Source organism: Eptesicus fuscus, chromosome 12, assembly GCF_027574615.1.
Source record: "Eptesicus fuscus isolate TK198812 chromosome 12, DD_ASM_mEF_20220401, whole genome shotgun sequence".
NCBI lineage: Eukaryota > Metazoa > Chordata > Mammalia > Chiroptera > Vespertilionidae > Eptesicus > Eptesicus fuscus.
In genome coordinates, this window is record NC_072484.1 from 531,085 (window position 1) to 588,121 (window position 57,037).

The window sequence follows — 57,037 nt, forward strand, 5'->3', positions numbered from 1 at the left end:
CAGTCTAACCACTGAGCACCACCGGCCAGGGCATTAGCATCTTTTTATTCATTCAGCTATCGACGCCGCTTCCATATGTTGGCTACTGTGAATAATGCTGCAGGGAATGTGGAGGTGCAGTATCTCAGAGATCCTGGTTTAATTTCATTCAGATAAATACTCACAAGTGGGATTGCTGGGTCCTAAGGTAGTTTTATTTTTAATTTTTTTAGGAACCTCCCTACAGCTTCCTACAGTGTCTGTCCGATCTGCATGCCCATCAACAGTGCACGAGGGCGCCCTTTTCTCCACATCCTCACCAGCACTTGTTATTTTTGTCCTTTCATTTTAGGAGTTTTTTAAAAATTGATTTTAGAGAGAAGAAGGAAGAGAGAAACAACAATAGGTTGCCTCCTGTTCGCACCCTGACTGGGAATCAAACCCATAACCTGGGATGTATCCTGGCCGGGAACGGAGTGCGGGACGAGGCTCCAGTCAGCGGAGCCAGGATGGCCAGGGCTGGTCTTTGGGAGACAGCCCTCAGGCAGGGGGGAGGGGGCTCTCACTGTGGCTTTGATTTGCTTTTCTCCTGATGATTAGTGACGTTGAGCATATGTTCATGCACCTGCTGGCCATGCATGTCCTCTTTGGAAAAATGTCTTCAGATTTTTGCCAATTGAAATTGGATTATTTGTTTTTACTATTGAGTGGTGTGAATTCTTTACACAGTTTGGACGTTAACTGCTTAGTGGATACAGGGTGTGTGGTTTCCACTCTGGAGGTGCCCTTTCCATTTCCTGACGGCTCCTTTCTGTGCAGAAGCTCTTTGGTCCGATGTGGTCTCACTGCTCCTTTCTGTTCTCACTGCCTGGGCTTCGGTGTCATATCCGAGGACTCATGGCCAGATCACATGAAGGACCTGCGCCTGCTTTCTCCTAGGAGCCTTCCGGTTTGGGGTCTTACAGCCGGGCTTTGGTCCGTTTTGAGTAGGTTTGTGAGTGGTGTGTCAGTCAGCGGTCCCATTTCAGTCTTTCGCTTGTGGGTATCCAGTCCCCCCCACCCCCAACACAGACACAGTTTATTGAAGACACTGTCCTTTCCCATCATGTGTTCTCGGCACCCTTGTCAAAACTCAGTTGACAAGCCCTGGCCAGTGTTGCTCAGTGGTTGCACCAAAAGGTCTCAGGTTCAATTCCAGACCAAGGGCACATATCTGGGTTGCAGATTCAATCCCTGGCCCCGGGTGTGGGGGAGGCAACCAATTGATGTATCTCTCTCACATTGATGTATCTCTCTCTCTCTCTCTCTCTCCTCTCTCTCCCCCTCCCTTCCACTCTCTCTAAATATCAATGGAAAAAATATCCTTGGGTGAGGATTAACAATAACAACAAAAATTAGTTGACCATATATGTATGAGTTCATATCTGGGCTCTCGTGCCTGTCCCACTGTCCCGTGTGCCTGTTCGATGCCGATGTGGTTTGATTACTGTAACTTAGTTTATAGCTTGAAATCGGGCAGTGTGTTGCCTGCAGCTTTGTTCTTTCTCATGATTGCTTTGGCTGTTTGGGGTCTTCTGTGGTTCAAAATAACTTTTAGGGTCTTTGTTTCTGTTTCTCTCTAGGAAGAATCGCCATCTTTGTGTAACGTTAGGTCTCCTTTCACTCCTCCACCCCAGGGATCATGGTGCCTCTCGGGAACATTTCTGGTTTCTTGCGTATTTCTTGTTCAGCTTATTCCTGGGTCTTTCGTTGCTGCTAGTATTTACAAAGGTTTTTTTCTATTTTGTTCTAAAACTATGTGTAAGGAGGCCACTGGCGTGATTGCGAATGGCGTGCCCAGCCCAGTTCCTGACTTGACTGGAAGCTTCCATTTTGTCCCTCCCAATAGGATGCTGACCTTGGGCCAGCACCGAGGCACGTCATCGTGGAGGGACAGTGTTGCTGCCTCAGTGACCTGTTGCAGTGAGAGAGCTCCTCAGAGCTGGGTGCGTGAAACAGGGATAAACATGTCTCATCTCACAGCCGGGCGGCTGGGCTGGTGCCTCAGGCTCGGGGTCCCTCATGGGGTTGCAGTCACGGGGCTGGGGGAGCTGTGTGCAGGGGCCACTTGCACGCGCTGCTGGAGTGTCCTCACAGTGCCCACCGAGAGCCGAGAGCCGGAGGCGGCCCCGTCCCCTCGGCTTCCCAGCGTTCAGGGCACGGTGCCCGGATGTGCTCTCAGAAGGGGCTCGCTCCTGGGTGAAGGTGGGGGACATCGAGCTGCCCAGTCGTTTCCGTTTTCTCAAGTGGGGTGAGGGTGGGCCCTGTAGAGAAAGTTGTGGGGAGTCAAATGCAATTAAGCTCCCCTTCCTGCTGTGTAGATTGGGGTGCTCTCTATTTCCAGGCCCTGCCTCCGGCCAGACATCCTTGGGTGCATTTTCAGGGCTTGGGTACACCAGGGCCTCCCCAGGTAAGAGGCGCCTCCCCACTAGGACCCTCCCCGGGTAGGAGGGAAGGTCTCCCTTGACGCAGACTGACGGAGGTGGGGCCGTGGGTGGGGGCCGCACCCCAGCCCCGATCGTGCCCCTCCCGCGGGGATCCCCGACCAGCCCAGACGGCCCGCTGGGCGCCCCTGCCGCCTGGCGCTGGACTCGGGGCGGGGCGCTGCAGCCTTCGGACCAGGGTTCGAATCCGGGGCGCTGGCGCGCGGGCGGGGCGCCACGGTTCGGGGCGGCGCCGGAGGGGGGCGGGGCGGGGAGTGAGGTAATTTCCGCGCTCGGGCGTCAGAGGTTTGAGTCACCCCCGGGCAGAATCGAAAGTGATCCCGCGGCGGGCGCGGCCGAAGGGTGGTAAGTGCGGGGATGCGAGGTCTGCGCTGTGGGGGCAGCTCCCCGCGCGGTGGGGGCTCCTGGGATGGGGGCTCCTGGGATGGGGGGAGGCGGCGCTGGTGGGCGGGGGGCCGGTGCCCCGCGACCCCGAGGCAGCCGTGGAGACGGGGACTCTGGAGACCCCTGCCCCCCGCAGCGCAGCCTCATCGCCCTGCGCCTGGGGGGAGGGGCATCTCTGGACCCCAAGTTCCCAACCCTTTGGTCTCGTCCTGACCCGCTCCCGGGCCCTGCTTCTGAACACCCGTCCCGTTTGGGGGTCTCCACCAGCCCCTTCTGCTCTGACCCCGCACTTCCTCCTGGAGACCCTTTCCTCACCCGCCGCCCTGGGAAGTGCTCTCCGGGAGCAGCGGCGTTTGCAGAGCCGGTTCCCCTTTCTGACTGAGCGTCCCGGGGAACCCCGGGGAACCCCGGGGAACCCCCTCCTTCTGGCGCTGATGCCGACTGTGCTGCCTGGGCAGCCCCTTGCCCCGCCCCACAAGGCTCTGCCCCGAGGGGAGGAAGCCAGGCCCCCTCCAGACACATGTGGGGGGCACGTCCCCAGACCAGCCGGCTGGCTCCTGAGCAGGGCCGAGAGACCCTTCAGAGAGGGTGGGTCGGGGCTGGGTCAAGGTCAGTGGGCCCAGCTTCCGGGGGCCTAACCACCCTCTGCTCCCGTCCTGCCCAGAACTCCCGGCTCCGCCTCCCGGCACCTTGCTGAGGGGAGGGGGTGTGTCCGAGCCCTGCCCTCAGCCTGACCTGGCTCTTTGCTCCTGTCCCACACTTCTCCTCAAGAGCCAGTCGCCCCAGAGGACCAGCGGAGCCCTGCGCCCCGGACGCCACCCCGCCACCCCGCAGGGCCAGGCCAGCCGTAGCGATGGTGTCCCCCGGGGCTGGCCCATTGCCCACCGGCCCCACGGCCACCAAGGAGCCTTCTCTGGCCAGGCTGTGCGCCCAGGTGGACCTGTGTCTGGGCTGCGCCCGCTGCACCCAGCGCCTCAACGAGAGCACCTACCTCCTGCGCCCCGTGGAGCACCGCTGCCCCTGTGAGATCCTGCTGGCCCGCGCCAAGCGAGCTGCCAAGAGCAGGGTCTGGCGCAAGGTGGACCGCCGGCCCGGCTTCCCGCGGCCCGCGCGGTACGAGGTCTGCCGCTACTACCGCCCCGGGCTGGGCTGCCGGCGGCACCGGAACCAGTGCACCTTCGCCCGGAGCCCCGAGGAGGCGCTGGTCTGGACCTTCGAGCGCGAGCACGGGGTCCGCCGCCTGTGGCTGAAGGCAGCGGTGAAGGGTGGCGGGGCCCAGGGCGAGCTGCGCAGCCCGGCTGACACCATCCGAGAGGAGTTTGGCGGCCGCTTCCAGCTGCTCTGCTGCCACTGCTTCCGGCACTGCCCGCCACACCTCAGCCCGGTGGACGCCCAGGGCCGCTGCCCCAGGCACGGCACCTGCCCCTCGCTCCTGGCCCACGTGAGCTCCGAGGGCCGCCGGCAGCAGGTGGTGGAAGTGCGGCCACGGCCCCAGTACCGCCAGCCGCTGGCCTACTGCCTGTTCGTGGGGCGCGGACGGCCGTGCCGGCACGGGGCGTCCCGCTGCCAGTACGCCCACAGTGCCGTGGAGATGGCCGTGTGGGAGGCTGAGCAGCTGGGTGGGCTCCAGCGGATGGACCTGCTCACACTCCCTGCCCCCGGGGGCGACGGGCACACAGCGCCCCCCCGCCAGCCTCCTGCACTCCAGCTGTACTGCCACGCCTGCCTGGTCACCTGCCGCTCCCAGGAGGCCTTCGAGAACCACTGCTCATCCCAGGAGCATGCGCAGATGGTGGCCCAGGGCCAGGCCGAGGCCTGGGAGTACCGGAGCCCGCCCACCGGGCTCTCCACCTTTGAGCTCTGCCCCAGGTAGGGCCTGTGGGCGGGGGGTGGGGAGGGGGATGACCCACCTTCAGCCAGAACCAGGAGCTCCTTGTGCCCTCGGTGTGACTGGCTGGCACTTCGTCCACCTCAGGTGGGCAAGGAGGTCCGTGGAGGTGGCTTCTGCTGGCCTTGTCCTGCGGGCACAGTAGTGGACAGGTTGGAGGAGGTCCCTGCCCCCGCCCCGCCCCAGCCTGGAATCCACTCCTGCTCCCCACACAGGCCTCTTTTAGGCTGAGGGGTCTCACCCCGGCGGCCTGCTGACCTCCCCCCAGGCCCAGCCTCTGTGAGTATGGGGACATCTGCACCAAGGCACATTCAGAGCAGGAGCTGCAGGAGTGGACGCGGCGGGTGCGGACGGCGGAGCTGCGGGAGCGGGCGGCCTGGCAGGAGGGGCTGGTGTCCTACCGAGAGCGGCTGCTGGCCGAGTACCAGAGCAGCAGCAGGGAGGTCCTGGTGGTGAGTGGGGCCTCGTGAGTGGGCCAGGCTGGGCAGGGGCCAGGGCCACCCTGCTGATGGCCTGGCTTCCCTGTGCAGTTGGCCGAGACTGTCGACGGTGTGTCCGTCACCTGCCACCAGCCCCTGGTGCATCAGGCCCAGGAGAGGAAGATTCAGCACAGCTGGACGTTCGTTGTCCACTCTGAGGTGAGGGTCCGCATGGCCCTGAGTCGGCCGGGGCCTGGAGCCACTGCCCTGCACCACGTCCCCGTGTGTGTGTGAGGGGTCTCTGGGCCCGGGGTCGTGGGGTTATTTTGTGGAGTGTCGGGCAGAGAGCAAGGGGCTGGGCCGGTTACGACCGTGACTGCGCATCCCATGCTGCCTTCCCTCGCTCAGCACGCACAGGCCTCCTGGGCCGCTTCTGTGACCTACCGTGCGGGGAACTGCGGTTTGGAGAGGCGGCTGAGCACCGGCTGGGGTCACAGCAGGAAGCGCAGCGCTGGGGCGGGGGTCTGGGTCAGCCTGGACCTTGGCGGGTGGGAGGGCCTCTCGGGCCACCTCACCATCCGGTTTCTCCCCAGGATCCGTTGCAACACGTGGCCCTGCTCAAGCAGGAGCCGGGAGCAGACTTCTCGCTGGTGGCCCCCCGCCTCCCGCTGGGCCGGGTGTACGCACAGGGGGAGCGCTTCCGGCTGCCCGGCCGCCCGGCCGGGTACCAGGTGGCCGTGTGTGTGCAGGGCACCTCCTTCGGCACTTTCGAGCAGTGGGTGGTCTTCGACTTTGGCCGCAGGCCGGCCCTGCTGCGGAGGCTGGAGCTGCAGCTGGGCCAGGAGCGCCGGCCGGCGGGGACGCCAGCACCCGGCCGCCACGAGGAGCTGGAGCGCTGGCACACTGGCAACCGCCACGTGGTTCCTGGTGTGGAGCGCACCGCGGAGCAGGCAGCCTTGATGGCCAAGTACAAGGTGCCAGCGCTGGCCCTAGAGTTCCGCCACGGCGGCCCGGCCCCGGGCCCCCTGTCCTGCGCCAACTACCGGCAGAGGCTGCACCAGTTCCTGTATGAGGAGGAGGCTACGCAGCAGCAGCTGGTGGCCAAGTACGGGGGGCGGCGTGTGTGGGCGGGTGCTGGGATGCCGGCTGCAAAGAGGTGGCCTTGGTCAGCTGACCCACATCCTCCCCACTAGGCTGAACCTCCGGGGCCCCGTGTCCCTGAAAACCTCATTGCAGACGCCAGCCCTGGGCATGCTCTTCCCGCCACCGGGAGCCCTCTACGCCGAGGTCCCCATCCCCGCCTCCCTGACACCAGACACGGACCAGGGCTTCCTGCTGGGCCGGGCGGTCAGCACGGCGCTCGTGGCCCCTGTGCCCCCACCTGACAACACGGTGTTCGAGGTGCGGCTGGAGACCCGGGCCGGCGGGGAGCAGGCGCGCTGGCTGCTGCTCCCCGCCCACTGCTGTGCGGCCCTGGGCTTGCGGCCTGAGGCCAGCCCTCTGCTGGAGGTGCAGTTCCAGGTTGACCCGATGACCTTCCGCCTCTGGCACGAGGCGGTGGACGCACTGCCTGAGGAGCGTCTGGTGGTGCCCGACCTGCCGGCCTGCGCCCTGCCCCGCCTGCATCCCAGCCCGCCTGCGCTGCACGGCAACCACAAACAGAAGCTGGCGGTGCAGTTCATCGCGAGCAGCAGCCCTGGGGGCACGCGGCCTGTGGCCCCGCTGCTTATCTACGGCCCTTTTGGCACAGGCAAGACCTACACACTGGCCATGGCCTCCCTGGAGGTCATCCGACAGCCCCACACCAAGGTGCTCATCTGCACACACACCAACAGGTGAGCCCAGAGCCGCGGTCCGCCCCCTGCTGCCTGGGCCGGGTGAGTGCTGCTGAGGTGGTGTGACTCCAAGAGAAAAAGCGGGACCCCAGGCCTAGCTCGGGCTGGTGCTCAGGCTCACTGGAGGCCTGAGCGGCTAGAACGAATGTGCCCGGGCGGTCTGGCCATTGGCGGCGTGGAGCCTGGGCTGGGCTGCCCAGTGCACCCGTGGGGTGAGTCCCAGTCGCTTCCATCTTTGGGATTCTCCCTGATAGACCGTCAGTCCTGGGCTGAAAGGGACGGGGGACGTCTGTGCTTCAGGCACAGTTCCGGTGCCCTGGGGGTTGGGTCTGGGTGTGGGGCTGTGGGTGCCCCTGCAGAGGCTCTGGATGCGGGGGCGGGGGGTGTGGGTAGGACAAGGCAGGGCCCACCAGCACTTTCTGGGGCAAGTTCCACTGTCGCTTTTAAGTGAAATGCAGATGTAAGCTCCGTCGGGGCAGGCCACAGGTCACAGGTCAGTCTGCTTCACGTGAAGCCCTGGCATCCAGGCAGGGCCAGGCGCACAGAAGGCACTTTTAGCAAACAGCTGTTGAGGCCCCTTGTGCGCTTCCCCCCTCAGCGCGGCCGACATCTACATCCAGGAGCATTTCCACAGCTACGTGAGCAGCGGCCACCCCGAGGCCACGCCCCTGCGGGTGATGTACACGGACCGCCCGCCGAGCCAGACGGACGCAGCCACGTTGCAGTACTGCTGCCTGACGGAGGACCGCCGGGCCTTCCGCCCGCCCACGCGCGCCGAGCTGGAGCAGCACCGCATCGTGGTGGCCACCACCTCGCAGGCCCGCGAGCTCAGGGTGCCTGCTGGCTTTTTCTCACACATCCTCATCGATGAGGCCGCCCAGATGCTGGAGTGCGAGGCGCTCACCCCACTGCGCTACGCCCTGCCAGGCACCCGCGTGGTGCTGGCCGGGGACCACATGCAGGTCACGCCCCGGCTCTTCAGTGTGGCCAGGGCACAGGCGGCCGGCCACACGCTGCTGTATCGTCTGTTTCAGTTCTACCAGCAGCAGACACACGAGGCTGCCCAGCGCAGTCGCATCATCTTCCACGAGAACTACCGTTCCACGGAGGCCATCATCACCTTCGTCTCGCATCACTTCTACATGGCCAAGGGCACGCCCATCCACGCCCGCGGCAAGGTCCCGCGCCACCCTCGGCACTACCCGCTCATGTTCTGCCACGTGGCGGGCAACCCCGAGCGTGACCTGTCCCTGACATCCTGGCTCAACGCCGCCGAGGTCCTCCAGGTCGCCGAGCAGGTGCAGGAGTTCTATGGCGCCTGGCCCCACTGCTGGGGCCGCCGCGAGCAGAGGCACATCTGTGTGGTGTCCCACGGTGCCCAGGTAAGCCCAGTCGTGGGGCAGCTCACCCACTGCCCACAGGACGTGGCCTCCCCTTGTGGTCTTCACAGCCTCAGTATCCCCTTCTGTAGAGGGCTGAGGACTCATCTCCCCGTGCTTGGCACCAGGTGCTGGGCGTGGTCGTTGGGGGCCCTCCTTGTGCCCTCGGCCTGCTGATGTGGTTGTGTCTCCAGGTGAGTGTGCTGAGGCAGGAGCTGAGGCGGAGGGACCTGGGCCAGGTGTCTGTGGGCAGCTTTGAGATCCTGCCAGGTGGGTGGTCAGGGGTAAGGGTGAGGCGGGCTGAGGCGGGGCTGCTCCCCCAGCCCGGCCTGACCGTGCCCCTCCCACAGGCCGGGAGTTCCGGGTGGTGGTGCTGAGTACCGTCCACAACCACCAGAGCCTGCAGAGCCCGGGCGCGCCTGCCCTGGAGTTCTTCACGGACGCCCGTGTGCTCAACACCATCCTGACCCGCGCCCAGTCCCAGGTGGTCGCGGTGGGGGACGCAGTGGCCCTCTGCTCCTTCGGGGCCTGCAGCAAGCTCTGGAAGAGCTTCATCCGCCAGTGCGTGGAGCATCGCAGCGTCTACCCCGAGGGCTTGTCGCTGGAGCACATCGAGCAGGCCGTGGCCCAGAGGCAGCGCTGGGCCCGTTGCCAGCGGCCCGCAGCCCCGCCGGCAGAGGGGTCTGTGGCAGCGGTGGCTGGGGACACGGTCTCAGTGGCGGGGGCAGCAGGAGCCCCGGCCACAGAGCGTGCGGCCTTGGCCGAGGCCGAGGAGGGTGGATCCCCGGCCAGCACCTCAGTGGTTGGGGACGTGGCCACAAAGAACGCAGAGGCTGGGGACACAGCTTCAGGGTCTGTGTCCAGGGGGTGCCTAGCAAGTGAGGATGGAGTGCCACCAGGGAACCCGGCCGTCGTGGTGGCAGGGCCGGCGGCCACGGAGAGCGAGGACCCCGAGGACCCCGAGTCTGACTTTTGGCCCTCCGACGGGGAGCTTGGCGCCGACGACTCCATCCTGCAGGAGCTGCTGGACGAGAGCCGGAACGTGACGGTGACCGTGCGGGAGGACGGGCTGCTGGACACCATGGCCAGGCCTGCGTCCCCACAGCAGGCCCGGCAGTACGTGAACCTGCCGCCGGACGCACTGCGGAAGCTGCTGCGCTCGGAGCCCCAGCTGCACCACAGATGTGCCTTCGTGCAGGAGACCTTCGAGCGGGCGACGGCCGTGCCGCTGGATGACACGGCGCCCGGCCCCATTCAGCTCCGGGGCCGCCTGAACTGTGGGATGGCCTTCAGCGGGGACGAGGTGCTGGTCAGGGTCCTCGGCGGCGAAAGGGGCCTGTCGGGGCGGCCGCAGGGCCGCGTGCTGGGCGTGCTGAAGAGGCGGCGCAGCGATCTGGTGTTCGTGTGCCGCATGGATGAGTGGGACCCGCGCATCATGACCCCCATCGACGGCTCTGTGACCAAGATCTTTGTGGCCGACCTGAAGGACCCCCTGCAGGTGCCCGTCCACTGCTTCCTGCAGGGCCGCGTGCAGAGGGTGGGGCACGAGCAGCTCACGGCCCAGGCCAGGCGCCGCCGGCTCTTCTGGGTGCGCATTGTGGTCTGGCGGGAGCGCTTCTACTACCCGCTGGGCATAGTGCTGGAGGTGCTCCCCGAGGCCACCACCTGGGAGCGGGGCCTCCGAGTGCTGGACCTGGAGTACGGCCTCAGGGAGCCCTCGTCAGACCCAGCTGTGGTCTCCAAGGCGCTGCAGAGATACTGCGCAGAGCTCGGCCAGGCGCCAGGTTGCCGGGACGACTGCCGCAGCTTCCTGACCTTCACCGTGGACCCCCAGGGTGCCCGCAACCTTGACGACGCCCTCAGTGTGCGGGACTTGGGCCCCAGGTACGAAGTGGCTGTGCACATCGCCGACGTGGCCAGCTTCGTGCCCAGGGACGGGGCGCTGGACGTGGAGGCCCGAAGACGGGGCACCGCATTCTATGCCCCCAACCGGGAGCCGACGCCCATGCTGCCTGCTGGCCTCTGTCAGGACGTGCTCAGCCTCCTCCCAGGCAAGGACCGCTTCGCCATCTCTCTCTTCCTCACCTTCGAGAAGGGCAGCGACCAGCTCAAGAGCCTGCGCTTTGCGCCCTCTGTGATCCGCTCCGACCGCCAGCTGTCCTACGAGGAAGCTGAGCAGGTGATCAGGGGGCAGCTGGGGGCCACCCTGGAGCTGCCCGCCCGCCTGGACTCCGTGGATGCCTGCATCCTGGCTGCGTGCCACTTTGCCCGGGTGCTGCGCCGACACCGTTTGCAGGCGGATTGGCATTATGAGCAGCCTGACGAGGACAGCGCGCTGGGCTTCCGTGCGGCCCACGCCATGGTCAAAGAGTACATGATCCAGTTCAACAGCCTGGTGGCCGAGTTCCTGGTGGGCAGTGAGCGCACCCGGACGACCACACCGCTGCGGTGGCAGCCCACGCCCAGCGGCCACCAGCTTGAAGCCGTGAGCGAGAAGCATGGAGAGCTGGTGCCTTTATCGCTTCACCTGAGACACCACCTGCAGGGGCGCGGCACCTCCCTTAAGCAGCTCCACCTGCTGGCTTCCCTCTGGAGGCACATCCAGCTTGCCGCCCACGCCCAGGACTTCGGCCTGCTGGCTGACCTCATCACCACGGACGACATGCACCCCTCGCTGGCTGCCGCGGGCCTGGACTTCCGCAAGGCCCTGGGCCGCTCCGTCTTCGGCCGCTCCAGCCAGGGTGAGCGGCAACTGGCCAGCCACTACTCGCTGCAGGTGGACTGGTACACCTGGGCCACCTCGCCCATCCGCAGGTACCTGGATGTGGTGCTGCAGCGGCAGATTCTGCTGGCACTGGGCCACGGGGGCTCCGCCTACTCTGCCAGAGACATCAACGGGCTCTGCCAAGACTTCAGCCGCCAGCACGCACGTGCCCAGAGCTACCAGCGCCGGGCCTACAGCCTGCACCTGGCCTCGCAGCTCAAGGCCCAGCCGCGCCAGAAGCTGGGCTTTGTGGTGGATGTGGAATTGGGTGCCCGCTGCTTCAAGCTGCTCTTCCCGGCCAACCGGGAGACTCTGCCGGACCCCTGCCCTGTTTACTACCGCTCCCTGCAGCTGGCGGAGCACCCGCACCGCCTGGTGAGCCGCCTGGGCCTGCGGCTTGAGTGGCGGCGCCGTGTCTACTCGGTGCTGGCGAATGGGCCATGTCCTCCACTGCCAGGCGCCCTGCTGGACCCGCACACCTGGCCCGTGGACGCCGCCCTGTGGCAGCAGCTGCTGGAGCTGGTGGAGGAGCAGCGCTGGCCGGAGGTGGCTGCCCGTGTGCGGGAGCAGGGCAGTGCCGGGCCGCCGCAGCGGGAGCTGGGGCAGGTGTCACGCAGCCGCTGTGGCCACTTTGTGGAGGTGGCCCGGGAGCTGGGCAGCGGGGACACGCTGAAGGTGCAGCTCAGCGCCACGCTGCATCGGGGGATCCTGGCGCCAGCCCTGCAGCTGTGGCTCGTGGCCCCGGGCTTCAGCCTGTGCCTGGAGCACGTGGAGAGAGCAGGTGACTGCTTCTCGGGCCGTGTGCCGCAGGCCGGGCGGGACCGTTGCCGCAGCGTGGAGGACTACTGCCTCATGTGGGAGCCGTTTTGCTCCCTGGAGTCGGCCACTAGCGCCGTGGCCGAGAGCGACGCCATCACACTGCAGCACGTGTACATCGCCTGGGACACGGAGCGGACCGAGCAGGGGCAGCTCCAGGGCAGCTTCTGCCTGGAGGCCGCCTTCCTCCGGGAGCACAGCATCGACATCAGCTTCGGGCACTGCTACCTCTGCATCCGGCTTGAGGGGCTTCGGGCTGTGCCCGATGCCGGGGTGCCAGACCCCGAAGCCAGCCCTGGCCAGCCGCCCCCTGGGCCCAGCAGCCTGGGCCCCACCCTGAGCATCGACCCGGACACCTACACCTGGGTGGCCCACGGGCTGACAGAGGACTGGGACACGAATCCAGAGGGCCGGGCCGACCGGCAGGCGGCTGACAAGCAGGTGCACTTCTTCATCCACCACATGGCCATGGAGAAGGTTCCAGAAGAGGTGCTGCGGCCCGGTGCCCCGTTCACCATTGAGGTGCTGCCCAAGCAGCTGCCTGACCTGTGAGTGGCTTCCCAGGGCCGGAGGCCGGGGAGAGGCTGGCGGGCGGGCGGGTGAAAGCTCCTTGGACTCGCTCTTCCGGGAGGGGGTGGCCTGTGGGGCCGAGGTCCCTCCCTGGGAGAGGCCAGTTGAAGTTCCAGTGTCCGTCTCCGCCCCCACACGCCCCAGCCGCAAGGAAGAAGCCGTGCGTGGGCTGAAGGACGCGTCCCAGCTGGTCATCAACATCGCCCTGGGCCACCCCATCCCCCTGCCCCGACACCCGCCCCGCCACGCTCCCCGACACTTTCCTGGCCAGCAGCCCCTCCGCAGAGGTAGGTGGGGGCCCCCCGGCTTTCCTGCCCCTTCTTCCTGCCCCAGCCCGCCCTGCGCCAGAGCTCAGGGAGCCCGGCTCCTTCCTCAGGAATCCCCAGCAGGTTTCTGGAGCGACAGGCCTTTGACATCCCCGGAGGCCGCCACAAGCTGAACCCCAGCCAGAACGGGGCTGTCAGAGAGGCCCTGAAGAGGCAGTTCACCGTCATTCAGGGCCCACCAGGTGGGACCCGCCCTGGGGCCGAGGGGCCCGGGCAGGCCGGCGGCGGCTCGGCTCACCTGCCCTCTGCCCGCAGGCACCGGGAAGACGGTGGTGGGCTTCCACATCGTGTTCTGGTTCTACAAGTGGAATGAGGAGCTGGCGCCGGCCGGGGGCGCTCCCGGCCACGAGAGGCAGCGGGGCGGCCCCTGCATCTTGTACTGCGGCCCCTCCAACAAGTCGGTGGACGTCGTGGCAGGTGCACGGGGTCAGCCATGGGGCTGTGCCGGGGACGGCGGGCCCAGGGACAGTCGCTCACGCCCGGGCTGCCCCCAGGAATGCTCCTGAGCAGAAGGGCCGAGCTGAAGCCCCTCCGTGTGTACAGCGAGCAGGCGGAGGCCACCGAGTTCCCAGTGCCGGGCGTGAGCAGCAGGGGCCCGCCCAGGAAGACCCCTCGGGAGGGGAGGCCCAATCAGAGCCTCAGGTGCCGCCTCTCAGTGTCTGTCTGTCTGTCTGTCTGTCTGTCTGTCTCTGGGTGGAAGGGAGAGGCCTGAGCTGTCTGATGGTCCTGCCTTGGGCCGTGGGCAACACGAGGCTTCACGGGGGTTCTCCCGCCAGGACCATCACGCTGCACCACCGGATCCGGCAGTCCTCCAATCCCTACGCGCCCTCCATCAAGGCCTTTGACACCCGGCTGCAGAGAGGGGAGGTGTTCCCCGAGGAGGACCTCGCCAGGTAAGCAGCGGAACGGTGGAGTGGTCTCCTGGCGTGGGGGGTCCCTGGGTGACCCGACAGCGTCCCTGCGCAGGTATAAGAAGATCCTGGGGAAGGCGAGGAAGTTCGAGCTGGACCGCCACCGCGTCATCCTCTGCACGTGCTCGTGTGCGGCCTCGGCCAGCCTCAAGAACCTGGACGTCCGGCAGATCTTGGTCGACGAGGCAGGCATGGCCACGGAGCCCGAGACCCTCATCCCCCTGGTGAACTTCTCCCACACTGAGAAGGTGAGGCGGGTGGTGGTGCCAGACCGGCATCGCTGGGACTCACACCTGGGATGCAGGGAGCGCATGGAGGGCAGGTTGAGGTGGGGTAGCATCGGACGAGCTGGGTGCCTCTGGGTCTGGGGTTCAGAACCACACCTGTCCTCCAGGTGGTTCTTCTTGGGGACCACAAGCAGTTGCGGCCTGTGGTCAAGAATGAGCAGCTGCAAAGCCTGGGGCTGGACCGGTCTCTCTTCGAGAGGTACCACAGGGACGCCTACATGCTGGACACGCAGTACCGCATGGTGAGCGCCCCGCGTCCGCGCCTCCGACCACTCCCACCTCCTACCCACCCCGGCCTTCTCGGACCCGGGGAGGGCGGATGGCAGCCTGTCCCTGGCTCATGTTCTTCCCGCAGCACGAGGGCATCTGCAGCTTCCCTTCCATGGAGTTCTACCAGAGGAAGCTGAAGACCTGGCCGGGCCTGCGGCGGCCGCCCAGCGTCCTGGGCCATGCCGACAAGGAGAGCTGCCCTGTCATCTTTGGCCATGTGCAGGGTCACGAGCAGAGCCTGTTGGTGTCCACAGATGAAGGGAACGAGAACTCCAAGGCCAACCTGGAGGAGGTGGCGGAGGTGGTGAGTGCCAGGTGGTGCCCCTTGGTCAGGAGGGCTTCCTGGAGGAGGAGGCAGAGGAGCTGAGGAAACAGCGAGGCCCGGGTGCCAGGGCGGCGGGGAGGCACCAGGGCCTGCTCCACTAGCACCCCCTCGGTCCTTCAGGTTCGCATCGCCAAACAGCTGACCCTGGACAGGACAGTGAACCCCAAGGACATCGCCATCCTCACGCCCTACAACGCGCAGGCTGCCGAGATCAGCAAGGGCCTCGTGCGTCAGGGTGTCACCGGGGTGGCAGTGTGCTCCATCACCAAGAGCCAGGGTGAGGCTGGGGGCCGGCCTTGGGCAGGGCTCCTGGGCCTCCGGGGCAGGAAGTGGGCCTCACTGTGCCCCTGGTCCCCAGGGAGTGAGTGGCGCTATGTGCTGGTCAGCACCGTCCGTTCCTGCCCAGAGAGCGACTTGGACCAGCGGCCAACGAAGAGCTGGCTGAAGAGGTTCCTGGGCTTCGTTGTGGACCCCAACCAAGTGAATGTGGCCATCACCCGGGCCCAGGAGGGGCTCTGCCTCGTCGGTGAGAGCTGCTGGGGCGGGCTGGGTGTGGCTGGGCAAGGCTGCTGCCGGGGCGGGGCCAGCGCTGACGCCTCCCTCTTGCAGGAGACCACCTCCTGCTTCGATGCTGCCCTCTGTGGCGCAGACTCCTGGACTTCTGTGAGGCCCAGCGGAGCCTGGTTCCCGCTGGCCAGGTGCGGGTCCAGAGGAGGCCAGCCGTGCTTGTCTGAAGGGCCCGCCTCCGCCGTCCACTGCCCTCAAGCTGGCAGGACAGCCAGGAAAAGGCCAAGCCCTCCCCTGCCGGCTGCTGTGGCCCCGCTCCGCGGAATCCCAGTGCCTTCTTCAGGAGTCATTGCCGGGCCGGCCTGGCCCCCACGCCCCGACTGGGCGAGGTTGCAGCGGCCGCCTGCGTTAGCCTCCTTCTGGAGTCTTGCCTTGCCCCGGGGGGAGCACGGACTTGAGGAGAGGAAAGAGGAGATTGGGGCTCATCCTCCCGGTTGACCTGCGTCTGCTGCCGCTGTGGTGCCAGGGGTGGGGCCGCAGGGAAGGTCTGGGGTCCAGAAGGAAATCCCAGCTCTTTGGTCTGGGATGCCATCCCAGCCACACGGTGCGGCCATGGAGCTCAGCTTTATTTTCTATTTTTAAATAAACCCAAACTCAGGGCAGAGAGGCTTCCCTGGAAGCCAGGGCCGTTTCTCTGCACCCACAGCCCTCCCTGAGGCCACCTCCCCTTGACCTCCCCTCCCACAGCAGTGCTCCCAAGGGCTGTGGGCGGGGCTGCCATCGTGGCTCCCCTGGATGCTACCACCCCCACTCCGCCCCCACTCCACCCCCACTCCACCCCCACTCCGCGGGTGGCCAGGTCAGGACAGCCTGCCTGCCCAGTGTGTCAGGAGGCCTTTGTGTCCTGCCTTCTCTGAAAGCCTCTGGTCTCCCACCGAGCCCGCCCTGAGGCGGCTCCGACCTGGGGCTCAGGGCGATGGTTCCCACTCGTCATGGGCTGGGGCTGCAGAGCATGGTGTGCCGAGGAGGGCAGCCCCAGCCTTGCTGTAGGGCCCACAGGGATGGTCTGTGTCTGTCCTGAAGTTTTTTACAAATCCAATCTCTACATTCCAATTTTGTATCTTTTCTTGGACTATTATATGATTGAACATTAATTTTTTTATAAAGGCCACTCTGCTTTCTCACCTCTGGGTGTTTTGAGGCCTGTCTGGGGGCACAGAGGGTAGCCCTTCCTCTTACTTAGGTGGCAAAGGGGCTGTGAGGCTGTCCAGCATTGTGGCAGGGACTGGTGGGGAGGAAGGGGAGGATGCGGGAGAAGCCGGCTGCGGGTCCTCTGCCAGGATCAGGGAAGCTGGAAGGCCGGCTCGGACGAGGCCATGGCCGTGAGCTGTGTTCAGGTGTTGCAGGTGCGCCCCGCCCTCTGAACTCTGGTCTCAGGCCCCACAGTCTAAGTCCAAAGTCCCCAAGGCCTCCAGCGGGTCCTGTGCCATCCAGGACCTTGGGCAGTGCATGGCCCCTGGGGACTGACCTGGGCTACTCCTTCCCCTTGTGTGTGGCTGAGCCCCCAGTGCCTCCCAGCCCCATCCCGTGGAGCCGCTGCAGGAAGAGGAAGTTGTGGCCAGGCCCTGGCCTCTTGAGTCATAGCAGGGGTAGTGGATAGGTCAGGAGGTCACAGAGACCGAAACATAGCAGGCCTCTGTGTGCCATGTGCTCACTGTGAGGCCCAAAGGGAGTCGATGGGCCACCTGGAAGAGGCCTCTCCATGGCAGCCACAGCTGAGAAACTGACAGCATCTGTGAAAAGCACTTAAGGGGAGAGGAACAGGTGTCTGAAGCAAGGAGTTAAGACCTCACCAACCTGGAGTCAGGGAGGGCTTCCCAGAGGAAGAGGCATTGAAACCCCAAGTATGCTGCAGTAATCAGGGGGCTGGGGGATGGGGGAGGCAACTACGGGGCAGAGCTGGGGCTGGAGGCAGGTCGGGCACAGACCAGCATCCTGGCCTCAAGGGCTATACTTAGTAGGTGCAGCAGAGCTGCTTACAGAGCGGGACCTGTGGCCTCTGGGCGGCTGCCTTTCTGGGTGAGGGCACCAGCCAGGCCTCCAGCAGCAGACACAGAATGAGCCGGCGTGCCCCTATGCCCCTCCCTTGGTGAACCCCACTCCAGCCGGGCCCTCTGTCGGACTGGTATGACTCAGCACAAACCCCAATCCCGGGTCCTGGCCTGCTTTTACCCCTGTTCCCTCCATTTCTGAGGAGCTTGAGGCTTGGGCCCTTGGACCCCTGCAGGACATGCAGGAGCGCGCGCCCCATAGCACACGAGGCCAGAGCGCGGGGCACACAGTGGGACAGGCCTGGGAGACGAGCCCCCAGGCTGAATCCCCACCTGCCTAAGAGCACCCCGTCCCCGCTGGGGAGCGGTGCTGGGGCTTTCCTGGCGGAGTTGGGGACCCCTTCACTTCTCCGTCAGTGGGAGCGGGGCTGTTTCTGATCCTCCCTGACCTCACGGTTCTCTAATGACCCCGTGGTTACCTGTGCTGACCACCCTCCTCAGCCACTACCAGGGGACATAAGGCTGTCCCTCCTGGAGCTGGTGTCCAAGCCGCAGGAGCAGGTGGGCACTGACGTCCACATTACCTTTGTCAGAGTGAGCGTGCGCACGGGGAGGGGCACTGGGCACCCGGGGTCACAGGGCCACACTGCAGGGCAAGGGCAGACTATCAAGGCAACATCAGGGGGTGGTCACCCACAGGGGCTGGACAGCAGGAGTCGGTGGGAGGGGCAGTGGGCTGGAGGGAGGACCACTCCCAAAAGTAGCTCATGCTGGCCTGTGTGTTGGGATGCCCCCTGCCAGGCGCCCTTTCCTGGGACCCTCACCCACCTCAGGATGGGGTGCCGATGAACTTCAGCTTCATTTGGGGGAAAGATAAGACTTTTATTGTCATTTTAAAAATAAAATGTCCTTTTGGCCTCGGGCACTCTGATCCTGATAAAGCCGGGGAGAGAGTGATGGGCCATGATGCCCCTGTGGAGTCTGGGGGATTGTCCCCCTGGGGGACCGGGCCTAAGGGGGAGGAAAGGTGGCAGAGCCTGTGCTGAGGTCACATGGTGGTTATTGTGACGGGGAGGGGCTGGGGCGGGCATGGCCGAGCCCCTGGGGCAGCTGTCCTGGAAGGTCCAGCCTGAACCCCCCCCCCCCCCGAAAATGGAGCAGGAGCTGCGGGGCCTGGGGCTCCAAGTCAGGAAAAATACCCATGTGGCTGCTGCTGCCCGCAGGACGTAAGTAGGTTTGCTTCTTTAACTGTGCGTGTGCGTTTATACTCCTCTTTATTAGTGGATAAATATTAGAAAATCATCTCTCGGGAGCTGCGGTCAGGGGCAGCCCGGCTTGCCCAGCCGACGGGGTGGGAGCCCTTCGGGGGGCCCCGGCCTGGTCTGCAGTGTGAGGCTGTCCCGCCAGGGCTCGTAGACCAGCGTGTAGCTCTCCGCCCTCTTGACGGTGAACTTGTAGACACGGTTGGGCAGCAGGTTGTGGACGTCGAAGGTGCAGGCGGCCACGGGGATGATGCCACGCTGCAGGTACTCCTGCTGTGTCCGTGGGTCCAGCAGCTTGAAGCGCAGTTCGAACTGTTCCGGCACCGCTGGCTGGATGGTGACAAACCAGCGCAGGGCGACCCAGTCCTGGTGGGCCACCGACTCCTTGCGGTCGAACATGACGGGCATCTTGGTGCTGAGCATGAGCCGGATATGCGGGATCTTGGCGGCACCAACATCAGACACCAGGCGGTGCTTGATGTGCAGACGCCCCGGCACCATCATGGCCAGGAAGTTGTCCATGACGGCCGACAGGTCCGCCAGCCGCTGTTCCACAAGTGCCCAACCCGCCAGGAAGGGCCGAGGGTCAGGCGACTCGAGCAGGGCGTCCAGCTGGGCGCGGCCGCGGTCCAGCTGCTCCAGCAGGTCTCCGAGCAGCAGGAGCTGGATCTTGGTCTGCGCCGTGCCCACCTTCTTCATGCGCTGGAACTTCCAGGGGTCGATGAGCTGGAACATGGTGCTGGGCAGCACCAGCGGGTTCTGGTCGCCCAGGGCCAGGTGCTTGGGGAGGATCTCGATGTGGTAGGAGCACTTCCTCAGCAGCTCCATGCGAGCGTGATGGCGCTTCAGCAGGTGGGCGCTCAGGTCGCAGGTCAGGAACTCCCGCAGCGCATTGCGGCGTGCTGTGTAGGTCCTCCAAGCCTCCGGCTCCAGCAGCTGCCGGTCCTCAGCCTCCTCCACCTCCTCCTGGTCCAGGAAGGACTGGGGACTGTCCAGCTTCATCTTGTCCAGGCCCAGGCCTGTCACCTGGAAGCTCATTGTCTGGAGGGAGGGGTGCAGGGTGAGGCATGAGTGGGAACAGTCAGGCAGGCCTCTGTGCCCACCTGGGGCTCACTGGGGGCGGTGTGTGTGTGTGTGTGTGTGTGTGTGTGTGTGTGATTTCAGGCCCATTTACCCCCACACGGGGCCCTCTATCCTTCCTGGGGGGAGGACCTTGTGGGGAGCACCTTTCTCTAGAAGAGGGTGCCTGGAGGGCTGGGTGGGCAGGCTGCAGAGTCATTAAAAGTAGGCATTTAGAGCCTTAGCTGGTTTGGCTCAGTGGATAGAGCGTCAGCCTGCAGACTGAAGGGCCAGTCAAGGGCACATGGCTGGGTTGTGGGCTCGATCCCCAGTGGGGGGTGGAGGAGGCAGCCAATCAATGATTCTCATCATTGATGGTTCTATCCCTCTTCCTCTTTGAAATCAATAAGAAATAAACTTTTTAAAAAGTAGGTATTTAGGGGCAAACACTACTGATGATTGGTTGTGAGGACGCAGGGCAGGGCTAAGACCAGGGCTGGGCTCTGGGGCCAGAATGACTTGAGCAGGAACCTCAGCCACTGACCAGCTGTGCGGCCTGGCAGAGGTTTCGGGCCCTCGTTTGAAATGGGGTTACAGTGCTCCTCCGGGCCACAGAGACTCAGTGTGGTCCTGTCTGAGCAGCACCGGACTCCCCTTGGGACACCACTGCCCTGCAGACCCTCCACACCTCACCGCTGTGCACAGCAGAGGGCCAGGCTCACCCCAGGACAGTCCAGTTGGGGACCAGGGCCAGCTGGGAGGCAGGGTGGCCCCAGGCCCCATCCCTGAGGAATAACCCTGCTAGCTCCCAGCTCCCGAGCCCTTGGGTGTCCTGGGGCCACCAGGGCCTTAAAGAGCCACTGACTCCCTAGGAAAGGCCCAGAGGCTGAGGTCCTGTCACTCCCTCTTACAGGTGGGCGCCGAGGCTAAATGCTTTGCAACTGGCTCTCACTCCAGGTGCAAGGCCAGCCATGGACCCCACAGCCTGAAGCTCCTTTGGGGCCACGACTGCCTCAGGTTTCCAGCTCTGGGAGTCAGTGCGCCCCACACCTGGATGCAGCCACAGTGAGGAGACCACTGCCTGCAAGCTGGGGCTCCTTGGTGGAGCCAGCATCCTTGGCTGCTGTCCCAGGTCCCAGCCACCCCCAGGGCCCCGGCCTGCCCCTAGGGAAGCTCTCGGGGGAGTTACAGGGAGGCCCAGTAGATGCAGTGACTTGCCCAAGAAACCACCAAGTGGCAGGGTAAGGCGGGGCAGGCTGCCTCCTCCCCAAAGGTCTTTGCCCTTCCTGAGGCAGAGGAGCCAGATGAGGCCTGGGCACCACAGAGAGGCCATGGGGCTGCGGGGCCAGCAGAGCCCAAGATCCCAGGACTTCGGTCTCGGTCCTGCTCCGGCCTCTGGAGGGAACTCTTGCCCCTGGATCTGGCTATGGGTCAGGGATGTTCCCAATCGCCAACAGCCTCCCAGGTGGAAAACCAAGATGGGTTGGTGTAAACTCCCAGGAGGAGTCACCTGGAGTCCTGGCCAGCCTCCTCGACCCCTACTCCACCCGTTCCCCCCCCCCCCCCCCGCTCCCCAAAGCCACGCCCCCCGCCCACCTCCCTGAGACCTACGTCCACCTCCGCGCCTCCCCACGTCCCCTGCACCCCCCACCCCATCCCTCCTCCAGCCCCGTGTGCCCACTTGCCCTGCCTCCCGGAGCTCCGTGCGGCTGACTGTGCGCAGAGCGGGGGCGTCCAGTTTCGCACCCGTGGCAACCGGCGGTTGCCATGGGGATCGTGGGTCTTTGTGACGCCCCGCGGCGCCCGGGAGTGGGGGCGGGGTGGGCGGAACCCAGGGCTTAGAGGGTCCCCCTCCCTCGGTTCCGAGACTTGTCTGCTGCGGACAGACCGCGCGGGGGCGCTCTGGGGTCCCAGGACCCCCGACGAAAGGACCCGCTGGCCTCCCCGCGGGCTCCGCCCCGCCCGGCGGCTCGGAGGAGCTGTCCGTGGCTTTGCTCTCTCCTCTGGGCTGTGGGAGCCAGGCCCGCAGTGGGTCCCCTCAGAGGAGAGGCTGAGCTGGCCGGCCCTCGCTCAGGTCCCTGAGTCGCCCGCCGGGCACAGGGCTCCCCAGGCGGGGCTTCTGGGTGGGGCCTGCAGCCTGTGGGTGGTTTCCAGCGGGGCTCCTGCTGCATCCCTGGCTGAGCGCAGCTCAGGGAACCCCTCACTGGAGCTGCCCAGAGGCAGGGCCATGGGCACTGGCAGGTGGGCAGTGCTGGTCACCCTGGCGAAGGTGCTGCCGGCTTCCTCTCCCACGCTGGGGCCCCACAGCTTCCGGCGCCCCTCAGAGGTACTCTCAGCCTCTGGAGCCCCATCTCTGGGGCCAGCTGGGCTCAGGGCCTCTGGGACCCCTCAGCCAGCCTGGGTGTTCCACCTGGAGTGGTAGGTCTGACTCCCCAAGACACCCCTTGCCCACCTTGGGGAGGCTGAAGAGACAGGGACACCCCAAGCCATGCTGTCTGCTCCTCCTGGGAGTTCAGTGGTGGGCACCTTCCAGGATAGAATGTCTGCCTGCGTCCCTTCCCAGTCTGTCCTGTGCCAGAGCCTGCCCACTGCACCCTCCCCGCTGGAGGAGTCCCCCGGGGTAGCTGCCATCAGCCATTCTCAGGTCCAGGCCTGGGGGGAGCCCGGAGGGTGTGCTGAGGCCTGGTCTGCCCTCCTTGTCCACCCTGGGCTCTAACTCAGCAATGGGAGCTGCTGTTATTCAGGGATCCGAGGGGCAAGGGCTGAATGGTTTGGAAAGGGGGGTGCTGTCTGAAGATTGAGGGGAGAAAGACCCCAGCCCTGCAGCCCACCCACAGAGAGGGTGGACACACAGCAGCCCACCCCTGGACCTCTGCCACCTTTGGCTCCACCCCTTTTTTTCTGTTTCTTGTTCCTAAGCTAATTTTTTGTCATTAAACTTTTTTTAAAAAATATGTTGTATTGCTTTTTCACAGAGAGGAAGGGAGAGGGAGAGAGTTAGAAACATTGATGAGAGACAGACATCAAACATCGATCAGCTGCCTCCTGCACACCCCCTACTGGGGATGTGCCTGCAACCAAGGTTCATGCCCTTGACAGGAATCGAACCCTTTTAATCCGCAGGCCGACGCTCTATCCACTGAGCCAAACCAGTCAGGGCTAAACTTTTCATTTGAGATCATTGTAAATCACACCCAGCTGTAAGATGTAACAGACACCGTGAACCCGCTGCCCGTTCCCTGCAGAAGCTGTGTAAGATCACATCAGCGTGGTCCCACAGGCACCCATTCCATGCCCCTCAGCCCTGGCGGCCCTGGTCTGGGCTGAGGCCCCTGTGTGAGTGGAGCCCTGCAGTGGCAGCCTTGGGGAGCCCGTCCTGAGCCCAGCTCCCACCTGCAGGCGGTGTGCAGCCCTACTAGGTCCTTCCTCTTGGAGGGATGCTCCAGGGCATGGCCCCATCTGTTTTCCCTCTCGCCCAACTCTGCAGCCACCAGGCTGTGCTGCCCTTGGCAGAGCGACCCTGGACCCTGAGGGTGGTGAGCCTGGGGGTCTCAAGGTCACAGCCTTGGCGAGGGGCGTGCACCTGAGCACGGACACCCCCATCATGTGTCCTCCACATACATGAACCCATAGGGTGGTGACTCCTCAGCCTGCATGCCAGGAGGCCCCTGCTCACTTCGTCACTGTGAGCTCAGTGTTCTTACAGATGGGGAAATCAAGGCACAGAGAGGTCAGCACCTTGCCCGTGGCTAGTGAGTCTGAGAGAAGGATTTGAACCCCGTCATCTGACCACATTTAGAGTTGTGGAGGCCTCCGCTCTCTCACACCCACCCCCCCCCCCCACCCCACCCCCCCCCCCCCCCCCCAGCACTGCCTGCTCCTTAGGGCGATGGTGGAGCAGAGGGCCTGCCTGGTGGAAGGCCCGTGGTGGGCTGCGGGGCCAGCGGTGCTCCCTGCAGAGCCCTGGGCCAAGGAGGAGGAGCCTCCTGCCCTGTCACTGGGAGAGACTGAGAAGGGCCAGGCGTGGGAGCTAGCCCAGAGGACCAAGGAGGGCCCTCCCTGCCCGCCCTGGCGCCCGAAGGAACGTGCTGAGTCCCAGAGGCCCTGCAGCTCGGGGTGCAGCGAGTCTTCAGGAGAATGTGTCCGGGATCTGAGTGCTTGGCCCCGAGCGTGGTCAGCACGAGTGGGGCCCTGGCCTGAGGAGGCCCTGCGGCTGCAGGTCAGAGGCCTGGCTTCCGAGGAGGGGGAACCATGTATCTGGACTGAGGGAAACATACCCACAAATCCCAGCCTTGCGCTCAGGGGAGCAGGTGGTGGCGGGGCTGCAGGCTCTCCCAGCCCTCCCCGCAGGTGTGTGTGTGAGCACCCTCTTCTCACACCCCAGCAGGGTGAGCCTCAGGTGCCCGGAGCTGCCCCTGGGCCCGCGCTCTTCAGGTCACTGTGTGGCTGCACACCAGTTTGTAGACGGTCTGAGCTGCTCCCAGGTGTGAGGTGGGGCCTCAGGGCACTGCAGAGAAAAGCGTTGGCTGCCTCTCTGGAGCCAGTTGGACAATCGTCACACCTGTTTATTGGGACCATTCACCACAGAAAACAAACTTTCGGCCAGTTTTGCTCAGTGGTAAGAACGTCAGCCTGCGGACTGAAGGGTCCCAGGTTCGATTCCGGTCAAGGGCACATGCCTGGGTTGCAAGGAGGCAGCCCATCAGTGATTCTCTCTCATCATTGATGTTTCTATCTCTCCTTCTCCCTTCCTCTCTGAAACCAATAAAAATATATTTAAAAAAAAAGAGAGCAAACTTTTGGGTGTACATAGAGTTCAAGGAGAGGAAGGAGAGTTTGCAGCCATCAGCAGAGGGAGGTGGCCTCCATAATGACCCTGTGGGGAGGGAGACGCACACGGGGAGAGAGCAGGCTACCTGGCTGGGATCCGCCCACCACAGACCCTGCCCCGGGCCCCATCCCAGAGCCTGCTGGCTGGGGCTTGCTTTCCCCACCCACCCAGAAGCACAGGCCAAGTTTGCTTCGTCGTGCAGGGGGTCTGGCTGTGTACCAACCTCATCCCCACCCCTTCAGTGCCACCGGGCTCATATCCTTGGCAGAGCAGCATCGCTCCATTGGGCCTGGGCCTGGGAGAAGGACACAAGGGAGGAGGGGAGGGGCTGCCCCACCCGAGGCCACGCCCAGGACCTCACCTGGCCCCGCCCCCCAGGCTGGTCTGAACACCAGCCTGGAGGCAGGCAGGGGGCTGTGCAAGCCTGCTCCTGCTTGTGGGGTGTGGGTGTGAGGGCCCTCTGCAGTGACCTGCTACACCACACCTTGCACCAGCCAGGACCAACGCAGCCAGGCTCCGAGGCTCCAGGCTCCGACACTCACCTTCCCACCAGCTCTTCCAGCTTCTCCTTTTTCGGAAGTCCCCTTCCCTGCAGGGCCTGGGCGGCGTGGGGACCAGGTTCAGAACATGGAGCCCTTCCTCAGGAAGCGGCTGGCCTTCCTGTCCTCCTTCTGGAACAAGATCTGGCCAGCAGGTGCCCAGGACCACGGCATCCCCTGCTTCCCCGACCCTGGCGCCCACCCTGAGCTGGAACCACCCGCCGCTGCGCTCTGCAGCCCCCCAGCGCCCGGGCAGCTCTTCAGGGCGCTGTGCGACTTCACAGCGCGGTGTGCGGATGAGCTGAGTGTCAGCCGCGGGGACAGGCTCTATGCCCTCAAGGAGGAGGACGACTACATCTTTGCCCGTCGGCTCTCCGGCCAGCCCAGTGTGGGGCTCGTGCCCCTCGCCTACGTAGCCAAGGCCACCCCTGAGATTCTCGCAGACCAACCGTGAGTACCGCCTGCTCTGGGGGTCAGGGGTAAGCGGGTGAGGCTGGGGTGGCCATCTGGGAGTCTGGGGTCATCCATGCACTCGGCAGCGGGCTGCTCCAGGCCCTGTGGTAAGGTGGTGAGGGGGTGGGATATATCAGAAGTGCATTCCCCTGCCCCTCACTCCTGCACTGGGCCAGGTATGGGGCAGACATGACCCTAGCCTTTGGGATTGCTCCAAAAAAGGCCTGTTTGGCAGTGGACCCAGGTAGGGGGGCCCAACCATTCTCCCCAGAGCCCGAGCCCCGAGGCAGGGGCAGTCCACGGGCAGGAATGTCTGCTTGTTGGCATGGCAGCCTGTCACCATGGAAGGAAGAAGAGGGGGGCTCTCCAGGCAGGCTCCTCGGAGAGGTCACCTCTCAGCTCAAGCTCCAGGTCCAAGGACAGGTGGTCTCCTGGGGCAGCTGTGTGCCAGCTCTGAGCAGGGCCTTGCCATCTGGCAGTGGACACGGTCCATAGGCCTCAAGCATTTCATCCAAACCTGGGATGTGACCCTGACCCATCTTCCCCTGAGTGCAGTGGGTCAGCTGGCAGTGGTGGCCATTGCAATCTCTGGGTCTGGAGGGACACTCGGGGCAGAGTCTCCTCCTCTCAGCCCCAGCATGCATGGAGGTGGCGTGGGGTGAGAACAGGCTGCTGCCTTGCTGAGCAGACCTCACCTTGATGTGGGTCCTGCACCCAGCGGGCCAGGCCTGAGCCCTGGACATGTCCTTGCCGATCGGCCTCAGCCTCAGTCAGGCCACTGCCGGCTCCTGGGAGAAGCCAGAGCCACAGGAAGGTGCCTCCCGGCCCCCAGCCCACGCCTGGGACCCAGCAGCCACTCCGATGGGGAGGCGCCCACAGTCACTGCAGGCGGAGGACAAAGCCAGAGCTGCTCCCAGAGAAGGCTGGCAGGGCGTGGGGGCGGGGTGCCGGGAGGAAGAGCTAATGACTGTTTGCCTGGGCTGGAGATGAAAGGGCCGACCAGCTCCCAGGCTCATTAGCCCCAGACACCTGTCCCTGGGTCAGACTGGCTGGGTGGGCTGGGCCCCTCAACCCCCACAGTGAGGCCTCATTGCTTCCAAGCTGCTGAGGACTCCCCTACCATCTTATTTCGCCCACGGCCCACACCCCAGGGAGGGACCCTGAGAACATCCCTGCAGCCCAGGGGTGCCCAGGGTCTCAGCTCCCACCCCAGGCCCTGGGGCTGCAGGGAGGCCGGTCTGGGGAGCCTCTGGTTCTCCTTGTCCCCCCAGCCCTGCTGTCCCGGGAAGGCTGCTGAGCGCCTTCACACCTGAGATGTTCTCCCGCCAGCAGGCCCAGAAGGCAGGGCCTGTGTGGACGGAGCCTGGCCGCCTCAGAGCTCCCCAGTCAAGGTGTCCCTGAGCTCGCTGCCCCACCAGGTATTGTCTCTGGGGACCCATGTAAGGTCCATGGTCCTCCACCCTTCCCCGCCTGCCCTGTCTGCTGATTCCATCTCCCAGCGTTTCCCAGACCTCTGCCTCTCCACCCACTCGCACCCATTTCTTCCGTCTCCAATTTTCCCTCCAGCCCAGGCCAGCCCACGGCTCTGGCCACATTGGTTCCCAGACCCTCTCCATAGCTCTCCAGGTGGTGCACGTTTGTCTCTGCCCCCTCCTGCCAGGCCCTGCCCTTGCCCCTGGCTCCAGCAGCACCCACCTGCACAGCTATGTCCACCCGGTCCCCTCTCTGGGGGGCACCCCCACCTTGTGCTGACTCGCTCTGAGTCATACTTTGGGTCCCCAGGTGATCTGAGAGCCAGTACCTCTGCTGTCCCTCAGGGGGGATGAGGGGCTGTCTCTGAACATTAGTGGTCCCCTTGGGGTCAGGCCTCCTGCCACTGGGTCCCCAGGGAGCCTAGGTGTGGGGAGGCTCCTGGGAGGGAAGCTAACTCAGGTGTGAGGTTCCCCACCTGGGCCTTGGGGAGTAGACACAGGTGATGGGGTGGGCAGTGCCTCCCCTGGCCCGATGCGGGGTAGGGTGCTGGCCCAGATGGAGAGTCAGATGAGGAAGCCCCAGGAAGGCCCGCCCCACCCCACATCCAGGTGTGGGGGTTCTGGTGTCTGGGAATACTATACAGATTGTGGAGTGGGTGCCTGGGACGCCAGCCACCTGGCTTTTGGGGTGGCCTCTGCGCGAGCAGCTCTGTATGAGCAGAGGGCCAGGGGCTCGAGCTGGTTTGTGCTGGGCAGGGCTCCTCAGAGGTGGACGCTCAATGCTTTGAGCCTCCCAGGTCTCCCAGCCTCCCCTGACCACCTGCCCAGCCAGGCTCAGGCCACCTCCTCGAGGGCCTTCCCAGCTGCTCCAGCACTGCTTCTCCCACCCACCTATGACCTCCTGAGGCATTTGGGCCATGCCCAGCCAGGCGGCACCCATGGTTCTCCAGGCCACACCTGCAGCCCAGCCCACACACCTGAGCTTCATCAGGGTGCCCTGGTTCCCAGTGGACCCCTTCCCTCGCAAGGGCTCAGTTGTCTTGAGTTTGACAGGTTTGGTCTATGGCCAGGCTTTAGCCCGTGGCCAGGGCTGTGGTCACTTTATGAGCAGGACTAATGGAGACCCTGTGGCTGAGGTGAGTGGACAGTCTCACATGGCATGGGTCACTGCTGGTGGCTGTCAGCTCCATGCCAGCCCAAGGGGTTCTCCTGTCCAGTCCCTGATGACTCGGGAGGCTGAGCACTGGGGGCCGGGGCTGGGGACACAGAGTGGGCACATGGGGCCTCTGACCAATGTGGGGCAGGGGTACCTGGGGCTGGGCCTGCCTAGTGACCGTTGCACCCGCCCTTTGCAGCTGGTACTTCAGTGGCATCAGCCGCACCCAGGCCCAGCAGCTGCTCCTGTCCCCTGCCAACGTTCCAGGCGCCTTCCTCATCCGGCCCAGTGAGAGCAGCCAGGGTGACTACTCGCTGTCAGGTACAGGCCCCTCAGCCTCTGTGCCCCTGAGGCACCCTGGGCAGCCGTGCCGAGGTAGAACACCCTTTTGTCATTGTTTAAAGTATTACATATGTCTCCTTCTTCTGCGAGTGACCTCCCCCGCCACTCCTGCCCCCCAGGACAAGCCCCCACCTCCCCAGTGTCCGGTCCATTGGTTATGCTCATATGCATGTACACAAATCCTTTGGTTGATCTCTTACGAGAACACCCTTGACCTTAGAGTCCTTACCGGTGCCCAGCACCACTTAGGGCCCGACAGCGCCCACTGCTGGTCACTTCCTGTTTGTCCACTCCCTCCACAGGAGCTCAGGAGCTCACCCCGCCCCTCCTTCATTCCCCTGGCAGACTCTCACTCACCGGCACTGCTCTGCACCCTGTCTGCTCCTCTGCCTGTAGCTACCCACACAGCCTCCTCTCCACGAGGCTCAGGCCGTCCTGGCTCCCCAGAGGGTGGTGGCAGTCTCCTGGTTGTGGTGGTGGAGGGTCTGGACACAGCCTCCATCTCTGCACCTTCCCAGTCCGGGCCCAGGCCAAAGTCCGCCACTACCGCATCTCCATGGCAGCTGACGGCAGCTTCTACCTGCAGAAGGGCCGTCTCTTCCCCAGCCTGGGAGAGCTGCTCACCTACTACAAAGCCAACTGGAAGCTGATCCAGAACCCGCTACTGCAGCCCTGCGTGTCCCAGGTGGGCCTGACCCTGCCCTGCTCCTGCCCGGCCTTGCTGGGCCTCACATATTGCCAGAGGGGATCTGATAAGGCCCAGGAGCCCACACTTGGTGAGCCCTCCACACTCTGGTTGGGGCCCTGCTTGGGGGTGGGGTCTGCTCTCCTCTGAGGGTCCTGGGCTGGGAGTATGCCAGGCTCTGCAGGCAGCAGTGAGGAGGGCAGGGAGGAGTTTGGGGCGCATGAGGGAAGGCTCCCGCAGCAGCTACAGGCCCAGGGCAGAAGCTGTGGGAGGACATGCTGGTCCCGAGGAGCCCCCCCCGGGCTGGAGCTGCAGCGCCGCCATGGCCCAGCGTGGCCGTGTGCCGAGGGGCCGGGGCAGCGGCCTGGATCCTCTGGTCCCTGAGGGACAGCGGACAGGCAGCGATGAGTGTTTGCGGCAGGGCCTCCTTTAGCAATGGGCCCCGCCCCAGGGAGGGCAGCACCTGGCACCCCTTGCTCTGGCCGGAGCCGGCACCGAGCACGTGCTGGGTGGAGGCCTGGTCCCTGGAGAAGGTGCCTCTCTGACGGGGCACACAGAGGCACTGAGTGCCCCCACCCCCACAGAAGCCCCTGGAGCAGGACGAGTGGGAGCGGCCGCGCTCCGAGTTCACCCTTCGGAGGAAGCTGGGCAAAGGCTACTTCGGGGAGGTGTGGGAAGGCCTGTGGCGCGGCTCTCTGCCCGTGGCCATCAAGGTCATCAAATCAGGTGGGTGAGGCTCTGCCACCCCTGACCCCTGGAGCCCCGGGCAGCCACGGGTGATGTGGGCGGGTCCTGGAGTTGCACCCTCTCCAGCAGCCGACATGAAACTCGCTGACCTCGCCAAGGAGATCCAGACGCTTAAAAGCCTGCGACACGAGCGGCTCATCCAGCTGCACGCCGTGTGCTCCACGGGCGAGCCCGTGTACATCGTCACCGAGCTCATGCGCAAGGGCAACCTGCAGGCCTTCCTGGGCAGTGAGTGTGCCCCTACTGGCCGCCTGTCTGTGGGCAGCACGACCTTCGGGCCGGGACGACCCCTGCTGCCTTCTGGCACGGGCCTTGGACAGGCTCCAGGCCTTGTTGGCGGCTGGATTTTCCGAGGCTCAGAGGGCTGGGGCGCTGGGGCCACCAGTAGGTTCAGGGCTCCTGGTCTGAGCCACGCCTGGGCCAGGTGGAGAGAAAGTCAGGGCACTGGGTTCCGGCTGGGCAGAGTGCAGGTGGGGTGGTCCATCTGTGTCCCCAGCCCCTGAACAAGGTCAGGATGGACCCAGTCCAGCGCCCCCTCCCCACTTTGGTCCTTCTCTGTCTCTGTTGGGGACCCAGGCTGGTTGCCAAGAAACAGCTTGCCCCGCATGGTCACTGCAGCCGCACAGGGCCCACCCCTCTCAGATGAAGAAACTGAGGCACAGAGGGCAGTGGCCTGACTGTCGGCTGCCCCTGCAGGCCCCGAAGGCCGTGCCCTGAACCCTCCAGTCCTGCTGGGCTTTGCCTGCCAGGTGGCTGAGGGCATGCGCTACCTGGAGGAGCGGCACATCGTGCATCGAGACCTGGCCGCCAGGAATGTGCTCGTGGGCGACAACCTGGCTTGCAAAGTGGCTGACTTTGGCCTGGCCCGGCTGCTCAAGGTCAGTGCGGGCTGGGCTGCTGGCCCCACAGGCGGTGGAGCCGGTGGGAGCGGAGGGTGTCACCTCACCCACCTCACCACGGGCGTCCCCTCACCAGGATGACATCTACTCCCCGAGCAGCGGCTCCAAGATCCCCGTCAAGTGGACGGCGCCCGAGGCCGCCCACTACCGGGTGTACTCCCAGAAGTCGGACGTCTGGTCCTTCGGAGTGCTGCTCTATGAGGTGTTCTCTTACGGCCAGTGTCCCTACGAAGGTGGGCCTCCGGGCAGCCCGAGGGAGGCGCCCCTGCCCCGCGGGTTGCTCACCTCAGAAGGGGCACCAGGCCTCGAGGCTGCCCGTGTGACAGGGTCTGGTGAAGGCTGGGGGCGGGATCCACGGTGACTCCTCCTCCCCAGGAATGAGCAACCACGAGACGCTGCAGCAGATCGAGAGAGGGTACCGGCTTCCACGCCCGGCCGCCTGCCCCGCCGAGGCCTACGCGCTCATGCTGGCGTGCTGGAAAGGCAGCCCAGAGGAGCGGCCGGCCTTCGCCGTGCTGCAGGCGACGCTGGGCACCCTCCACAGGCGCCTCCACCCCACCCTCACGTGACGCGGCGCCGCCGGGGCTGGGCTGCTCCTGCGGCCTCCCTCGGGACAATGTTTGCCTCCACTCATCCCGGGTGCCGGGCCCGCAGCCTCAGAGCCCTGGTCGTGGGCCTCAGGTGCTGACTGACACACAGGTGTGCACGCACAGGCCAACATACGAAGACATGCACTCAGAGAGCAGAGGGGCTGGCGTCCTCTGCCCGGCTTGGCCGTGTCCCTGGCATGGGCAGGACCCAGGAGAGAAGGCTCGCCGAGCTGGGTTTACCCCCTCAGAGTGACTGGGGGAGAAGCTCTGAGCTGGCTGAGGGCCCTCCCACCTGGGACACCCTCCCGGGGTCAGGAGTGGCAGGTGTGGCTTCCCAGTCTTTCCCAGAGTCCCGCCAGGGCCTTGTTGAAGGGGCTGGTGCGGGGCTCCCAGGCTGGCCCCAGGCTCTGGGCACGCGGGGTGCAGCAGCCTGCACACGTATGCCGCCGCCTGTGAACAGCCCCTGTGTGTGCAGGGAGGCAGCCCTCAATAAACATGCGTGCACTAAATCAGCTGCACAGATGTGCGTCACCACAGGCCTCGGCCCCAACCAGAGCAGGGCCGGTTTGTCACGACGGAGGGAGAGCTGGCCCCTGTGTCCCAGCCCGCACCCCGGGCAGCCAGAGGCAGACGACCCCCTGCAGGAGCTGCGAGAAAAGCCCTTTCCATCTCCCTGGGCTGGGGCTGGTCCTACATGGGAAGGTCAGGCAGATGGCTGGGTGGCCGTCTTGGGGGCGGGTGACTCGTCTGCCTCTGTGGTGCAGGGTCCAGGCGCTGCAGTCAGGCCATACGGAGGCGGCTGTGGGAGGCGGGCAGCTGCGGACAGCTCTCGGGGAAGGGGAGCAGCGTCTCCGGAGCGAGGCAGCTCCCAGCACTGATTTAAGCCGCCAGTTGACATCGCCGAGTGAGGAGGTGCCTCACCTGCCCAGCTCTGGAGCAAACGAATGAACAAACGGAGGAGCAGGAGGAGTGGGTGGGTGGGGTCTGCCTTCAGGGTCCCCAACCCCCACCCTCCTGGGAGCCCCACACTGGCAGCTGTACCCCAGAGGCTTGTGGGACTGAAGGGACAGAGGCATGTACAAGCCCCTCGGGCGCAGATAAGCGACCCCCCAGGGCTGCTCAGAGAGCAGAGGCTGCTGGGACTGGGTTGGGGGAGGGGCTCCCCGGTGGGGGCGAGCGAGGGGTGGGAGGGATGAGGTAGGAACCAGCCACATCAGGCCCAGGCCCATCTGGCTTCGGGTCAGGGCTGAGTGGGAAGGCAGGAGTCCCAGAGCCTCAGACCCCAGGCCGGGCCGCCCAGCCCTGGTAGGTGTGGGGGCAGGAGGGTTTGGGCAGCAGCTGCTGACCCTCCATCCTGTGCTGGGCCGAGGGGCTGGGCCCCAGAAGGTGAGGGCTGGAGCTGAGCTCCTCGGGTTCGGGGGATCAAGGGACTCCTCTGGGCAGGGGCTCCGGCCACCAGGAGGGGCTCACCCTCTTCGCTTGGCGCTGCGGTGTGTGTGGGCGGCTGGGCAGGCAGCCTCAGAGGGAAGGAATGTACGAGGCGTGGTGACAGGCCAGAGAGGCAGGTGTGCGTGGGGGTCACCTTGGGTGTCTCACCGGCCACGTGCTGGACAGCTTTGTGCCCGGAGCCTCTGGGCGGGGCCGGACACAGTCTGGAAACGGGAGCTTCCTGGTGTGACTCAGGCAGAGCCCCAGGCTCTTCCGCACCAGGGACTCGAGGCCCCTTGGACTGGAGTGTATTGGTGAGCAGTTGAGGGGGGCTTGGAACCCCCTGGGCCCAATAGGCGCTAAGCAGCCCACCACTCTGTGGTCCCGCCCCCGCTAAGCGCTGCCCCCTCCAAGGTGCCCGCGGCCACGTTCCCACGCGGCTTGGTCAGCGCTGAGTGGGCGGCCCAGCACAGCACGTATATGACCTTGTTAGACAGCACGCCTCCTGCTCGTCCCTCGAGATGGGTGCGCAGGGCCCTACTCTCTCCTCGATGAAGGGCGAGTTTCAACAAGCAGGACTCTGGCTCCTTTGTCCTCACAGCCTCCTGCTGTAGCAGCAGTTCCTGGCACCTCCTCAGACAGGAAGCCACTCAGGCCCCAGGCCAGTAGGCTGACCCGGAATCCACGGTCACCCTGGACTGCCTGCTGCAGCCACACCAGCTCCCCCCCGCCCCCCACCCGCCGTGGAGTGCCTTGTCCATGGTTTCCGTCCGTGACCCCAGCTCCAAAACTCTCTCCCCATGGTCCAGGTTCCACTAAGGCGAACCAGGGGGCCCTCACTGGTTACTCTACCCTCCCCCTCTTGGGGCTCAGGCCCAGCCACGTGGTCACTTGGTGGGCACATTTCCCACAGAGGGTGGGCAAGAACAGTGCCCACACTGACCTGGCCCAGGAGGTAGAACAGGTGGGGCTGCCAGGCCCTCCAGGTGGAGGCCAGGTGCTCAGGGAAGTGCGCAGCTCATTGGCTGGGGGGGCGTGGCCTGTCAGAGTTGGCCCTGCCCATCCACACCTCCCAGCACGGTGTTCAAAGCCGCCTGGTGACAGGCAGGGAGAGGCCAGGTGGCCGGGTCCTGCCGCTTTAGACACCATGGCGTCCCGGGCCCAGGCGCACCTGGGCCCCAAGTATGTGGGCCTCTGGGACTTTAAGGCCCGGACCGACGAGGAGCTCAGCTTCCAGGCAGGAAGTCTCTTCCACGTGGCCAGGAAGGAAGAGGAGTGGTGGTGGGCCACACTGCTGGACGCGGAGGGCGGGGCCCTGGCTGAAGGCTATGTGCCTCACAACTACCTGGCCGAGAGGGAGACTGTGGAGTCTGAGCCGTGAGTGCCCCTGTGGTCCTTGCGGGACACCAAGCTGCCCCCCCCCCCCGCCCTCTGTCCATGGGCCCTGCAGTCCATCTAGAGCTCTGAGCAGGGCAGGGCCTCCGGGAACAGAGTTCTGCGCCCTGTGGCTGGACTCGGGGAGGGATGGATGCAGGGCTGGCCAAGGAGGGTGAGGACTTGTGGCTTCGTCTCCTTGGGCCCCCAAGTCAGGGCCAGACCCCACCATCCATGGCTGTACACCATTGCCGACTGGCATCTGGGGGGAAGCCGAGGCCTGTGGCCCCTCCCCTGGGCTCCCACATGGTCACTTCGTGGTGCCAGGATCCAGAGAGGACAGAAGAGGCCGCAGGGGCCCCCCGGGCGGCTGGCCCGCAGTGAATCCAAGGCGGGGCTGGACCTTTGGGGGAGCCAAGTTCTGCTCACCTTCCAACCAACTGAAACCAGATGTGCGACCTAGTTAGGGAGGGAGGGAGGTCATTGCCACACGCCCTGCTCGGGCGTGGGCTGCGGGCGCCTGCTCCTCGCACCCTCACGGCTGCCTCGTCATGGCAAGGTGGCTCTGGGAGCGGGCAGCCGCCCTGAGAGGCTGCCCAGGGTGCTGGAACCAGGGGCAGCCTTCGATGGGCGTATCCACGAGACCTGAGCTGCCTCCCTGGAGCTCTGGGAGGGGGTGTCCAGCAGGAGAGACCAGTAGCCTGCCTGTGCACCCACCTTGTTTGAGCTCACGCTGAGTGTGGGCAGCACAGTGAACACGTGTAGGGGTGACCACCTACCAAGGGGAGATCGGCAATGAGCAAGTTCAGCCGGAAGCAGGTCGGCTTCAGAGGCAGGTCTCTCGGGGGGTGATGCAGGGCAGGACCAGCTGGAGGAGGGCTTGGCGGCCCTGAGAACAGCTGGTTGGAGAAGCAGGAGGAGGCAGCGTGGTGGAGGGTACGCAGGGAGACCTCTGAGGTGTGCAGGCTGGGGCTGTGCTGGGCAGCGGGCTTCTGTGCAGGGCCCGAGTTCCAATGGTGCTGAGGGAGTTGGGGTGCCAAAGGCAGAGTAGCTGGCAGCAGAGGTCACCGGGAGATGGCGGGCCCCACCCTGCAGCCCAGAGTCCAGGGTTCGCAGGGCCCTGGTGCGGGCTGCTGGCGCGTTGGCATGGGGCCACACTGTGTGGGTGAGTGTGCAAATGCGGGTGTGTGACCAGTCAGGTGTGTGGGTCCGGCCGCTCAGGTTCCCTGGTGCTGGAGCACAGCCTGTCTGTGGCCCGGGTCGCTGAAGGTGTTCACAGAATCACAGAACCATGCGGTCCCGGGGGATGGATGGCACATCCCTGGGACAGGGTGGCTCTGACCACGCACAGGGGACAGCCCAGGCCAGAGTGGTGGCAGATGCCTGCTCTAACAGCCTCCAGATCACTCGGGACATTTGGGGTCTGTGATGGGCAAAGAAGGAGCCTCAGGCCGGAGACAGTGTCAGCTAGCAGCTGGGGGTCCAGGTGGCAGGGCAGGGATCAGCATGGAGTCAGTGTGGGCTCTGGGCCTCCTGCCCGCTCTGCAGGTGGTTCTTCGGCTGCATCTCCCGCTCAGAAGCCTTGCACCGACTGCAGGCAGACGGCACGGAGCCCGGGGCCTTCCTGATCAGGGTCAGCGAGAAGCCGGGCGCCGACTATGTCCTCTCAGGTGCAGCAGCCCTCTCCCGGGTCTGCCAGGGCGCAGGGCTTGGTGCCTCCTTGTCCCTAAACCCTTTCTCCCTCCTTCTGGCTGTGACATCCAGGACATCGAGGCCTGTCCCGGGGACCTCAGGCCCTGCGGGGGTGATTGTCCTATGGTCCCAGCCTGGGTTTTCTCCTTTCACTGTTGGAAGGACACAGGGCAGGAGGCTGGGCGTGGTGCCCCTCCTGGCCTGCACTCCTCTTTGAGACGGGGGTGCTCATGCCTGCTCACGCACCCTTCTTTGCCCATGCCCCTGCGCTCCAGTGCGGGACAGGCCGGCCGTGCGGCACTACAGGATCTGGAGGTGTGCTGGCCGGCTGCACCTCAGCGCAGCCGTGTCCTTCCCCAGCCTGGCCCAGCTCGTGCGCTACCACCGGGCACACAGCCTGTCCACAGGCCTGCGGCTGACCGTGCCCTGTCGGAAGGTAGGGCCGCCCCCGCCCCCCCTCCCCGGACTCTGCCCACTGCAGCCCTTTCTCCTCAATGACACGGGTCCGCAGGGTCAGGTATAGGGCTCCAGGGGACTCTGGCTGAGGCCCTACAGAGCCGGAGCTGCGGGTGGGGCAGAGGATGGTCCCCTCTTGCTGGTCACTCTCACCTTTGGGCCGAAGAGGTCAGGGGTGCCCCTGCTGTGTCCTTTGTCTCTGAGATAAGGCCATGTGCCCAGCTAGTAGCTGGGCAAGCGTTTTGTCTGAGTGGCAAGCGGGCCACTACCACAGGCCCAGGGCAGGCAGTGAGGGTGGGGTGTTCACAGACACAGCAAGGGGCAGCACGCCCTGGACACTGGGACCCTTGACCAGGGCTCCCGCTGCTGGGGTCGGAGGGACTTCCAGGGGGCTGGGCGATGGGATGGCACCCCCTGCCCTGTGTCCCTGCAGCACGAGCAGGAGCCCCTGCCCCTCTGTGCCGACTGGGAGCGGCCCCGGGAGGAGTTCACGCTCTGCAGGAAGCTGGGGGCCGGCTACTTCGGGGAGGTCTTCGAGGGGCTCTGGAAAGGCCAGGTCCGCGTGGCCATTAAGGTGATTGCCCGAGGTGAGTGGCCCCAGGCCAGGGGACTCTACCTGACCACCTACCCCTCCAGTCCCACCAACAGGGACCTCTGGCCTCCCTCACTGGGTGTGGGGGCCGAGGCAAGCCCGGGCCTGACATCCTGTGAGCCATGCACTGCCCTGCCTGTGCCACATGGAGGTGACACTTTCTCTCCGTTGCAAACGTTCTTACCTAAATGCATTTATTATAAGGGCCATGTTAAACTTTTTTTATATTCCATTTTAATTACATTGTTATTTCTTTTCTAAAAAAGATTTTAATTGATTTTGAGAGAGAGAGGAGGGAGAGGGAGAGAGAAACATTGATTGGCTGCCTCCTGCATGCCCCCTACCAGGAATGGAGCCCACAACAGGGCATGTGCCCTGACCGGGAATTGAACCACCAACCTTTCTGTGCACGGAAGGATGACCAACCACTGAGCATACTGGCCAGGGTGGCTGTTAACTTCTTATCGTTAATGGAAAGCCACTAAACCACGGCTGCTAGTAACCTGACAGGTCCATCGGCAATCTCCTTGGTGGGCACCAGGGGCAAAACCAGCGGCCAGGGCCCACGGGAACGCATGGGCATGTTTCACTCCCCTGTGGCTGGGGCAGGTGTGGGCCAAAGTGGTATGAGGGTGCCTGGGTGTGATCAGAGCGGAGAGTGGGCGTGGCGGACCCTCATGGAGACCATTATGGGGTGCGGGGCTGCTGTGGGACCAGCGCGTCTGCCCCGTACTCTGGCCTTGGGAGCTGGTCGCCCGGGAGGGCACCCACAGTTACTGAGGGTGGGTGTTAGGGCTGCACCCACCGATCTGCCCATCTTGCAGATGACCTCCTGCACCAGCACACGTTCCAGTCGGAGATCCAGGCCATGAAGAAGCTTCGGCACAAGCACATCCTGGCGCTGTACGCTGTGGCGTCCGTGGGGGACCCCGTGTACATCGTCACAGAGCTCATGGCAAAGGGGAGCCTGCTGGAGCTCCTGCGGGGTGAGTGGCAGTGGTGGCCTGGGCTGCTCTCAGCGACCGAAGCGACACATGCTCGTTGCGGGCGGGGACCCTGACCGCCCACACCACGCACAGGACGCCAGGGGTCTCCTGACGCGTGGCCGGGCCTTTCCCGTGTGAGGAGTGTGTGCGGTACGTGACCAATGTGCCATCTGTCCATTGTGAAGTCTGAGGAAACACAAGGAAAGCCCCCTCACGCCTGTGGCCGTGGCCACCTGAGCGTCTGATCCTCTGACAAGCCCCAGGGTTTCATGGAACACCCAGCCGGATGGTGGCTGCCGCCGAGCTGAGGGCCACAGGGGCAGGGGTGTCCGATGTTGAAACGGGAAGGAATGTAGGATGAGGCCCAGTATGTGGTGTGTGCGCCTGGGATCGTCTTCCTGACAGTCTGACTGTAGGGCTGCTCACAGCAGCAGCGCACTGCAGGCAGTCCCATGTCGCTGACTGTTCTTCAGAAAGGACACTGTTGACGGTTGACAGGTGAGTTGCCTCCACTTGGCCAGTGGCCTGTGGGATCTTTCTAGGTTTTCCATGTGATGGGTGTCTGCACTTACACCCCGCAGTTCCCATCACCCTGCTTCAGAGTCCCAGAAGCGAAGCACAAAGGTGTATGAACCTCTTTTGGGCCGACGTCCCAACTTTGTCAGGCCCCCGCCCTCCGCCAGCTCCTCCACTGAGCCAGAGAGGACGCTCTGCTGACCCGGCCCCTTTGCCTCTGCAGAGTCTGATGCGAAAGCCCTGCCTGTCTTGGAGCTGGTGGACATTGCCTCCCAGGTGGCCGAGGGCATGTGCTACCTGGAGTCTCAGAATTACATCCACCGGGACCTGGCTGCCAGGAACATCCTCGTGGGAGAGAACAACATTTGCAAAGTGGGGGATTTTGGGCTGGCCAGGCTCATCAAGGTGGGGCCCCGGAGGGCCTGGGGCATAGCGGGGCATCCTCTGTGCTCAGAGCTGGGGATGCCCATGGGGCCCCTGAGGGGACAGGAGCTGAGGGCTGCGGCTCTGGGAGGTGGGACACAGGAAGCTGCTTACAGGGCCTTTCAGAGCTGGTTTGGGGGACGGGGGGGCACGGGTGAGGCACTTGGCCAGTCCAGGAGCCACAGGAGCCAGTCTGCTGAGTGGGAGAAGCAGGGACCCAGCCTTCACTTGCTCATTCTTTTATTCGTTTTGCTGCCTAGCTTCTGCGGCTCAGGTAGCAGAGTGTGGTGCATGAGCTCAGGGTAAACACCTCCCAACGCTCACCCCCAGAGAGTTGTGGGGACGGTGGAGGACACATGGGTCAGAATCATGCGTGGGCCTCGTGGTCCCTCGGCCGACAGCCCCCGTTCCCTGCACGTGCCGGGAGCGCATTCCGTTGCTCCTTTCACGGGCCGCTCGAGGAGCTGCTGCTTCTGTGTCCTTTCCTCATCGAGACGTTTCCCTCCTCACTCGGTGACCAGCATGGGGCAGGACCCTTGAGAAGGCAGCTGACTGCGACTGCCAGTCTTTCGAGTTCGTCCAGTGGTGGCCAGCCAGCCTTTCTTGGCACCTCTGAACTCGTGAACTTGAACCCATCTGCAGGCTCTGCCGCAGTGGCCACTGTGCTGCTGGGTCATGCTGCCCATGTCTGGGCTCTGCTTTCCTGACCCTGACTTCCCAGCTCTGGCGCCTGTCTGTCTGCTCTGCCCACAAGCCCCGGGTCAGCCTGTCTCCAAGGTGGGCAGCATCACCCTCTAGTGGTGGCTGTGATTGCCTAACTGCTCACACTCCAGGCAGGCAGCCACAACCCTGCTCCCCAAGCACGGGGTTCCCCTTGCCTGTCCGTGCTCTGGAGGTGCAGGCAGCCCCCGCCTCCCCCAGCATGTCTGTCATTGTAGGAGGACATCTACCTTTCCCACGACCGCAACATCCCCTACAAGTGGACGGCCCCAGAGGCGCTCTCCCGAGGGCACTACTCCATCAAATCTGACGTCTGGTCCTTCGGGGTTCTCCTCCATGAGATTTTCAGCAGGGGCCAGATGCCCTATCCAGGTACTGGGCCCAGGCAGTGTGGGAAGGAGCAGTCACCTTGGACCTGTAACCTGGACACCATCCTGAGCACCTGGGTGCTGTCCAGAGTGAGGGCCCAGGAAATGGGTGTGGAAGGTGCAGAGGGTGAGAGCGTGGCCAAGGCATCCTAGGAGGCACGGCAGCCGGTGGGCACTGGCCTCCCAGCCGCCCTGTCCCCCTCTCCACAGGCATGTCCAACCACGAGGCCTTCACGAGGGTGGACTCTGGCTACCGCATGCCCTGCCCCCCTGAGTGCCCGCCCAGTGCCCACAGGCTGATGCTCGCGTGCTGGCACCGGGACCCTGAGCAGAGGCCCTGCTTCCAAGCCCTGCGGAAGCAGCTCTGCAGCTTCACCAGCTACGAGAACCCAATCTGAGTGCGGGCCTCCCCCGCCTGGAGGTGGCACAGGGCACAACAGCGCCCAGATCCAGACTATACACGCAGGGCAGGAAGCTGCGCCCGCCACCAGGGCGCCCTGCTCTGGCCAGAGATGTCCTCTACGGCCTCTTCTGAGCACCAGCACCATGCCAGGCCCTCCCACCTGCCTGATGTGGAGCCAGGCAGGAGCAGGGAGTGGAGCTGTTCCTGGCACTCACCCACAGCCCACCAGCTGTCAGGACCAGTGCTGGGCCCTCCAGGGCAGTACATGGTGGGAACCTGGGTCTTGGCTGTGCCCTCCCTTTGCCACCTGGCTCCTGCCTGCCCCGACTTCGGGCTGGGAAGACTTCCCAGCACACTCAAACAGGGTGAGCTGGTGGTTGGGCACTGGTGGCTGTCCCCATCTTCCTGCCACTGCTATCAGGAGCTGCCTCTGAAGGCTCTGGGGGCCTGGTCTGGGCACGTGCCCATGCAGCCTTGGGACCACAGGAGAGCCTGGGTAAGCCCCACCCTACCTGGACACTGAGGACAGGACAGAAGTGCTGCCCTTGGGGGCCCAAGCCCTCAGTTGCCTTGGAATAGACTCATGCAGCTATCCCCAGCACAGGGAGGTAAGGAAGGGGGCACGAGAGGGCTCCCTCAGGGGCCAGCTGAGTCCCACCGCACACCATGCCCCCATCCACTACGCTGCCCTCTCCTGGCCAACAGATCTGGGTCATTCTGTTGGCCACTGGAGACCTGTGGACACCAGGCAGGCAGCTAGATTGCACAACCATCCTGCCCAGCTCCCTGAGCTGGACTTTGCCCAAAGCTGGGCTGCCTGTGGTGAGAACACCCCTTCAGGAGCACCCCGATCCTCTACCCTCAGCTTTAAGTCCCTGGGGCCTTGGCCCGACCCCTCCTGGGTTGGGAGGGCCCTGCTCAGTGTCCTCCAAGGGGCTAGAGGTGGCACACGCATGGGAAGTCACCCGGGAGACAGTGACTCAGTGCTGGTCCCACACCAGCATGGAGGGGCCTCGTCAAGGTCCTTCAAGGGCACCAGGTCCCTCCGGCTGACAGCCCCACCCCCACAGCCTCCCAGAGGCCGGGCAGGGCTGGGCTGCCTGGTGGGCCACCTCGGTGGTTTCCACAGATCACGGACCACCTGCTCTTCCTGGCACCCATCCTCTTAGGCACAAGGCTCCACTCAGAGCAGCTCACTGAGGGGAATCGGCCAGGCCTGAGGAGCCCCCAGCAAGGAGCCCAGGAATTGAGGAGGTTGAGCGACTTCTCCCACAGCCTGGGACACACAGCTCAGGAACACCATCAGGGATGCTGGCTGCTTCTCATTTATTTTCCACCTGGTGCAAGGCACATGGTTATGGGGTGTTAGGCAGGCTTGTGTGTGGCTTGGGTAGTAAAGAGTGGGGCTCTCTCAACTTCCTTTTTGGTGTTTTGCTATAAAAGAACCCAACTGCGTCTGCTTGTTGCAGCCGGCCTAGTCTACAGAGGTGGGGTGAAGAGAGGGAAGGGGATGGGGGGGAGGGCTCAAAGAGCCTAGCGCCTCTGGAAGTCTGATGGCGGCCACTCAGGATGGGGGCCCAGCGTTGGCTTTGCCAGGCTGGCCGCCAGGCTGCTTCCTTGTGGCTTCCCGAGCCAGGTCACAGGTGATCATGCTGCTGGTGGCCTGGGGAGGTTCCGAGCTGGGGGGGAGAGTGTGGTCAGAGGGTGCTCCCAGCTGCCACACCTCCCACGCTGGTCCCCAAGAAGGTGCACTCACTGCTCTGGGGACTCCAACACTGTGGCCATGAATGGGAGAGTGGACTTCCCAAAAAAGAAGCTTGCCCACCAGTGACCCGGGTCGGCTTTGGGGAGACCTGAGAGAAATACAGTGGGGTCAGTGCTGCTGCCCACTCCTGGGGACCCCTCCAGATGGTCCCCACACCACAGAAAGGAAGTGGACCTGCTACACTCACCCGGGGGATGGGGGGTGGCTTCCCCAGGGCACTCGGCACTTCCACAGGAGCTGTTACTGGAAGTGGAACCCAGGCGGCCTGGAGAGAGGAGGTCAGCTTCAGCCTGCAGCCCACTCCCTAGGCGGCCTGGGCTTCTCCAAGGACTAGAGCTGGGGTGGTGGGGGAGCCCCAGGCAGACCTGTGGGGCAGCGGGCAAGGGGCTTGCTTACGCCGGTAGTAGTCGTGGGTGGCCACGAGTGAGCCGCTGGAGGGGATGGCTGCCATGCTCTTGCTTGTGGACTGGTGGAAACCTGCGCACACGGGGGTTCGGGAGCCCCTTTAGTAAGCAAATGATCCTCGGGAAGGGTGCTTCCCACCCGGGCTCCCGGTCCGCCCCGTGGGCTCCCGGGAGGGACGACGGCGCCGGTTTATCGAGACGGGATGTGGCTCTGAAACTCCCGGATCGAGGACCGCCTTCTCCACGCCGGGCGCCAGCAGCTCTAACCAGCCCGAACCAGCCGCGCGCGCGGAACAAAGGCGCTTTGTGCGTGGGGCCACCACCTGCGCCTCCGGGAACCGGCCTGGCTGCCCCCGGGGACACCGAACCCACCCGCTTCCCCGGCCCAGGGGCCCGTCTCCAGCCCTACGGTAGCCCTCGGCCCCGCCCTTTGCGCTTCCAGCGCCGCGTCCCCCACCCCCGCGCCTCCCGCCCCGCCCCGCTCCCCGTTGGTCCTCGCATCCTTCGGTCCGCCGGTCGACCCGTCCGGCCAGCGTCGCGCACGGGGCCGTCCTCACCTCGGCGGCGACCCCTCGCGGACCTCGGCGCGCGATCACGGTGGCGGGAACGGGGGCGCTAGGCCAGGGAGCCCATTTGCAGAGGAGACGGCGGGAGGCCACACCACGTCCGAGGTGCGCGGAGGTGCGCACGCGCGGACGCGCACGCTAATACTGCGGCTGCGCGCTTGCGTCACGGGGCGGGGCGCGCAGACCACGCCCCTCGATCTGCTCTCCAGGGGCGGCCCCGGCGGAAGTCCAGCCCCGGAGTTCGTCAGGCCTCGGGTGGCCTGGGAAGCGTGGTTAACTGACCCTCCTCCCTGTCCTAGAGCAGGGCCTGTCCCCTCTTCCGGGTCCTAGCCATTTTCTCGGACCAGCCTGTCTCGCCCAGTCCGCCCCGTGGAGGCGGCGGGGGCACTGGGAGGCCGTTTCTGTTGCGGTGCACAGCCCTGGACCGAGCCCCGCGGGCCCAGCCTCCGCAGTGTCCCTGTCCTCGGTCTTCTCCACTGCGGGAGCTGGGTGGTACCCAGGGGATGCTGTGCGCCCTGAGCCCTCCAGACATGGCCCTTCAAAGCTTCACGGCTGGTGAAACCCTCCTGTATCCCCTCCGCAGCTCTGGTGGCTCTGGAACCCACATCCCAGTTCCCCAGCTCCAGCCGGCCCCCAGGCTGCTTGTGAGACCCAGGTGGGCATCGAGGGCAGGGCACCGGCGGCAAGGGGGTTTATTTGAGTGGCTGGGGTGAAGACCTACTGGGGATTTCTCCAGTAGCGGAGGCAGTGGTCCCTGTTTTGAGCGACCCCAGAATATTTTCCCAAGATGCCTGGTGCTTGTAAATCAGAAGGACTTCCTTTCTGATGTGGAAGCCATGCCTCGACCTCCTTCCTCACACAGACCCAAGCCCCAACCTCCCTCTGCGGGCGGGGCAGTCAGCAGCTCTGGACGTTGGGCTCTGTATGCTGGGCCCTGGCTGGCTGCACAGTTTTCTTCCCCAGCGGTTGGGAGGCTCTCAGGAGGTCTGTGGGGGCTTCAGGAGGGTGCTGCCGGGAAGACGCCACACCCCCTCTGCCAGGCTCTCCACATCTGCAACACCCTCAAGACCCCCTCCAGCATTTCATCTTTCTGTGCAGCAGGCCAGGAAACCAGAACCCTGAGAGGGGCGGGGCCTGGCCATCCCTGGATACAGATGCTTTTTCAAGCTGGGTGGGATGGAAGCTGCCCACCTTGTGACTGATACCTGGTTTGGGCAGCAGTGTGGCCTGGGGGACCCTGGGAGGAGGTGCAGTTGCCTGTCCCAGGAAATTCTCATCCTTCTCCACCTCTTCCATCTCTCCTGGGGGTCCCCACTAAATGGGCTTCTGCTGGTCCACTGAGAAAGGGACAGTCCAGAGGCTCTCCCGGCCACTTGTCCAGCTGGGTCTTCACGAGCTCCCAAGATTACCATGCCTCCTGCAGGAGGTGAGCTGGATTGCATGTATGGACTGGGACACATGACCACGCAGGAGAGGCATGTGGCACCCACCAGGTTGCCCACAGAGCACTGTAACCCAAACCCCACTTCACAGCCGACCACCTTTTCTCAATCATTGCTTCTCAGTGCCTCTGGATCGAGACCCATAGTCACATCCCGGCCAGCTTCTGCCCCTTCAAGGGCTTAATTCTGGATCATAAACTTTAGTGCAAATAAAATTTATGTTTTAAAAGACATCTTCTCTCGCCCTAACCGGTTTGGCTCAGTGGAAAGAGCGTTGGCCTGTGGACTGAAAGGTCCCAGGTTCGATTCCGGTCAAGGGCATGTACCTTGGTTGTGGGCACATCCCCAGTAGGGGGTGTGCAGGAGGCAGCTGATCGATGCTTCTCTCTCACTGATGTTTCTCTCTATCCCTCTCTCTTCCTCTCTGTAAAAATCAATATATTTTAAAAAAATAAATAAAAGACATCTTCTCCTTCCCCTCCCACTCACCAAATCGTGAGCCTGGTAGTGGTTAGATGCACCAAAGCCACGGCCCAGGAGTCCATGCTGGCCTGGCCAGCAGCTCTGCTCAGGCTCAAAGGGCTCCGCTGTGGGGAGTAGCCTCTTCCCTCTGGCCTCTGCTCTGGTGCAGGTCGCTGTCTGTCCTGGGATGGGCCTAACTTGCCGGTGCCCATGCATCTGCCCCCTTAGGGCCCCCATAGGGCAGGGGGCCACCAGGGCTTCTGCAGCTCTTGTTTGGGGCTGGAGGCTGGTTCTGGCCTTGCTGTTGTGGTTTTTTTTAAATTTTTTTCACCTGAGGATATTTTTCCATTGATTTTCAGTGAGAGTGGAAGGGAGGGGGAGAGACAGAGCGAGAGAAAGAAACAATAATGTAAGAGAGACACATTGATTGCCTTCTGACCAGAGCCAGGAACCAAGCCTGCAACGATGTCCGTGCCCTGATCACAAACGAGGGACGCTTCAGTCAGCGGGCCGACGCTCTATCCGCTGAGCCAAACCGGCCAGGACACTGCTATGTTTCTGCTGCGGTGCACAGCCCTGGGCTGGTACACAGCTGTGTGATCATCCAGAGCTTACGGAAGAACCTACTGTGTGCGAGGCAGTGCAAGGCCTGGGTGCGCAGAGGTGGGTAAGCAGGACCTCTGCCCTCTCCAGGCGCAGCCCCTGGAGGCTGAGAAGATACAGCGCAGAGCAGGGAGCTGCAAAGGCCTGAGGCCGCAGGGAGTCCTGGTGTACGGGGCTGTGGGGGTGAGAGGCTAAAGCCAAGTCCTGCCTCTGGGTGGGAAGCAGAGGTGAGATGTCCCGGTGGCTCCCGGGAGTGGGCCTGTGTGGGCCAGCCCTGGGTGCTGCAGCGCCTTCCTGGGGCTGACAAACAGGACTGGGCCCTGGGCCCTGGGCCTCCCTGAGGAAGCTGCACCCAGCATCGCTCCTGTGGGACCCAAGCTGGGTCTCCCTCGACTCCCTGGGCTGGCTCAGCATGGGCAGCTGTGGTGGGTTTGGGAGAATAGAAGAGGAGAGGGGCAGTTGGAGTCTTGGCACCCCTCTTCTGGACCTCAAGAAACAACAGCTCCACCCCAGGCAGAGCTGCACCCGTGGAGGGCCGGAGCTCCAGACCTAGAGGAACTCTCTGGTGAGCTTGGACTTGTGATTCGTTCCTGCCACTCCCGAGCCTCCACTCCCTCCCTTGAAGGAGGGGTGATAGTACTCCTTCCTAACAGGTGTTCTCTGAAGACAGGACAGGAGAGGGAGGGGCTGGGGCCCCTAGAGGAGGGAGAGGAGGCTCTCCGCAGCCATGGTCCTGGGAGCTGTTGCTGTTCCGTTACCTGTATTGTTAGTTACAAGGTGAGAGCTTTGCCAAAGCCCTCAGGGCTTCTCAACCTGCTCTCAAGAACAGGGCTCCCCACCAGGAGCCCAACGGCCTCGCCCTTGCCTGCAGGGTCAGAACACCTCTTGCCTGGTGGCAGCCACTGCCCAACTCTCAAGCACAGCTGGAGCTGCTGTAGGTAATATCACAGTTTGCAGAAGAAATTGCCACTACAGAGTAATCTATAATAATAAAAGCGTAATATGCTAATTAGACCTGACGTCCTTTCTGAGGACCTTCAGGACGAAGCCTGGGTTGTGAGGGAAGCCCGGGTCCCAGGTGCCAGGGGGAAGCCAGTGCCGGCAGCCGGGGGAAGGAAAGGAAGGCCTACTCTTGCACGAATTTGGTGCATCGGGCCTCTAGTAGTTAATAAATGCCTACTACGTGGGAGGCACTGGTGTGGCCAGATGATGTGCTGGAGGAGCAGTGCAGCAGCTGTTCTGCATTTGCCTGCTCTGAGGGGTGGGGAGTGCAGGACTCACAGGGCTATTTTGAGGTTCAGATGCTCCATGTGCATGCTTGGACTAGTGCCTAGCGCTTAGTAGGGGCGCTGTGAAAGTCAGATGCAGTCATTGTTTACAGCACTTCTCACTACTGGAAATAGCACAATCGGTTTACTTGTTGGTGAAGCAGACTTTCCAGGAACAGTGATGGTGTCTCTTCTGCCCTCAGCTGTGGAGCACGGCCACGCAGCAGGCTTTCCGTGGGCACATTGGTGAGAGGGTGAGCGACGTAGTAGGAGGCATTACAGCTTTTCAGCATGAAGGACCAAGGAGGTCAGCACACTCCCCAGGGGCAAGTGTTTGGTCCTGGGAAACACTGGTGTGTGGAATTCAACCCAGGGCACACAACCAACCGACAAGTGTTTGTTCATCAAAAAGGCTAAACTGCAGGATAAAATGCAAATTACTCAGCATAAAACACCAGGAGCATCCGGACGGGCGGGGACACTCTTGCTGGCTGTGAGGCCGAGCTGGCCCAGGTGCGGGACCTCGGACAGGCCTGAAGCAGCTGCCGCAGAAACACCTTGTGAGCGATGGAGGGAGCCTGGCAAACCTCGGCGAAGGAGTGGAAAGGGTGGCTGCTGCCCAGTCAGAGCTTTGAGCCCTTCAGCCAGTGCGGCCACCGCCCTGATGGAAAAAGGCTGAGTCCACCCCCAGGACCGAGCGAGGCCAGGGCGTCCCTGTTCATGGGCTACATGTTGATCTGGCATCATGGAATCTACAAAAAGCTAATTGAAGAATGACCGCAAGATGCAAAATCAATACACAAAAACACTCAAACTTCTACATGCTAGCAATTTACACATACTAGTAGACGCAGAAATTTAAAAAATTTTGCAAACATCATTTGTGGGCCCGTGAAACACCTAACCAAACCTGGGCAGAGCTTGGGTGCTAAAAAGGAAATGAAACCAAAGACAGCCCAGGCCTGGCTGGGTGGCTCACTGGGTCAGAGCTTCCCGATGGGCCAAGGCTGGGGGTTCCATTCCCAGGTCAGGGCACATATGGGAACCAACCAATGAATACAGACATAAGTGGAATGACAGATCTCTCTCTCTCATCCTATATAATAAAAGGCTAATATGCAAATTGTCCCCTCAACCAGGAGTTTGACCTGGAGTTCAACCAGGGGGCTGAGCCGGCTGGCCAACAGCCCTTGGCCCCTCCCCCTGGCCGGCCCTGCCCCTGATTCCCTCCCACCAGGGGCAGGGCCGTCCAGCCAACTGCCCGTGGCCCCTCCCCCAGCTGGCCTGGCCCTATAGGCCCTGACTGGGGCAGGCCAGCGGGACCCCACCTATGCATGAATTCATGCACTGGGCCTCTTGTCTACACTAATAAAAGAGAAATATGTAAATTGACTGTCCCTTCACAACGCCCACCAGCCAATCAGGAGCGAGTATGCAAATTACCAGGACAAAGATGGTGGCAGCCACGGAGCCAGTCAGAGCAAGCGGGAGGCTTGGGTTACCCCTGGCAATGGAGGAAGCCAAGCCCCCCACCTGCCTGGGACAGCTGCCAAAGAAGGGGCCTGTGGGCGGCGGCCATGGAGCTGGCTTGGGCGCATGGGAGGCTTGGGTCATCATCGCCTGGGACGGCCGCCGAGGGAGGGGCCTGCAAACAGCCCTCAGCCCCTCACCCAGGTTGGCCAGGTACCCCAGCAGGGACCCCCATCCTGGAGGGGGTGTGGCCAGCCTGAAAACAGCCCTCAGCCCCTCACCCAGGATGGCCACGCCCCCCCCAGGGACCCTCACCCCATGGGGGTGTGGTTGGCCTGCAAACTGCCCCAGCCCCTTGCCCAGGCCAGTACCGTCCCCAGTGGGGACCCCACCCCAATGGGGGCGTGGCCAGCCTGCAAACCACCACAGGCCTCTTGCCCAGGCTGCCCCACCCCCCAAGGGAACCCCCATCCCGATCCGGGACACCCTTCAGGGCAAACCAGCCGGCTCCCACCCATGCACCAGGCCTCTATCTATACTAATAAAAGGGTACTATGCTAATTAGACAGGGAGACCTTCCAGATGTTCTTCTGGACAAAGCCATGGTGGTGGGGCCGAGGTAGAGGCAGTTAGGGGCCAAGAGGGAAGGGCAGTTGTGGGTGATCAGGCCAGGGTGGGACGGCAGTTGTGGGTGATCAGGCTGGTGGGGGGGGCATTGGGGGTGATCAGGCCAGTGGGAGGGGAAGTTGGGGGTGAGCAGGCCATCAGTGGGGGTCAGTTGGGGGCAATCAGGCCAGTGGGGAAGGAAGTTGGGGTGAGCAGGCCAGCAGGGGGGGCAGTTGGGGGTGAGCAGGCCAGCAGGGGGGTAGTTGGGGGCGAGCAGGCTGGCGGGGGGGGGGCAGTTGGGGGCAAGCAGGCCAGCAGGGGGGCAGTTGGGGGTGATTAGGCTGGTGGGGGGGCAGTTGGGGGCGAGCAGGCCAGCAGGCAGAGTGGTTAGGGGCAATTAGGCAGGCAGGAGGGGGTGAGCGGTTAGGAGCCAGCAGTCCTGAATTGCGAGAGGGATGTCCGACTGCCGGTTTAGGCCCGACTGGATTGGGCCTAAACCGGCAGTTGGACATCCCTCGAGGGGTCCCAGATTGGAGAGGGTGCAGGTCGGGCTGAGGGGCACCCCTCCCCCCGCGCCCCCATGCACAAATTTCGTTCACCGGGTCACTAGTAAATAAATAAACGCCTAAGTAAATGGAGACCTAGTGCAGAAAAACCACCTATTCCCTCCAAATTGATGTCTAGATTTCATGCAATTCCAGTGAGAATCCAGCAAGAGTCTTGAAGATACAGACAAGCAGATCCTAAAATTGGTATGGAAAAAAAGACAAATGGACGGTAATAACTAAGGCATTTCTAAAATAGAAGAATATAGAAAGTTGTAATACCCAAGTCTTCTTACTGAGGTAAAATTCTCATGACAAAATTAACCAAAGTGCGCAGTTCAGGGTTCAAGGACCAGTCTCCGTCGGGACCCATCCTTCCCGGCACCAAGGTCCAGCCTCCTGGGTCTTGCCAGTGTGGGGAGAGCCTTTCCTGAGCAGGGAGGCTCTGGGTGCCTGCCACCTGCAAAGGGTGCTGCCGCCTGCTTCCTGCGCCTGCTCATGGCTGAGAGCCGCCCCTGTCCTCCTGCACCAGAGGCAGGAGGTGAGAACAGGCTCTGAGGTGCTAGTGGGCTTCAGGCTCCTGGGGCAGTTCTGCCCAGAGATGTCCCCCTTGAGCCCTGGGGGCTGGCTGAGCTCCGAGGCCCCTCCGCCACTCAGTGCAGGTCTCAGGAGGGCAGCTCTGCTTTTGGTCAGCCCCCAAGGGGAACCTGGACCCAGCTGGGAAAGGAGGGCCCCCGGCCTGCAGCTCCTGGGCTGCCCCTTCTCTGCCCCCCAGCCTGTGTGGGCAGGAAGGTGTGTGGGGCCCCTGCCACTCTATTCTTATGGCCGCCAGACCCCCTCCCCCGGAAGCAGGTGGGCACTAGGCTTGTGCAGGGCAGAGGCCAAGCTCTAGCATGGGCGCCTGCTGCACACGCGTGCCACCCTGGCTGCTGGGGAGTGAGGGCTTCGGGCAGAGGAGCCCGTGGAGCTGCCTGCGCTTCACTATGGCAACGGCTCCCTCCTTCACTGCGCGGCAGGCACAGGGGACCCCAGACAGCTCCTCTGGCCCAAGTGCCCCTGGGAAGGAAGGGGGCAGGCCATGCTCCCCTCCTCCTCCGGAGGGCTGTGGGCTGCCCTGGCAGATTCAGGCTGGCCGCATGCCCCCAGACACAGAGTGTGGTAGGGTGGAGTGTTTGGGGCCCTAGCTTGTCCAGCAAATCACCCTTCCTCCTGTTTCACTTGGCTGGCTTGTGGGGCCCTTGGCTTGTGTGGGGTCTAGCTGGTGTGCGTGTGGCGAGCCTGTCCCCTCATCCCTGCCCCTGCCCCTGCCCCCTGCCTTCCCCTCCTCTAATTTAGGGGCCATGACCTTGCTTTTCTGAGGAAACCCCACAGCCACGAGCTCCTCTGTGCCATGGAGACCACTTACTTTGCACCTTGCAGACAGCTCAGTTTCCTGGGTGCTGGGCCCAGAGGACTGGGGGCAGGGACTTGTCCCCAAGGAGAGGGTGCACACTGATGCCCTGGGGGCAGGGGCAGCCTACGGCCCAAGGCCAGGGCTTGAGGTCATTCTGAGACGCCTGAGGTCAGAGTTAAGCTCAGCCCTGCCCCTGCCCAGCTTCAGCCCAGTGACAGTCATCTGCGTAGCCAGGACGGCCCAGGCCCAGGGGCTGCCTTCTGCATCCGCAGGTTATTGTTAGCCGGCAGTGACATCACCGGCAGCCAATGGGAGACGTGTTTATTTCCAGGCCTGACAGCTTGAGAACCGTTAATTTTAGCAGGATCTTCTTTCCCAGGCTCGAAACCGCAGCCAGCCAAAGAGGGGGTGCCTGTGTCTCCCAAACTTCCCATTGGCTGGGCCTGGGGGCCAAGGGAGGGGGCGGAGTCTGTACCCCTTCCTCCTGCCCCTGAAAGTATGCTGTGAGGCTGCACCAGCCTGGTTGGCTAAAGTCCTCAACTGCTGGCTGCTACGGGGTCACCATAGGTGACGAGAGGCTGCTATGTGAGAGCAGGGAGTGTGAGGGCAGGCAGCTGGCGGGGCCTGGCTGAGCTCTGGCTCAGGCCTTCTGAGCACACTGCAAACTCTGCCCTCCTGGCTCTGGCCTTGGGCACTGCGTTGCCTCCTGTGCTCAGCTGGCCCTTGGTCCCTGGGTGCTCAGCCAGCCCCGCACAGCGCTCGGTGCTGACTGCGGCTGTGTATAGGTCGTGTCGTATTTGGCAGTTATTCAGTACTAACCCGCAGTTACGGCCACTACGCGCCACCGATGGTTAGTGGCTGTGCAGCCGTCCTTTGGTGCTGGGTGGTGGTAGGCGCTGTTCCGCATGGTTGGCATGTTATTATGGAGTATCTAGCTCACTTAGTCTCACAATCCGTGTGGCCTGCGTATCTCCAGATGGCTGAGTCACCTGGGTTCCTGGGCCTGCAGGGCAGCCTGGCTGCAGGTGGGCCGGTGTGAGTTGGAGGCCCTTTGAAGAAACTACCTGACACCCCTCCTCAGCGTCAGTGAGCAGGCCCTTCGGGAGGACACTGCATTCCACCTGCAGCGGCCACTGTTCTGGACAGCAGGCCTCTGGCAATTTGGTGCCGCCAGCTGCCAGCTGCCAGGGAGCCCGGATGGGAGGGTGGGGCTCAGCCCTTGGTGTGAGGGTGTCTAACAAATGCCCTCCGAGGCTGCAGGCAGTGGGTTCTGATGCTGGGGTCTCTCAGGGGAAGCTGGACTGGGTGTCCTGGGGACCCTGGCCTCCTACCCCCTTTCTGGCCCATCCCCACCTCAGCCCATCCCAGTGGCTCCCAAATCCCGAGTAACCTTCAGGCAGGAGGGGTGCATTAAATATAGAGAGCAGCTGGGGGCAGGCGCAGGCCTCGCTTTCTCGCCAGTGTTTATTTTTACTCCCTGGCTTCTGTTTGATGGTATCAGCAGCACCGGGAAGTGTGGGTCATCTGCCCGGTCTGTGGGTCTGAGGGTGGGGCAGGCCCTGGGACAGCCCCGGGGTGGGCCCGACCTTCCCTGAGAGACCCTCTCACGGGCCCGGGAGACCCGCTGGGCCCCAACCACTGCTCTGGCCCCTCTTCACTTCCTGACCCACTGGGGGCTCCCCACTGCACCCCCCAGTGGGAAGTGCTGGGCACTGGGCCTCTGCACTCACCCACTCAGCACATTTCCTGCCCCGCCTCCTCCCAGAGCCTGTGGCTACAGAGTGACATGCCTGTCCTCAGGTCCAGGCAGATGGGAGCAGCCACCGGCCACCTGATGATGGGAACTTGACCTGACAGGACGCAGGTCCCAGGAGCCCCATAGCCTTGGTCTCCACACAACACAGGGCTTCCCCATTCCTCTCCTTGAAACCCCCTGGCTATTATCTTGGTCTGGCCCGGGTCCTTAGCACCCCCCCCCCCACCTCCTACAGAATGGGGCTGTCTGTGGCTTGAAACTCTGTCCCCACCAGGACCTAGAGCGAGGGAGGTTGAGGGGCCACAGCCTGGGATGCCTGGAGCAGATTATTGGCAACTCTTCGTCCCTGGGGAGCACCGTCCACACGTAAACACCAGGGCAGCCCTTTAAGATATTGGGGGGCAGGGCTCTGGGGACAGACTTTGAGTGTCACACTGAGAGGGACCCAGGTGGAAGTGGCCCTCTTCAGGGGCCTTAGGGAGGGTGGGCTGAGCAGTTCTGCCAAACCCCAGGCCAGGCTGAGGGGCCCTGGAGGCCAGGGCTCAGGCCGCACCACGGGGCCAGGCAGGGAGAAGCCTGGCTTTGGGGGCCTGCGTGGGTGAGCCCGTGTGGCAGGCAGGGGGGTCAAGGGCCTGCAGACAAGCAGGTTCCCCCTGGGCTGCATCCTGGAGATGCCTCAGAACCCTGGCCCAGAACCCCGCCTCAGGCTGCGCCCACCCCCAGGCCTGCCCTGCTGTCTGCCCAGCTCCCCTGCCACCCCGTCCCCTCGGGCCCCACCCCTGGGGACCTCCGTTGTGTTCGAAGTGTCTTTCTGCAGGCTCTCCCCGTCTCTCTCCGGTGTGTCTGAGCCTGGCCTCCGCCTCTGCTCTCTGTCCTCCGTCTCTGCTGCTTCTCCCCGCACCTCTCCATCTCGGGCCCTCCCTCCTCCCCGGCTCCCTCTCCCTGCCCCGGCTCTCCCCCGCCCCCTCGCCTTCGCCTGTTTTTCTCTCCCCGCAGAGCTCCCTCCGGTGCGTCTTGTCTCGGCGCCTTTGTCGCTCGCTCCCTCTTCGCATCTTCCTCCGGCCCTGCCCCGCCCGCCCGCGCGCCCCGCCCGCGCTGCCGCAGTGCCGTGCTGCAGGGCGCGGTGCACTGCGCCCGCGCGTCAATAGGTGGACCCTCCTGGAGAGATAAAACCGCGGCGCCGGCGCCGCCAGTCCCTCTGGCTGAGACCCGGCTCCGGTAAGGACGCTCGGTCCCGAGTCTCCGCCCCCGCCCCCAGCTTTCCGCGGAGGGTCCCCTCCCGGCGGCCGGTCCTGGCGCGGAGGGCTCTGGACCCCGCGCCCAGCGAAGCTGCGCAGCTCGCCACCGCAGGGACCGGCCGCCACCCCGCGCGCCAGGACCCGACACCGGGGTCGGTCCCCACGGCGGGAGTGGGGTGGGGGCTTCTCGGTGGTGCTTGTGTACGCGGCGGCGGCGGCGGCTGGGGCCGGGCTCCTGGGCGGTGGCTGTCGCCCTGCCCTGCGCTGTGACCTTGGGGCCGCTCGGGTGTCTGCAGGTTTGGGGCAGGGGAGTCAGTGCTGGTGTTTGTGGGGGTGCCCGGGCGACGGAATGGGGGAAGGGGAGGCGGACCCGGGGCCCTGGTCAGCAGCCCCTCCCCTCACTCCCTTGGGGTCCACCTGGTGTCCACACGCCAGTGCCCGCTCTCCCTCCCAGCCGCCTGGCCCCTCTTGGGCTGCCTAGGGTTCTTCATGGCCTCCAGGATGGGGCAGGGGCGTGGGCCCTGGGCCCTGACCACAGGGAAGGGGGAAAGGGTGCCCCCCAACCTCGACCCTACCAAGCTGAAGGGCCCGATCTTCCTCCTGTGGACAGAGCAGAGACACCCACCTCCCTGCCCAGAGGGGGAGGGCCAGGCTATTCTGGGCCCCTGATCGGGGCACCTCCGTCCCGTTGGAGCTTGGGGCCAGCAAGTCTCTGGTGCCAGCCAGGCAGGAGAGAGGAGGATGGCGCGTCCCTGTCCCTGCCTGAGAATGGGGAGCACTGGCCTTCCTCCTGGTGGCTCTGCGGGAGGGGTGGGGGTGAGGGTGGGGGACAGTGTCCTGCCCAGAACTCGGGGAGAGAGCAGCATGGGGAAAGGGCACTGGAGGGCTGGCAAGGTGACTCATCCCCGGCTCCTGACTGGCCATGGGCTGGTCCACCCTGGTGTTTCTCGGTGTCTCCAGAGGGGGTCAGACTCTCACGGGGCCTCTGTGGGCCTGGATATGTACATGGGGGCGGTTTGGGTTGCCACCTTGCTCAGCTGGGTCAGGCACGGCTGGGTCTCACCTTCCCACGGAGCGGGGGCACTTGGCCTGGCCTGGGGCTGGGGCTGTGGCTAGATGTGCGGCTGCCTGTGCAGGGCTGCGTCTTTGCTGGGTTTTTCTCTAAGGTTCTGTCCCCTGTCCCCCACCATCACCCCACAGAGCCACTGCTCAGCATCCCCTGCCCGAGCCAGAGCCCTCTAGGTCGCACGGCCCTTCCCACCCTCGAACGCCATGGGCAAGGAGAAGACCCACATCAACATCGTGGTCATCGGGCACGTGGACTCGGGCAAGTCCACCACGACAGGCCACCTCATCTACAAATGTGGGGGCATCGATAAGAGGACCATTGAGAAGTTTGAAAAGGAGGCTGCCGAGGTGAGTCGGGGGTAGGGGTGGGGGCTCCCATCACTGCCTCCACCGTGAGGGCGGGTTCCACTCGGAGGCTAGGCTGGCCTTCTCAGACCCCGGGGCACGTGGCTTGGCGTATCTCCTCCAGGGCAAGAGGGGCGTGAGCCCTAAAGGACCCTGTGTGGGGGACGTGTGCCAGAGGGTCCAGATGGGAGTGGTGTGGGGGGAGCAGAGGCTGCCTCTCTCTGAGGATGTGCTTGGTGGGGGAGGAGGATGGCGTGCTGGATCTGGCCCAGGGTAAGGGGTAGCCTGGAGAGTGCATTTCTGCCCTGCACAGAAGGTTCTGGAACAATTTGCCACGCTGGACTAGAGAGCCCTGGAGCCTGTTTTTCGTGCCCCCAGGGTTGGGTTCCCGTGTCCGCAGCGCTGAGGTCTGGGGCTGGAGGTGGCACTGCCCTCGCTTGTTCCAGGGCTGGGCCAGGACGCAGGTGCTATTAATAGCTGGTTGGTGGGCACCCAGCCCGTCAGCGCCATTTTCTCGTGCTAGACTGGGGGGGCTGCTTGTCCAGGGAGGTGCCCTTTGTGGAGGGAGAGGCAGGGGGGCTTGGTAAGGATGAAAGCGGCCCCGCGAGCTGACCTCCCCTCTCTTGAAGCTGCTCTCTGACCACTGTGGGTGGGAAGTGGCCGTGGAGTGGGGTCCTGCTTTCTGCACACCTTCCCCCGCCCTGAGCTCTGTGAGAAGCACCCATCTGGGGGAGCTGTGTGGGCTCTCACCTGGATGACAGAGTGGCTGGGACCAGGGCCGGGGAGGGGACAGCTTCTGGCCATGGGGCGCGGGCAGGGGCGATGAGCTACCTCCCTCTATGCCTGGGCCCCAAAGCTGTGTCACTTCTCCCTGTGGGTCTGGAGCTGGAGGGAGGTTGAGGGTGTTTTCAGGGTGTATGGTTCCGGTCTTTGGGGTCCTGTCTGGGTTGCCCCTTCTGGCTGGGCAGCCTCCGGGAGGACAGAGCCCTGTCTGTGCACAGCCACGGCAGGGAACTGTGTCCACCTGGGCAGTGACCGAGGCTGCTCTCCTAACGGCAGTCCTGGCCCCAGGCATGGGGGTCTCCCTGGCACTGGGCACAGGTATGTGCAGACAGCAGCCTGGCTTTGCTTCCCCTGCTCAGGTGGGCCAGGAAGGGGCGCAGCGGCCGCGGAACTGCGGGAAGCTGGGCTGACTAAGGAAAGAGCTGGAGAGCCAGGCCCTTGCTGGTGACCCCATTCGATTTCTTTCTTTCTTTAAAAAGAAATCACAGAGGGGCTTTTGGTTTGACAGCCTGAAACCCAGTGGCGGTGCGGCCTCTGGCTGAGGCAGAGATCTTGGGGGAGTAGGTTCAGCTTCTAATAAAGGGGAGCCACCAGCCAGGGGAGGGCTTTGGCCTGCGGCTTCTCTCAAAGAGCCGGTCACAGGCAGTTACGCCACCTACTGGTGGATGCCTGAGTTGCGCCCATTTAGGAGGCAGACGGCAGGGCCTGGGGAGCCAGGATGCCCCACTAGGCTGGGTTCTGAGTGTTCCTCAGAGTTCCAGGTCCCCAGGGGGAGCCATGGCGGCTGGCGCCTGTTTCCTGCCTCTCGCCTGGGCCTCTGCTGTGAGGTGCTGTTCCCAGTGGGGCCGGGGCCTGGGCCGCGCCCTGAGCCGCCCCCACCCCTCCAGATGGGGAAGGGCTCCTTTAAGTATGCCTGGGTGCTGGACAAGCTGAAGGCGGAGCGGGAGCGCGGCATCACCATTGACATCTCCCTCTGGAAGTTCGAGACCACCAAGTACTACATCACCATCATCGACGCCCCGGGCCACCGAGACTTCATCAAGAACATGATCACTGGCACGTCCCAGGTGGGCAGACTGTGGGGGCCACAGGGGCCCGGGAGGTGGGGCCAGGGCTCCCATTCAGAGGGCACCTGG

At 64.0% G+C, this 57,037-nt stretch overlaps 6 protein-coding genes across 9 annotated transcripts in view; 4 read left to right on the forward strand and 2 right to left on the reverse strand.

Annotated features, from left to right (window-relative positions):
- Positions 1-3,675: 3,675 nt before the first annotated feature.
- Positions 3,676-16,327, forward strand: HELZ2 (helicase with zinc finger 2). The gene is made up of 19 exons (XM_028133542.2): positions 3,676-4,715; positions 5,003-5,186; positions 5,265-5,372; positions 5,747-6,258; positions 6,347-6,988; positions 7,587-8,370; positions 8,562-8,637; positions 8,718-12,495; positions 12,662-12,804; positions 12,894-13,025; positions 13,099-13,260; positions 13,338-13,485; positions 13,620-13,736; positions 13,810-14,002; positions 14,149-14,283; positions 14,397-14,615; positions 14,757-14,913; positions 14,995-15,162; positions 15,246-16,327. Exons 1-19 carry the CDS (start codon positions 3,700-3,702, stop codon positions 15,368-15,370), a joined length of 8,799 nt encoding a protein of 2,932 aa, XP_027989343.2. The 5' UTR covers positions 3,676-3,699; the 3' UTR covers positions 15,371-16,327.
- A 2,124-nt stretch (positions 16,328-18,451) lies between these two features.
- Positions 18,452-21,299, reverse strand: FNDC11 (fibronectin type III domain containing 11). 4 transcript variants are annotated; one of them, XM_008157179.3, is made up of 2 exons: positions 21,201-21,299; positions 18,452-19,497 (listed from the first exon to the last, which is right to left on the reverse strand). In XM_008157179.3, exons 1-2 carry the CDS (start codon positions 21,282-21,284, stop codon positions 18,514-18,516), a joined length of 1,068 nt encoding a protein of 355 aa, XP_008155401.2. In that variant the 5' UTR covers positions 21,285-21,299; the 3' UTR covers positions 18,452-18,513. The 4 variants fall into 4 exon arrangements, with proteins under 4 accessions (XP_008155401.2, XP_054579945.1, XP_054579944.1 ...); XM_054723970.1 differs by having other exon boundaries at positions 21,197-21,225; XM_054723969.1 differs by lacking the exon at positions 21,201-21,299 and adding an exon at positions 20,209-20,227.
- A 3,674-nt stretch (positions 21,300-24,973) lies between these two features.
- Positions 24,974-31,208, forward strand: SRMS (src-related kinase lacking C-terminal regulatory tyrosine and N-terminal myristylation sites). The gene is made up of 8 exons (XM_008157178.3): positions 24,974-25,335; positions 28,166-28,287; positions 28,827-28,993; positions 29,578-29,719; positions 29,810-29,968; positions 30,437-30,618; positions 30,716-30,872; positions 31,015-31,208. Exons 1-8 carry the CDS (start codon positions 24,974-24,976, stop codon positions 31,206-31,208), a joined length of 1,485 nt encoding a protein of 494 aa, XP_008155400.2.
- Positions 31,209-33,804: 2,596 nt separating this feature from the next.
- On the forward strand, positions 33,805-40,725 carry PTK6 (protein tyrosine kinase 6). The gene is made up of 8 exons (XM_008157121.3): positions 33,805-34,034; positions 35,580-35,701; positions 35,999-36,159; positions 36,613-36,766; positions 37,596-37,757; positions 38,497-38,678; positions 39,635-39,788; positions 39,995-40,725. Exons 1-8 carry the CDS (start codon positions 33,805-33,807, stop codon positions 40,180-40,182), a joined length of 1,353 nt encoding a protein of 450 aa, XP_008155343.1. The 3' UTR covers positions 40,183-40,725.
- A 771-nt stretch (positions 40,726-41,496) lies between these two features.
- On the reverse strand, positions 41,497-43,000 carry PPDPF (pancreatic progenitor cell differentiation and proliferation factor). Its single transcript, XM_008157120.3, has 5 exons — positions 42,914-43,000; positions 42,349-42,429; positions 42,140-42,217; positions 41,944-42,040; positions 41,497-41,866 (listed from the first exon to the last, which is right to left on the reverse strand). Exons 2-5 carry the CDS (start codon positions 42,401-42,403, stop codon positions 41,752-41,754), a joined length of 345 nt encoding a protein of 114 aa, XP_008155342.1. The 5' UTR covers positions 42,404-42,429; positions 42,914-43,000; the 3' UTR covers positions 41,497-41,751.
- A 10,607-nt stretch (positions 43,001-53,607) lies between these two features.
- EEF1A2 (eukaryotic translation elongation factor 1 alpha 2) overlaps positions 53,608-57,037 on the forward strand; it is a 7,921-nt gene continuing 4,491 nt past the window's right edge. The window contains exons 1-3 of the mRNA XM_054723731.1: positions 53,608-53,685; positions 54,906-55,121; positions 56,789-56,968. Coding sequence (XP_054579706.1) covers positions 54,978-55,121; positions 56,789-56,968 — 324 coding nt within the window. The 5' untranslated portion in view covers positions 53,608-53,685; positions 54,906-54,977. The remainder of the gene's footprint in view (positions 53,686-54,905; positions 55,122-56,788; positions 56,969-57,037) is intronic.

Coding starts and splice junctions, on each gene's coding strand:
- SRMS (XM_008157178.3), top strand. CDS start 24,974: ATGGAGCCCTTCCTCAGGAAGCGGCTGGCCTTCCTGTCCTCCTTCTGG. Junction 29,720..29,809: donor CATCAAGGTCATCAAATCAG/GTGGGTGAGGCT, acceptor CCTCTCCAGCAG/CCGACATGAAACTCGCTGAC. Junction 30,619..30,715: donor GCCTGGCCCGGCTGCTCAAG/GTCAGTGCGGGC, acceptor TCCCCTCACCAG/GATGACATCTACTCCCCGAG.
- PTK6 (XM_008157121.3), top strand. CDS start 33,805: ATGGCGTCCCGGGCCCAGGCGCACCTGGGCCCCAAGTATGTGGGCCTC. Junction 35,702..35,998: donor CGCCGACTATGTCCTCTCAG/GTGCAGCAGCCC, acceptor CCTGCGCTCCAG/TGCGGGACAGGCCGGCCGTG. Junction 38,679..39,634: donor GGCTGGCCAGGCTCATCAAG/GTGGGGCCCCGG, acceptor CTGTCATTGTAG/GAGGACATCTACCTTTCCCA.
- FNDC11 (XM_008157179.3), bottom strand. CDS start 21,284: ATGGCAACCGCCGGTTGCCACGGGTGCGAAACTGGACGCCCCCGCTCT. Junction 19,498..21,200: donor ACGGAGCTCCGGGAGGCAGG/GCAAGTGGGCAC, acceptor CCCTCCCTCCAG/ACAATGAGCTTCCAGGTGAC.
- PPDPF (XM_008157120.3), bottom strand. CDS start 42,403: ATGGCAGCCATCCCCTCCAGCGGCTCACTCGTGGCCACCCACGACTAC. Junction 42,041..42,139: donor AGCCACCCCCCATCCCCCGG/GTGAGTGTAGCA, acceptor TATTTCTCTCAG/GTCTCCCCAAAGCCGACCCG. Junction 41,867..41,943: donor GTGTTGGAGTCCCCAGAGCA/GTGAGTGCACCT, acceptor TCTCCCCCCCAG/CTCGGAACCTCCCCAGGCCA.
- HELZ2 (XM_028133542.2), top strand. CDS start 3,700: ATGGTGTCCCCCGGGGCTGGCCCATTGCCCACCGGCCCCACGGCCACC. Junction 5,187..5,264: donor GCAGCAGGGAGGTCCTGGTG/GTGAGTGGGGCC, acceptor TTCCCTGTGCAG/TTGGCCGAGACTGTCGACGG. Junction 5,373..5,746: donor CGTTCGTTGTCCACTCTGAG/GTGAGGGTCCGC, acceptor GTTTCTCCCCAG/GATCCGTTGCAACACGTGGC.